Below are 72,089 nucleotides of genomic sequence, written 5' to 3' on the forward strand. Positions count from 1 at the left end.
CATAACGCCAGGCAAATACCCAAGAAAGGGAAAAGATTGTGTAAAAATTCAAACAATCAGGATAATTGTTTAAATCTTTATTCCAATGCTTTAAAAAATGATTGTAACCCTCAAGAACTTCAGAGGGAAAGATTTCCGTAGTAGGTCCAAAGAAATCCCACCAAGAGTGAAACCAATTTGGAAAAGAATATTTGTTGGACCATTTAAAATAAATGAGCCAAGAGTGTTTGAAATTCTGATTTTGTAGACCAAGGATTGTATTCTCCCAAGCTTTCATATAGTCCCAATAGTTGAAACCTACAGGGTCAAAGTTCTGAGAGAATTTTTTGTAACCATTTGGATTAGGTCCAAAGTCAGTGGGACGAAGGACACGGAGAATTTGGAGTGTAGAATGAGTGATAAGGGAGTTATCAGATTTATCCCTAAAGTGTTTGATTTCTACACTGTTTGTATCTATAAGGATAAACTCATAGAAAATTTGGGATTTGTTTGGGTGAATGGGATCAAGGTGATTTGGGAAGAGTTTAATGCCAATTTTGTTGGCAAGGTCGACTCCTCCAGAGCTATCCCACCATTCTGGTTCAATAAAAGTTTGGAATTTGGAGTTTATTTTGGCTAGATAACCGGTATTTTGGTTGGGTTGACTGGGTTGAGCAACAACGGGTTTTTTCCCGCAATGAGTTGCTAAGGTTTTGGTTTTATCAATGATGGCTTGGAGAGATTGAAGGTCATCATCTTCTTCTGTCATGCTAGCCCAGGATTTTTTGGGTAAATTGATGAGTCCATGAGGAACATTATCCAGGCCTGCTTGTTTGAGGGCAAGGAGAGTTGGAATTGATAAAGCATAATCTGCTTTGGTTGGGGAGATTGATTCTGAGCAGTGGGCTCAGATTTTTGTTTTTGGACAGTGGGTCCAGATTGATGGGCAGTGGGCCCAGAGAGGATTAAGTCATAAATTGTAATACCTTTGTTCTTGTGAGAACCTCTGCCTCTTCCTCTGGATGAGGAAGAGCCTTTGGAGGCCATCTTATGATCTGCCCTGCAAATATTCACGAGTGAGGAAATCAGGGAGAGAATTTGAAGATCCTTTTATATATTCAATTTCAAAGTCAAAAACACTTAAAATAGCTTGCCATCTGGCGAAGATATGTTTTGAAGCTAAGTTTTTGACATCTTTTTGTAAAATCTCTTTGGCAGATTTGCAGTCCACCCGGACCAAGAATTTTTGATTGATCAAATCAGATTGAAATTTTGAAATAGACAAAACGATTGCTAAAACTTCTTTTTTGACAGTAGAATAATTCTGCTGAGCAGGGTTCCAATGTTTTGAAGTAAAAACAATAATTTGTTCCTTGTCAGAAACCCTTTGTTTCAAAATGCCACCAAAACCAATATCAGAGGCATCAGTTTCAATAATTTTGAAAGCTTGAGGATTAGGGAGATAAAGACAAGGGAGATTCTTGACACGAAGTTTGATTTGTTTGACCACATTGGTATGAATATCGGACCAAGGTGGAGGATCCTTCTTGAGTCTATCATGAAGGGGTTTGATTATGGTACTGAGTTGAGGACAGAAATCCGCAACATAATTGAGACAACCCAAGAATCTCTGTAATTGGGTTTTGTCAATGATTTGATCAGGGAATTTATCAGTGAACTCGATGGCTCTATTGATCGGAATGATGGTTCCTCGGTGGATATTGTGACCAAGGAATCGGATTTTGGTTTGGAACAAACTGACTTTTGTCTTGGAAACAGCCAAGCCATTCCTTTTGATTACAGAGATGAACGTATTGAGATGTTTGAAATGTTGATCAAGAGTTTGGGAAAAGATTAGAACATCGTCAATGTAGACAATAGTGAATTTGGAATAAGGATTGAAGATTTCGTTCATAATCCTTTGGAATTCTTTAGCCCAAAAGGCATAACGTTCCACTCATACTGCCCAAAAGGAACAGTAAAAGCAGTTTTATACCTATCCTTCTCTTGCAATTGGATTTGCCAAAATCCAGATTTCATGTCGAATTTTGAAAAGACCTTAGCATCATGCAGTCTGGCTAAAAGATCTTTCTTGTTGGGGATAGGATATCTAATCCAACAAAGGGCTTGATTGAGAGGTTTGTAGTTAATAACCAGCCTAGGGGTTCCTCGTTCTATCTCAGCTTGTTTGTTGACATAGAAGGCTGCACAGGACCAAGGGCTCTTACTCCTGCGAATAAGTTTCTTTTCAAGGAGATCATTGATTTCCTTTTGGCAAAAATGAAGAAGTTCTTCATTCATTTGAATAGGTCTAGCGTTGGTTGGGATCTGTTTGTCTGAAAATTCTTTTTCATAAGGAAGTTCCACCATATGGCTCTTCCTTTCCCAAAAAGCGTTGGGTAGATCAGAACAGATGCTGGATTGAATATTTTCCAAAATATCCTCAATCCTTGATTTAACAGAAGGTTGTTGCAATTGTTCCTCAATGGTTCTGTAAGAGATTTCTTCCTTGAGGAAGTTGATCTGCTTCTCCTTGTAGGATATGACGTTCAAAGTCTTATCTATGGGAGGTTCAGAGAATTTGAACAAGATAGGTTGTCCAAGATGCTGAACAGTGATGCCGTTTTCGTCAGTATTATAGGGGAAGAGTTTCTTAATGAAAGGGGTCCCTATAATGATTTTTTGACTCAAATTTATGACTAACAGAAATGGAGTTTCGATTTCAAGACTACCATTTTTGATGATAGCTGAGGGGATTTTATACTTGATCTTTAGTCTAGATCCTTCAGCAGCGCTGAGCTTCTCAGTTGTTTTCTCAAAATATCTGGTGGGAATGAGTCCCTCCGAGATACAACTGGAATCTGCCCCTGTGTCAAAGAGGGCAGGGATTTCGAGAACAAAATCTCCAATGAGGATTTTAACATGGATAAAGAATTTCTGAATGGTGACCTGGTTAATATTCTCCAGAAAGTCTTCGCAATTGTCGTTAGGAGCAGGATTGGAATCAGGTATAGAAGAATCATCTTCTTCATAATTTTTAGTCAGTTTTTCCAAAATAAGTTGCTGACTTTTTTGGATTTGCTTGAGACTTTTGACCTCAGTCTTGAGGGAATTGACTTCAGATTGAAGGTCTTGAATAGTAACGGGCTTGACCGTAGATTTCTCAAGACGCTTGAAAGTATCTCTAAGATTGAATTTATTGGTGGTTATAGGACTTTTGGGAGGCCTATCTTCAAGAGTAGATCTGAGGCGTTCCAAATAGATTTTCTTTTCCTCAGGATCAGGGATAGAATTAATAGCTCTGAAGAGAAGATCTTGTTCATTGGTCAAAGTGTTGATAGACAAGGTATTGACGGAAGATGATGATTGAGAATCATCATTCTGAATTTGATTTAGGTCTTCAGAGACCTCAGAATCCGAAGGATTAGATTCTTCTTCATCAGAAGTTTGAATGAGAAGATTGTTGATCTTGTCTTCAATTTCAGGTTCAAGATGAAGCTCAGAGATTCTCTTTTTGAGTCTGCAATACCTGCTAATATGGCCCGGCTTGCCGCAGTTGTAGCAGGTAACATCTTTTCCTTGAGAGGGTCTAGTCTCAGGAGGATTCTTTGGAATTTGCGAAGATTGGGGTTTTGATCTAGGCTTGGGTTTCCTATGATCATTCCTGGTAGATCTTTTTCTCCATTGTTGTTTGGGAGGAGGATCTTGCTTTCTGGGTTTAGGTTTCTTGGGACAACCTTGAATTCCAAATTGTTCGCAGAAAGTACCCAAATCCCTGCGATTTTGAGACTTCTCCTTAGTGAGTTGCTGTTGGATTTTGTCATCCTGACAGATTTTGAGAGCAACTCTTTGAATGATAGCTATGAGCTGTCCATAACTAAGGGTGTGATATGGGATTTCTCCCCCCGGATTTTGGCTTCTAAGTTTCTCACGAACTTTGTCGCCAAAAGATTTAGGAAGACCAGCCAGGAATTTCTCTTTCCAGAAGGCTTGTTGGCTGTCTTCACGGGTGTAAACTCTGGTTAGGAAGGTATCTTTATACCACCTGAAATCACCCAAAGATTTGCACTTAAGATTGGACAAAAGATCACCAGATCTGTCCTTGATGAGGGAAGGATCTCCAACAAAATGTTGGGCTATGGTGAAGATTAAGGAGTTGACGGCATCAGAGATGAATTTTCTATCTTCCATGATAGGATTACCTTCTTCATCAGTCTTGACAGCAGTCAAGATCTGATCCTTCTCGTCTTGAGTGAGATAATTATCCCACCAACCTTTGAGCTGGCCACAGAAACCAGCAACCAAGACTTCAACGATAAGAGATTCAGGACAATTGTTGGCGGTAACATAGGCAGTGGCTACCATAGTCATATTTTGGAGGATTTTGGTGATACCATACTCATTTTCACCATCAATGTTCCATTCATAGACATTGTTGGCACTGAAGCTTTTGAAGTTTGAAGATTCTTCTAGAAGAAGATCAGGAGCAGTAGCTCTAGGATAGTAGAGCTTGGTTTCTTTTCTCCACTGATTCTTAGAATTGTGAATGACAGTATTGACAGGAATACTTTTGATAGATTGAACGTCAGATTGAATATCAGAATCAGACTCAACCTTACCATCTTCAATATTATTTAAAGAAGTAGAGGTATTACGAGTAGATGTACGAGTTTTTGGAGGAGGAGGAGCAGTAATAGTGGGATTAGAAACTGCTTCCGGAGTAGGTTCCGGAGTCTCAGGAGGTTCTGGAGTCTCAGGAATAACTTGTTTGAGAAGCTGAAGTTGCTCTACCACCTTTTGGAGGAGCTCATTGTCAGATTCCTTTTTTGCTCGAAGAGTTTGAGCCGAGTGTCTGGAACGGCTACTGATTTGAAAAGGTTTGAAAAGAGGTTTTTCAAGTTCACATCCTTTAGGGATATCAAGATTGGAAGAGGAAGGTTCAATCTTGACCTTTTCTTTTCCTTTCCTGGTTTCCCTCTTGGTATCAGAGCCTGATGGGGAAGTAGGAACATGCTAAATAGGTTAGATATAAGTTGTTTCTCTGTTCTGTTCTTACATAATTAAGCACTATGGTCGGGATCTGGACTGGTAATACACTTTTGAACTAAACTAAAATGAAAGCTCTTTTGAACATCTTCTAGGATTATTACTATTCAGACTTATGATCATCTCTGTAGCGGAGGCGTTGAAGGCAGTAAGTCCCTGTGTGGCAGTAAGTCTATATTGGCCATACTACAGACATGTTATTAAGTTCTGAATATTTTTAATGTCCTTGTTTAGTTTCTTTTTGTGGTGGCTTAAGTCTGATCCAGATCTATATTGCTCAACTATTAAGAACAACGCAGAACCTAACTTATATTTCTAATTTATTTATCTGTTTCTATAGAACCAGGTGATGGCGATGATACTTACGGGTGAGGAAGATTTATTTTTCATGATGCTTCGTTCTTTTTCCTCCAAGCTTTCGTTCAAATCTTCCCAACCCTCTTCTTCTTCTATAGATCATCTTCATCAATCCAATCAATTATCCAAATCTGTCTTCAAAGAAGAAATTCATTTTGAAGATATCAATCAAGATCTCGACAACTGGGAAATCCCTAAAATCTCTCATGCTGAGATCTACAAACCAAATGGATCTTTTTTCAAACGTTCAGACTTCATCATCAAAACCGTTGAGCAAACCTACAAGCTCAGATCTGATAATGAAGAAATTCATCTGCTTTCTGAGAAAAGCGTCAAAGATCATATCAGCAAGAACTTCAACTATCTTCACATAGGTAGTGTTCAAGTTGGTCTCAAACCCCTAACTAGGAAGTCTCTGGACATCTCTGTTCTTCTTTGTCTTAGGGATATTAGACATAATCAATTCCATGACTCCCTCTTAGGAACGGTTGAAACCAGCCTGAGTAATGGACCAATCTTTTTCAATTGCTTTCCAGATCTTACTGTCAGTCTGGAAGACAAAAACATCCTTGACGTTCTCTTCCTAAATATCAAGCTTCACGGCCTTGATATGAAAGAAGATTCCATACCAATCTCTTTGATCTACAGGGTTCAATACAAGGTAATGAACTCAATCAAATCTTACTTCTTGCGAACCAATTGTGAGAAATCCGGAGAAACAACTCTTTTCCTTACAGATTATGATAAGGCAAACGTTATTGTTCCCAAAACCATCCAATGGAGTGATATCACCCTTCCAGAGAAATGGTCTTTGGAAAAGGCTACTCCAGCCCAACCTGTTGAAACTCCTGAGTTTCGTGAAATCGTCCAACACCAATCTGGTCAAGTAGATCTTATCTTTGATAGGAGAAAATCCTTCTCTATCCCTAGATCTATTAGGACATCCTCAAATGATTTCCAATCTGCCATGTCCAGAAGATCTTTTTCTATGACTAGAAGGAACCAGCCCGAGTCTAGCGCTCGACCTTCCCTCTCACATGACGGATCTACTATCCATTTGGCTGGATATGTCAATACCACTCCTGTCAAGACTACCTATGACAAGGGTGATGAAGATCATCAATCCAACTTATCTCCAACGTATTCTTCTCTAGAAACCCCTGGAGAAACTTCTGATTTCATTGGAGCTATCACTACTGAATTTGTCATCGACAAAGAAAGTATCAAAGCAGATTTCTACTCTGACCGATGGACTAAGCAAAGAAAATGGTTCTTTGCAAAGTATCAGGGTGAAAAGAGAAAGAAGATCCAAGAAAAATTCTATGGGTTCCTTGAGAAAACCCAGCAAAACATCTTCTTTTTTGAATGGTTTCAAGATTATGCCAACAAGAATTGGAAATCTTATCCCTTCCAAATTGACATGGTTAAATGGCAGCATAAGGATGGAAAAGAAACCCTTTCTAACCTGCCACCTAAAACTCCTTTCCTTCTTAAAGGAGCTCAATCTACACCTGTCCTAGCTTCTCCCTTCAAGACTAGGAAAGAAGAAGGTGATGTCACTGGTAAAGACATCAAAGATCTCATGGAACAATCCAATTATACCAATAAGTATCTTCAAATCCTTGGAGAATCCCAAGTGCAGGATTCCTCTTCCAGGAAAGGAAAAGAAAAGGTCAAGATTGAACCTTCCTCTTCCAATCTTGATATCCCTAAAGGATGTGAACTTGAAAAACCTCTTTTCAAACCTTTTCAAATCAGTAGCCGTTCCAGACACTCGGCTCAAACTCTTCGAGCAAAAAAGGAATCTGACAATGAGCTCCTCCAAAAGGTGGTAGAGCAACTTCAGCTTCTCAAACAAGTTATTCCTGAGACTCCAGAACCTCCTGAGACTCCGGAACCTACTCCGGAAGCAGTTTCTAATCCCACTATAACTGCTCCTCCTCCTCCAAAAACTCGTACATCTACTCGTAATACCTCTACTTCTTTAAATAATATTGAAGATGGTAAGGTTGAGTCTGATTCTGATATTCAATCTGACGTTCAATCTATCAAAAGTATTCCTGTCAATACTGTCATTCACAATTCTAAGAATCAGTGGAGAAAAGAAACCAAGCTCTACTATCCTAGAGCTACTGCTCCTGATCTTCTTCTAGAAGAATCTTCAAACTTCAAAAGCTTCAGTGCCAACAATGTCTATGAATGGAACATTGATGGTGAAAATGAGTATGGTATCACCAAAATCCTCCAAAATATGACTATGGTAGCCACTGCCTATGTTACCGCCAACAATTGTCCTGAATCTCTTATCGTTGAAGTCTTGGTTGCTGGTTTCTGTGGCCAGCTCAAAGGTTGGTGGGATAATTATCTCACTCAAGACGAGAAGGATCAGATCTTGACTGCTGTCAAGACTGATGAAGAAGGTAATCCTATCATGGAAGATAGAAAATTCATCTCTGATGCCGTCAACTCCTTAATCTTCACCATAGCCCAACATTTTGTTGGAGATCCTTCCCTCATCAAGGACAGATCTGGTGATCTTTTGTCCAATCTTAAGTGCAAATCTTTGGGTGATTTCAGGTGGTATAAAGATACCTTCCTAACCAGAGTTTACACCCGTGAAGACAGCCAACAAGCCTTCTGGAAAGAGAAATTCCTGGCTGGTCTTCCTAAATCTTTTGGCGACAAAGTTCGTGAGAAACTTAGAAGCCAAAATCCGGGGGGAGAAATCCCATATCACACCCTTAGTTATGGACAGCTCATAGCTATCATTCAAAGAGTTGCTCTCAAAATCTGTCAGGATGACAAAATCCAACAGCAACTCACTAAGGAGAAGTCTCAAAATCGCAGGGATTTGGGTACTTTCTGCGAACAATTTGGAATTCAAGGTTGTCCCAAGAAACCTAAACCCAGAAAGCAAGATCCTCCTCCCAAACAACAATGGAGAAAAAGATCTACCAGGAATGATCATAGGAAACCCAAGCCTAGATCAAAACCCCAATCTTCGCAAATTCCAAAGAATCCTCCTGAGACTAGACCCTCTCAAGGAAAAGATGTTACCTGCTACAACTGCGGCAAGCCGGGCCATATTAGCAGGTATTGCAGACTCAAAAAGAGAATCTCTGAGCTTCATCTTGAACCTGAAATTGAAGACAAGATCAACAATCTTCTCATTCAAACTTCTGATGAAGAAGAATCTAATCCTTCGGATTCTGAGGTCTCTGAAGACCTAAATCAAATTCAGAATGATGATTCTCAATCATCATCTTCCGTCAATACCTTGTCTATCAACACTTTGACCAATGAACAAGATCTTCTCTTCAGAGCTATTAATTCTATCCCTGATCCTGAGGAAAAGAAAATCTATTTGGAACGCCTCAGATCTACTCTTGAAGATAGGCCTCCCAAAAGTCCTATAACCACCAATAAATTCAATCTTAGAGATACTTTCAAGCGTCTTGAGAAATCTACGGTCAAGCCCGTTACTATTCAAGACCTTCAATCTGAAGTCAATTCCCTCAAGACTGAGGTCAAAAGTCTCAAGCAAATCCAAAAAAGTCAGCAACTTATTTTGGAAAAACTGACTAAAAATTATGAAGAAGATGATTCTTCTATACCTGATTCCAATCCTGCTCCTAACGACAATTGCGAAGACTTTCTGGAGAATATTAACCAGGTCACCATTCAGAAATTCTTTATCCATGTTAAAATCCTCATTGGAGATTTTGTTCTCGAAATCCCTGCCCTCTTTGACACAGGGGCAGATTCCAGTTGTATCTCGGAGGGACTCATTCCCACCAGATATTTTGAGAAAACAACTGAGAAGCTCAGCGCTGCTGAAGGATCTAGACTAAAGATCAAGTATAAAATCCCCTCAGCTATCATCAAAAATGGTAGTCTTGAAATCGAAACTCCATTTCTGTTAGTCAGAAATTTGAGTCAAAAAATCATTATAGGGACCCCTTTCATTAAGAAACTCTTCCCCTATAATACTGACGAAAACGGCATCACTATTCAGCATCTTGGACAACCTATCTTGTTCAAATTCTCTGAACCTCCCATAGATAAGACTTTGAACGTCATATCCTACAAGGAGAAGCAGATCAACTTCCTCAAGGAAGAAATCTCTTACAGAACCATTGAGGAACAATTGCAACAACCTTCTGTTAAATCAAGGATTGAGGATATTTTGGAAAATATTCAATCCAGCATCTGTTCTGATCTACCCAACGCTTTTTGGGAAAGGAAGAGCCCTATGGTGGAACTTCCTTATGAAAAAGAATTTTCAGACAAACAGATCCCAACCAAGGCTAGACCTATTCAAATGAATGAAGAACTTCTTCATTTCTGCCAAAAGGAAATCAATGATCTCCTTGAAAAGAAACTTATTCGCAGGAGTAAGAGCCCTTGGTCCTGTGCAGCCTTCTATGTCAACAAACAAGCTGAGATAGAACGAGGAACCCCTAGGCTGGTTATTAACTACAAACCTCTCAATCAAGCCCTTTGTTGGATTAGATATCCTATCCCCAACAAGAAAGATCTTTTAGCCAGACTGCATGATGCTAAGGTCTTTTCAAAATTCGACATGAAATCTGGATTTTGGCAAATCCAATTGCAAGAGAAGGATAGGTATAAAACTGCTTTTACTGTTCCTTTTGGGCAGTATGAGTGGAACGTTATGCCTTTTGGGCTAAAGAACGCCCCTTCTGAATTCCAAAGGATTATGAACGAAATCTTCAATCCTTATTCCAAATTCACTATTGTCTACATTGACGATGTTCTAATCTTTTCCCAAACTCTTGATCAACATTTCAAACATCTCAATACGTTCATCTCTGTAATCAAAAGGAATGGCTTGGTTGTTTCCAAGACAAAAGTCAGTTTGTTCCAAACCAAAATCCGATTCCTTGGTCACAATATCCACCTAGGAACCATCATTCCGATCAATAGAGCCATCGAGTTCACTGATAAATTCCCTGATCAAATCATTGACAAAACCCAATTACAGAGATTCTTGGGTTGTCTCAATTATGTTGCGGATTTCTGTCCTCAACTCAGTACCATAATCAAACCCCTTCATGATAGACTCAAGAAGGATCCTCCACCTTGGTCCGATATTCATACCAATGTGGTCAAACAAATCAAACTTCGTGTCAAGAATCTCCCTTGTCTTTATCTCCCTAATCCTCAAGCTTTCAAAATTATTGAAACTGATGCCTCTGATATTGGTTTTGGTGGCATTTTGAAACAAAGGGTTTCTGACAAGGAACAAATTATTGCTTTTACTTCAAAACATTGGAACCCTGCTCAGCAGAATTATTCTACTGTCAAAAAAGAAGTTTTAGCAATCGTTTTGTCTATTTCAAAATTTCAATCTGATTTGATCAATCAAAAATTCTTGGTCCGGGTGGACTGCAAATCTGCCAAAGAGATTTTACAAAAAGATGTCAAAAACTTAGCTTCAAAACATATCTTCGCCAGATGGCAAGCTATTTTAAGTGTTTTTGACTTTGAAATTGAATATATAAAAGGATCTTCAAATTCTCTCCCTGATTTCCTCACTCGTGAATATTTGCAGGGCAGATCATAAGATGGCCTCCAAAGGCTCTTCCTCATCCAGAGGAAGAGGCAGAGGTTCTCACAAGAACAAAGGTATTACAATTTCTGACTTAATCCTCTCTGGGCCCACTGCCCATCAATCTGGACCCACTGTCCAAAAACAAAAATCTGAGCCCACTGCTCAGAATCAATCTCCCCAACCAAAGCAGATTATGCTTTATCAATTCCAACTCTCCTTGCCCTCAAACAAGCAGGCTTGGATAATGTTCCTCAGGGACTCATCAATTTACCCAAAAAATCCTGGGCTAGCATGACAGAAGAAGATGATGACCTTCAATCTCTCCAAGCCATCATTGATAAAACCAAAACCTTAGCAACTCATTGCGGGAAAAAACCCGTTGTTGCTCAACCCAGTCAACCCAACCAAAATACCGGTTATCTAGCCAAAATAAACTCCAAATTCCAAACTTTTATTGAACCAGAATGGTGGGATAGCTCTGGAGGAGTCGACCTTGCCAACAAAATTGGCATTAAACTCTTCCCAAATCACCTTGATCCCATTCACCCAAACAAATCCCAAATTTTCTATGAGTTTATCCTTATAGATACAAACAGTGTAGAAATCAAACACTTTAGGGATAAATCTGATAACTCCCTTATCACTCATTCTACACTCCAAATTCTCCGTGTCCTTCGTCCCACTGACTTTGGACCTAATCCAAATGGTTACAAAAAATTCTCTCAGAACTTTGACCCTGTAGGTTTCAACTATTGGGACTATATGAAAGCTTGGGAGAATACAATCCTTGGTCTACAAAATCAGAATTTCAAACACTCTTGGCTCATTTATTTTAAATGGTCCAACAAATATTCTTTTCCAAATTGGTTTCACTCTTGGTGGGATTTCTTTGGACCTACTACGGAAATCTTTCCCTCTGAAGTTCTTGAGGGTTACAATCATTTTTTAAAGCATTGGAATAAAGATTTAAACAATTATCCTGATTGTTTGAATTTTTACACAATCTTTTCCCTTTCTTGGGTATTTGCCTGGCGTTATGGTCTCAAGACAAAAGCCCAACCAATTCTCCACAAACAACCCTTAATCAAATGGTGGAAGGTCTTTGATGCTTCCAAAGCTCATAAGGAGAATGTCAATCAGTGGTTTAAGTCTAACCAAAAGTGCCTTAAGCATGTCAATCCGCAATCTAGTCTCTTGCTCAATCAAAAGGCCCACATCACAGCGGCCCTCGCAGGAGCTTCAACAGAAGAAGACTTGCTGAAGAATCTCCAAACAGCTCTGCAATTATTGAAAGAAAAAGAGCCAAAGGAGCAGGCCTCATCCTCAAAGGCCCCTCAGCAGAAAACTTCCTCACAATCTTCTTTCGGGTCAGATCTTGTCCCGGAAACACTGGAATCAAGTGAAGATGACCTCTGCTAAAAGCTTTGTCGTCTTTTATCATTATGTTTTGTAATAATTCAATCTCAATTATTGTATTCCACTGTAGCAACAGTAGAAATTTTTACTGTAGCAAATAGTGCCCGTCAAATAGTACCGTCTACCGGAACTATTCAACCGGAACTATTCAAACAGTGACCAAATTTTTCTTTAAATAGGCATCTTCTGAGCTTTGTTAATCAGAGTTTGGCATAGCCTAGATAGAGAGTTATAGAGAGAGAAAACATTGAGAGTCCTTCTGTAAGTTCTCTTTCAGTTTTCCTTTCTTCAATCTTTTCCAGTTTTTCAGTTTTTAAATTTCAGTTTTTGTAACCTATGTTTATATAATATATTTCCTCCAGTTTTATTATTCTGTTTATGGAAGGCTGAGCCTCCTGTTTTAATTCCTGTCTTTTAATTTCTGCAATTTAAATTTCTGCTAGAAGCCCCTCCGTGGTGGCGTCCTACTTCTCTTCTTAATCCTCATCTCATCCCCCTCCTTCTTGCTTCCGACCCCCTCTTGGTATCAGAGCCTGATGGGGAAGTAGGAACATGCTAAATAGGTTAGATATAAGTTGTTTCTCTGTTCTGTTCTTACATAATTAAGCACTATGGTCGGGATCTGGACTGGTAATACACTTTTGAACTAAACTAAAATGAAAGCTCTTTTGAACATCTTCTAGGATTATTACTATTCAGACTTATGATCATCTCTGTAGCGGAGGCGTTGAAGGCAGTAAGTCCCTGTGTGGCAGTAAGTCTATATTGGCCATACTACAGACATGTTATTAAGTTCTGAATATTTTTAATGTCCTTGTTTAGTTTCTTTTTGTGGTGGCTTAAGTCTGATCCAGATCTATACTGCTCAACTATTAAGAACAACGCAGAACCTAACTTATATTTCTAATTTATTTATCTGTTTCTATAGAACCAGGTGATGGCGAAGTGCCTTAAGCATGTCAATCCGCAATCTAGTTTCTTGCTCAATCAAAAGGCCCACATCACAGCGGCCCTCGCAGGAGCTTCAACAGAAGAAGACTTGCTGAAGAATCTCCAAACAGCTCTATATATATATATATATATATATATATATATAATTTTTTTAAAGTCGTTTATATCTTTTGAAATAAGAATATGAAGAATTGTCGACATGATGAAGTAGCGCTCAATATTAGAAATATGTGCGAGAATCTTGAACCCGAAAATGAATGGGTGTGATTGGCCATAAATAGAAAGAAGCAATTCATTTGCTTAATTTAAGGGTCTTTGGACCTCATGTCTATACCCTAAAGGTATAAAGACAATAAGGCTTAAAGAGTCTTTGTAGCAAAGTGTAATAATGTTGTCATATTTAAGATACATGTGACAATCGTGGTGGATACTTGGAGTTACAACTTATTGGTATGGCTCACTTGAGATTGATATCTTTATAAAACTCCTTGAAGATTGTAAGATTCATGTTCTCAACAATAAATAAATTACTAGATTGAGACAATCATGATTATTTGCCTAAGGACGGTCGCAAAATGACCCAACAAACTCATGCATATTTATGATGAGATATGAGATTGTTTATGTCATAATTAATGTTTATGACAATGATTTATTGGGACTCCAGAAGAGCTCTCAAAAGCTGTAGATTTGCTAAAAAGAGAATTGAAGATAAAAGCGTTGGGAATGAAACTTTTGTCTAGCCTTACCAATTGAGTATACAAAGGATGAGGTATTTATGTTCCAACATACTCATGCAAGACAGGTACGAAGAGGATGAATTTTTACTTGGTCATGAATTATCAATTAGAGCACTAATGTATATTGCTAGTCATACATAAAATAGTCTTTCGTTATCTTAAAGGCACAATTGATATGAATTTATTTTTCCCTATATGTCCAAGCTTGACTTAATTGGCTATGCAGATGCTGGATATTTGTCTAACCCACATAATGAGAGATCTCAAACAGGTTACTTGTTTACATGTGGAGGAACAACCATTTCATGGAGATCTATGAAACAAACTATAACAGCCACCTCAGCTAACCATGCAGGAATATTAACATTACATGAGGCAAGACGAGAATACGTTTGACTGAGATTTGTGATTCAATGCGTACTTGATACTTGTGACCTGTCCTCTAGAAAGATGCCGCCAACAACTATATATGAAGATAATACTGCATTCATTGCTCAAACAAAGGAAGGATATATCAAGGGAAATAGGACAAAGCACATATCATCGAGGCTCTTCTTCACTCATGATCTACAAAAGAATGGTGACATAGACATCCAACAACTTCGTTCAAGAGATAATTTGGAAAACTTATTTACGAAGGCTCTTCCAACTACAACATTTGAAAAGCTTGTGCGGAATATGAGAGTTCGTCGGCTCAAAGATCTCAATTAAAATGCATTGCACTCTTTTTTCCTTAACCGTGTTTTTTTCCCATTGGGTTTTACATGGTAGGTTTTTAATGAGGCAATGTACAAAGACGAACTATAGAATGATGTACTCTTTTTCCTTGACTAGGTTTTTATCCCACTGGGTTTTTCCTAGTAAGGTCTTAATGAGGCACATTCTTAAGGGATGGTCATCCAAGGGGGAGTGTTATGAATATTTGGATGCCCATCATAGTTAAGAGTCCATGGGCCAGGCCCACATGTATACTTGTTCAACACTCTAAACCTAATAATATAAATACAAGGGAGTCTACACCTAGCAGAGCATCCTCATCAGACTATTTCTCATATCTCTCTTTTCCTTTCTCTCTTACTTGCTTTGCTTTATTCACAATAATACCTAATATTTACATCCATGCAACTTTAAATTAACTGCATATATATGTGTCCTAAATGCTTATAAAAACGATGTTGTTTGTTAAGTTGCGTGCTATGAGATAATTATATAATTTAGATTTTCTATTTTTATGAAAGTAATCTCATCCTTACAGATATACCAGCAAAACAAGTCTAACAATTGTAGGTAGTAATTTCGTTTAATGTAAGATAAGAATAGAAATCTTCTTTCCTTTTCCTTGGATTTTTATATGAGATTGAGTAAATTATTGTTAAAAAAATTAAATTAAAGTTGTTAAAAAATATTGTTAGAACTTATCAGAATTTTTCGAATTTCGTTTCCATAGTTATTACTTAAATTTAGGTTATAATGAAGGTAAACCCTCCAATTTATTCTTATTTATAACCTTTCTCTTGCACGGGATACTCCTTTGCCATAGCTTCTTAAAACAATTTTAACTAACTATGTGACAACTCCTACCTATATATAATCACTTCATTAGATTACTACTACTTCCATAATATAAACAAGCAACATTTTACTTTCTTAACTCTCATTTCTCTCTATTTCGAACTCATCAAGAACAAGGATTCTATATTATGGCCTCTCTAGGTAATAATTCCATCCTTTGGCACTTCTTTTTGGCTATAGTGTTGGCTACTTTTTTCACTCCAAGCCTTAGTTCTGCCAAGAAATCTAAGATAATTGGCTTGAAAATGAATGTGATTGATCGATGCTGGAGACCAAATTCTGAGTGGAGGAGACATCGATCTCAACTAGCCACATGCTCTGTGGGTTATGCTGGAAAGATGACAAACAACATAGGTAACGATCTCATCCGTTATAAAGTTACTGACCCCAATGATGACCCAATAAACCCAAGACCTGGCACTTTAAGGTATGGAGCTTCTGTAATTCAAGGTAAAGTGTGGATCAAGTTCCAAAGAGACATGCAGATTAGACTCGAGAGACCTCTTCTCATTAGTAGTTTCACCACCATTGATGCTCGAGGCGTCAACGTCAACATTGCTGATAATGCATGCTTGATGATCTATAAGGTAATCATCAACCCCAACTAGTTAAAATTATACAACAAACATTATAATCTCTACTTTCATGGATTACCACTTCCTACGTATAGCTTACAACTTATTTGTTGCTAGGCTACCAACGTAATCATACATGGCATTAGGATTCATCATTGTAAAGCTCAAGCCCCTGGACTAGTGATGGGGCCTAATGGAAAACTTATTCCTTTGGGACAAGTAGATGGGGATGCAATCAGGCTAGTTACGGCTTCGAATATTTGGATTGATCATAACACACTTTATGATTGCGAAGATGGCCTTCCTGATGTCACACGGGGTTCTACTAATGTGACTGTGTCCAACAACTGGTTTAGAAATCAGGACAAGGTTATGCTTCTCGGGCATGATGATGGCTATGTAAGAGATCAGAACATGAAGGTTACAGTTGTGTACAACCATTTTGGACCTAATTGCAACCAACGCATGCCAAGGTAACTAAGTATTTTTTTAGTTATGTAGTTAAAAAAATACAAATGTAAATTTATTAGACAGTATTATTTAACTTTTTATTAATAATTATAAAAATGTTACAGGATTCGCCATGGATATGCACATGTAGCCAATAATCTTTACCAGGGATGGTTGCAATATGCCATAGGTGGAAGCATGGGACCTAGCCTCAAAAGTGAAGCTAACCTCTTCATAGCACCAACAACAGGGAGTAAGGAGGTAATCAATTTCCGCAACTCAATTACAACTAGCTAATTAATAATATACTAATGAAAGATGGACTCACAATCAATAAAATGTCAAGGGATTTGTATTTAACCAATTATATAATTTGCGTAGGTAACATGGAGAAAAGGTAATAACACAAATGAGGATATGTGGGAATTTCATTCTGTGAGTGACGCTTTTGAAAATGGAGCTTCCTTCACGGAAACAAAAGGAGGGCGTGTGTGTAAGCCGAATTACAGCAAGGAACAAGATTTTGAAGTTTCTGATGTCAAATCTGTGAGATCTTTGACAATGTGGTCAGGGGCATTGCAGTGCAGCAAAACCTCTATATGTTAAATTGAAAAACTAGAAGAATATTGAAGCAAAGTTTACATCACTGGTGTGGGATTCATACCTCGTAAATGTCTCTTGATGAGGACTTCTCTCCCAAATGTGTTGAATCTATTGGAAAAAAAATTGGTCTAACCCGCAGACTTCAAAGTCTCCCCAAGAAGGTGAAATGCCAAGTGATCTGAGAGTAGATTCTAGTGTCTACCTAAGGAATGATTCGATTAAATTATCTTTGTAGTCTTTCTTTTTCATACACTAAACAAAACAATATAAATCCTACTCCACCAAACTGTCAGTACTGTACAAAATCGAAATGAACAAAGCTATTATTATAATATGTAATTTTGATGATCCATTTTATACCAATCAATAAGGGCCTCATTCTTTTCAGCTGCATTTGACACTTCCTTTTGTTATCTAGACTTTTTATTTCAGTTTACGTTCTTCTTTTAGTTTGGCTTTATTTCTTCTAATAAGCATGACTGCATGAGATATGAACACCAAGAAAAATAGAAGAAAGTTAAGAAACTATTATATTACTACCGCACAGTTACCTCTTTGGTGCCAAAAATGCTACTGCCAACGGGCTTATAGCTCAATTGGCACTATTCCCAGTCTGGATTAGAGAGTGGTGAGATATCAAAATCTTTCACCAGTGTCCTTGTCCCCTTACCAGGTGCAACCCAAAAAACGGTGATAGAAACTACATCATTATAATCAGTGAAATGGAACAATCTCTGCTTATGGCTGACAGATTAGTCAAGTAGATAACCCGATTTACAATCTACGCTACATCTGCCAGCACATTGCTCACCATTATGTCCAGTCATCTCCAATGTGAATATCCTGCAAAGTTGAATGGAATCAACTAGTGAATTTTTGTACTTTTAAGGGCGTGAAAGTGGTTTTAACTTACTTGCTTACCTTAGCTATTAAGTCCTCCACTACTAACTCCATGATGGATGGATTGTACAAATGCTTCGGACCATTTCAACTTTACAGATTCTGGTACAATAGTACCATCCACGAAAGGGCTCCAGAAGCCCCCAGGACCAGACAGAACCCAACTTACTTTTTCTGGTGGTCTACTTAAGTTGTGGGAGGATCCTCTGTCTTCTTTCCTCAGATTGAATTTCCTCTGAGAATCAATTTTTGTAGGCTGCTCAGAAAGAAATTCAATTAGTTGAGTGCATGGTTGGAATTCCTCTCACAATTGACTCTAAAGGCAGAATCAATTCTGGGAAGAAGCTTCTGTGAGTAGCTTCTGGGTTCCAGAATAGTTTAGTCATTTTCTCATGCCAAATGTTGAGTAAATTACATTAAAGACAGGTAAATTAATATTACCATAGCAGATTTTTACTTCAAATTAATTGCATGTTTATTTTCTGTCTTCTAAGAGCAGAACATGCTTCTATTAAATCCGTATTTGAAACCCCAAAAAAATTGAGAACCTAAAAGCCAGGCCCCAGGGTGATAAGAGTTGACAGCTTCCATTGTAAATGAGAGTTCAGTGTCTCACGGCCAGCTAATTTGGTTCTTACACTCTTACATCAACACAGTTACACAGGTAGATAGGAAAGAGTGGTTCATCCACACGTGTTAGGTAGGATGAGGTGAGCAAACAAGCCTTTGATACTGTGAGATGTAGACCATAGCTGATCATAGGAGGAGAGATTCTACTATAAATCGAACTGGGCAGGACTCGAGCTACTGCATCCCAACATGAGTTTTTATGTTGTCTTTCATTTATTTACTTTTGCAGTGACTTTCATTCTTTCATACCAAGAATGAGCGTAATTTCATTTATATACATCAAAGAAAAAACTGCACTATAACCTAATCATGCATGCAGCCAAAGGATATATATTTTGGTTCATTGTCAGGAAACTGAATAATTAAGTCCAATTTCTTTTTCTTCCTACAGTCTTATAAATGAAACTAAACTTTATTTATGAAAACTTATAAATCATAACCCAGATAACAATGTCTTTGGTAACATAGAAATATGCTGTCTGTAACTCCAGCATAGTTATTGTTGCAATAGGGTTTCTCCAATTCTCCTTAACAATCCCATCCCATCATTAGGTAGCTTAATGCATGACTCATTTTCCCCGGTGGTGGTGGGAGTCAACCTGCACCTGTAGAAGTATGGGCACCTAATTGGAGGTACAGCCTAGGAATTTCAATAATTATGTCTAACCTAAACATGAAAATGTTCCTAGTATCTGCTCCCCAAGCACTGTTTGACTATTTAGGTAGATTTCATTGTCTTCTCAATATCATTCCACATTCCATATGCTACTTGATTAAAGAGGCATACTTGTGTAAACGATACAGACAAAACAACAAACTAGAACTCACAGTGTCTTTATTTTCTGAGATCATTCTCTCAGGAGTAACATAGTGTTTTGTTTCTTCTGTTAGATGTCTCTTAACAGCTAGCAGAGAGCGATACTTCTTTCCAGTGCTTGGCTCATAGTAATACTGCACAAATAAGATTAAAAAACATCAAATTTTTGCACAAGGGAAAGAATATTCAAATATTATGGTCCTGGTTTTAGAAATGACCACCGTGGAGTTTCAACCATGACAGGGAGAATAACATGAGGATGTACCAAAAGCTAATAACAGAGAACTCAAACCTTAATGTGCTGACTGCAGAAATGAATCATAGCAACAGAGAAAAACTTGTTTTCCTATCTTTTCACATTCTCTTTCAGACTTACACTTCCAATACTTAGGTACATTTCTTTTTTGGTACATTGGAGGTGCAAGTAGCTTGGTATGGAGGGGAGTAGGTGGCATACCATAACTTTTGAATGCTAGTTTGTATCAAGTGCACTAAATTTTCACGTATAATAGCCAGAGGAAAGCAGGAGGAAAAATATTTGGCTGAAAGAGAACAAAGACAAAGAAAAGTTTGTATGCAATCATATGATAGTAAGAGGATAGTCCAACCATTTTCGCATGCCAAATAATGAGCATATTACATTGAAGACAGGTAAAATAAAAATACCATAGCAGATTTTACTTCAAATTTAATGCTTGTCCATTTTCTGTCTTCTAAGAGCCGAATAAGCTTCTATTAAATCCATATTCGAAACCCAAAATAATTGAGAACTTAAAAGCCAGGGTTATAACAGTTGAGGGCTTACATTGTAAAAGAGTTAGTGTCCCACTCGCGCCCAGCCAATTTGGTCATTACACTCTTACATCAATACAGTTAGATAGGAAAGAGTGGTTCATCCACACTATAGTGTTTAGGTAGGATGTGGTGAGCAAACAAGCTTTTCATACCGTGAGATGTAGAGAACTCATTTCTAAAGCATAGATGATCATGGAGAGAGATTCTACTATGAATGGAACAGGGCAGGATTAGAGCTACTGCATCCCAAAATGAGTTTATATATTGCCTCATTTCTTGACTTTTGCAGTGAGTGTCATTCTTTCATTACCAAGAATGAGTGTAATTTCATTTATATAAATTAAAGCAAAAACCGCACTATAACCTGAATAATTAAGTCCAATTGCTTTTTCTTCCTACCGTCATATAAACCAAACTAAGTTTTTTTTCATGAAAAGTTATAAATCATAATATAACCAAGATAACAATGTTTTTGATAACATAGAAATATGTTGTCTGTAACTCCAGCATAATTATTGCTGTTATAAGGTTTCTCCTTAACAATCCCATCATTAGGTAGCTTAATGTATGATGTAATATCCCTGGTGTGAGTCATGACCTGCATCTGTAGCAGTGTGGGCACTTAATTGGAGATACAGCCTAGAGAATTGCATAATCATGTCTAATCCAAACATGTATTTCACTATATTCGATTTGCTACTTGATTAAGGAGGCATGCTTGTGTAAACGATACAGACAAATAATTAGAGCTCACATTGTCTTCATTTTCTGATATCATTCTCTCTGGAGTAACATAGTGTTTTGGTTCTCCTGCTAGATGTCTCTGAACAGCTAGCAAAGAGCGAAACTTCTTTCCGGTGCCTGGCTCATAGTAATACTGCACAAACAAGATTAGAAAACATCAAATTCTTGAAGAGGGGGAAGATTATCCAAATATTATGGTCCTAGTTTTAGAAATAACCACCGTGGGGTTTCAAAAAATGACAAGAGAATAACATGAGGATGTACCAAAAACTGATAACAGAGAACTCATATCTAAATGTGCTGCCTGTAGAAATGAACCACAGCAATGAAGAAAAACGTGTTTCCCTATCTTTTAGTGCGATAAACCAGAATCTGTGATGGGATTGTCAAAGTAAAATCACTTTTGGGGTGACAAGATGCGATTCAAATACAGTTAAATCAAGTGCAACTTCGCCTAACCGAGAGAAATATATTATTTGCGCAAAATGACAAAATAAAAACAGGTAGTTATCATAAGAGAAAAATACATACAGCAGCACTATTAATTACGAAATTAAAATTAACGAAACGCAAGAAAATATAGGTATTGGTTTGAGAGGAAACTTCGGGATTTATAACCATAAACAGGATGGATGGTATCGTAACTTCGTCTATAGAGTTCCTTGCAAGATTAAGTCTCAAATCCTTAATTCCTCTCTCAACTACCTCACATTGTCACATAAATTGTCTACAAATATTTCAGCCCTGCATAAGTACGTACTCCTATCAAAATATAAATATCTGGCATGTATGGATTCCCTTTTACTTATTTTTTTTACAAAGAAAAAAGAAAGCCATCAAATTATGGCTTTTATTGTGAAAAGTCGTGTTGAGTGCTCCAGAAATTGAACTTGTTTTGAATTAGGAAAATACTAAAAGTTACTATACAAAACAGCAGAAGTGGTAGTTATCTCTCACTAAACCACATGATTTCCATCAAATAACAAAGTTAGCTTTGTCACATCAACCATTTCTTGCAAACTTCCATCGTAACATATAGTATTGCAAAGGTGTTTTGTCAAATTTTGATTTTTGAAATGTGGCAGTAACCTTTGAAGAGATGTGCCTAATGCCTATATCCATCACAGTTTTAAATTGTGGTCTGCAACCACAATTGCAGACAGCTTTTGCGGGCCTGGGACCGCAATTGCAGCAGCATCGACCCACATTTGTTTGCAATTCCGCTACCTAGCAGCAACTGAAATTTAAAACCCTGAAATCCATAAGGAGTCAAACACTAAAAAATGAAAACACTCATTGCGCACGTTTTCAAACACATGATAAATATATTACCATCCTTGGATAAATTTCAATTAGAAAAGCCTACTGAGCACACACACACACACACATAAAATAATTGTTTAACATGCATAAGGTGGTAGGAGTTCAATAAATTGCACAAGCATCAGTGAGCAGTACAAGAATCAATCAAATATTAAAATCCCTAATCGTGAAATTCGAACTAGTCACTACTAAATACTAATTCAGACACCGTTCCAGAGTAACTACATAGAAATGGTTCATGATGAAAACATGCATGTATGGATGAATAAAGAACAACGAAGAGAATGAAGGTGAATGCAGCATACCTTGTCAATGTGAGTTGGTTTAGAGGGACGGGGTTTAGTCTCAACCACCCAATCATCGGGAAGCTTGAAGTTTGGGAATGGCATAAACCGCACAATCTGAAACTCGTTTCCGCTCGGGTTCTGATTCAACTGTTCCTTTTGAACACCATCAGTGTCTGCCATCGGCGCTCCCGTTAAGGCGTTAAGGACAAGCAGTGTTGCTGGTGGTTGTGTTGCCCTGACTTGTGTGTCAAGTGTCACTCACCGCTTCATTCATACACTGCAGATCAAAACTTACAATACAATTTTCTTTTTTTTTTGAAACTGTGAGTTTAACTCCATTTTCCATTACTGGCCCACTGGGTTGAAGATAAACTGAAAGGCCCGTAAATAAAATTCGGATTCGATTATTTTTTCTCAGAGTACAATTATTTATAATAGGCTTAATTGCAGTTTTCGTCCCTGATGTTTACCTCTTGTGCAATTTTGGCCCCCTTTGTTCTGATTGCGCGATTTAGATCATCTATGTTTCAAATAGTTAAAATTGGGCCCTCCGTTAGTCAACCGTCTAATTGCTAACGACAATGCTATTTTCATCTCCTTCATTTACTATTTGCACCCCTCCTTCAGAGATAAAAAAAATAAAAAATTATTATTTCTATTTTATCATTAAATGTAAATCATAAATTTTTTATTTTACCCTCACCCCTTCATCTTCTTCCCCCTCTCTCTCACACTCAAAACTCCACCAACCACCCACCACCAACCCCACCCACAACCCCTTCTTCAACTTCACCTCCCCCACCTTCTACCAGCCACCACCCCCACTCACCGCCACCACCCACCCCACCACCACGGCCCCCCACCCCCCCTTCATCTTCCCCAACGCACCCCACAGCTACCAGCAGCCACCCCACCTTCATCTTCCCCAATCCACCCCGCCACCCACAGCCACCAGCCGCCGCCACCCACCTTCATCTTCTCCAACCCAACCCACTCTACCCACCGCCCCCAACCCACTCACTCTTCTCACCCACCTTTTCACCTTCTTTCAACCCAGAGATCAATTCAACCCTCCCACCTCTTCATCTTCGTTGCAACATCATCTCCCATCTTCAGAGATTGAATCTAAATCAGACCTTCTCTTCTTCGTTCCTCTGAAATCTTGGTGGTCATGGGTTTTCTCAATCTGGATTTTTTGGGTTCTAATCTAGGTTTTCTGGATTGGGGTTTTATGGGTTTTCTTTGTTTGATTTATTGATTTGTTCTGGATATATTGTTGTTGTTGTTTGCTTGTAGATGGGGATGAAGATCAAAGATGTTGGGGTTTTGGGTTTGCAATTTGTGGGTTGGGTTGGGGGGTTGTCGGTGGGGAGGAGAAGAAGAGTGGTGGTGGTGGTGGTTGGGTGGTGAGGAGAATGATGGTGGTGGTTGGGTGAGGAGGAGAAAAGAAGAAGATGATGAAGGTTGAGGAGAAGAGAAGAAGATGGACCTTCTGATTTCTTTTTATTTTTTATAATTTTTTAATTATGTGTGGATGGTGTAATTAGTAAAAATAGGGGTGAGAATAGTAGTCCCGTTAAAAATTGGACGGCAATGTGACGGAGGAGTCCAATTTTAACAATTTGAAACATAGATTGTAACACCCCGATTTCCAGGTGTCACTTTAGTAACCAAAAATAGACTTTACGCTGAAAACAGGTAATTTTTTTGTTTGATACCTTTTAAATCAAGCAATAGAAAATAAAGACAAAACCCAACCAACACACAAATATATACACATGTACAGCCTCAGCTGCACTCCCATGTCACGCGCACTCGCAGTGACTCCAAAGTAGTGTGCCCGTAGGCAAATAGTTACAGATCCAGAAGTGTGAGTGAAAAGGTTATAATTACAATCCACTGGGAGAAAGTCGGCCTCAAAATGGCCTAAGCAAAGACCCCTATAGTCCGACTGACTCACTGTGATCCCTCAATAAGAGAACCACACAAAAGCCATGCGTCGGGAACCTACCCCGTCCCAAAAGCAAAACGAATCAGAGCTCTACACAAATATGACGCCTGCCTAACTCTACCAACCCATAACTGCTCACACATCCGAGTCCTCGGCGAACTGAAGACGGCAAGTTGAAGCTCAGCTCCATGCGTCGTAGAACTTCTTTCGTCAGATGTTCACACTCGTCAGTCCGGTCCTCCATGACCCTTCCCCGGTACGTCGCTCGATGACCCACAACATCGATCACCCAAGCGGTGGGGGCATCCCGATCCACAAGCTCATATCTGATCCCCCCCGAGGGAGAGACCATCGAACACCAGTCGGCCATCGACATCTGGCAGCAGGCCGACCGCCCAAACACAAACATACAAACAAAGCCAAGGCGCTAGGGTCAACTCACAGCAATAAGTAGATATACACTCAACATGTGATATGGGGTATAGATATATGTTGATATATATACATATAAACAATCCTAGCATGTTATGGCTCTAACATTGCTTCAATAAACAAACAGCACACAATCTCAGTCAGCATGAATGTATGCGTGAAATGCACAATATGTATCCGGATTTGTGACGCGTTCCCGTTCGCCACAAGTGAAGCATTTTCACTATGGATGGACCATTCCCGTTATCCATCCTGGATGAAATCCATCCTGGATGAACCATTCCCGTTATTCATCCTTGGTGAACCATTCCCGTTATTCACCGAATGATGAACCATTCCCGTTATTCATCATTAATGCAAGGTGAACCATTCCCGTTATTCACCATGATATGCACAGGTGAACCATTCCCGTTATTCACCCGATTGAATGCAACGTGGTTAGCCAAACAACGAATCGTCCTTACCACGAAAGTGTTTAGCTCACAACCCAATCTCAACAAACCCATGAGTTAGTGTCGGTCAATACAACACAACTCGGAGTAAGTGTCGGTCAATACAACACAACTCCATCCACAGAATACACAAGGGTCTAGTGTCGGTCAATACAACACAGCCCAAACAACAAGAGCACTAGGTGTCGGTCAATACAACACGGCTCCACAACAATCCCCAAGAGTACTAGAGTACTCGGTGACTTTCAATCATCACCATAGCTCACCTTAGTGGCTTCCCCCAATTCCGATAACTCTCCAAACCCACAACAAAGTCGACTTTTCCCCGTCTTTCGTAAATATTTTCCCCTTCAGTTCTCCTATGCTTAAACGTTAATAAAAATTGTTTCAATTCGAATTAGTCAAGTTATGAGTTTATTTCTCAAAGTCTAAGTTTCCCAAGTCTTTAGATTTTCAAAGCTCTATCATTCTAAGTTTTCAAAGATCAACCACCCAAAATACATTTCCCGGGGAAAGTCTAAGAATTCCAACATATGGCTAAGTCTCAAACCCCACATTTGGACTTGCCTAGGGTTGTTCATCCAACCCGAAATATCAAAGATCACCAGATCAATGAATCTCCACTCCGAAATTGCGTCAAAACGCTCAATCCAACAAAAGCACAACATCACAAGTATGGAAAAGCATCATAACATCAACTCATCATCAAAAACAACATCAGATAAAACATAAGTCGAATTTATCGACGCCTATCATGCAGTCATAGCTAATATATAGTAAGTTGCCCTAACCTCGAGCTGATCCAGCTTCGCAAATCAAATCTCCTTCACAGGAGTGCCTTGAAACTTCCAAAGTTCCTTCAACTGAACCTCGGAGGAAAAACAAAGCAGAATCCACACAAAATCGATTAGTTCGATCGCAATACAATACATAAACGATAGACAAAGCATCAAAGCTTCAGAATACGACAAACAGGTACGAAAGGACAAGTTTTCGAAAACGAAAAACTCCCCTCCCCTTAGGAAAAACCCACGGCCAAAAGGAGAAAAGGGCTTCGGCTCTTTTTCTTCGATCAAATCAGTTTACAAGGTAGTTTTAGGGTAAAACTAAGGCAAAGAAACTGTCAGAACAATTTTCGGACAATCGGGCCGAAATACGACTACGCAGGGGCATTTTGGTCCAAAATAAAGGCTCAAAACTTCAAAGTTATCAGTTCTGAAAACAAATTTGACAGCAACGATCCTCATGATATCCGTGACAACAAATCCTAAAGGCACGAAGTCATATTAAGTCTTTTCGACAATAAAGTTTCGAAATGTGAGACAAAAAGAGTTTTGAGTCAATTTTTCAGATCCTGGACAACTGAATCGCAATCAGAGTTTACTGACAGAGGTTTTAGACTCAGGGGAACATAAGGAACATAACCCAAGCGAGAAATCAGAGAAATCGGACAATTTTAGAAAAAGCTCAAAACTTAGAGCACAGAAACGACTTCAGAAACTCAGCAGAAACAGAAATCAGAGGCAGGATTCATGATAGTTACCTCGATACCTAGAAGTAGGGACGAACTGCACGAAGATTGGTCAAGTTTTCGCGGAAATCCCCTCCCCCCTTGCTCCCCACGAAATCAGCCACAAATGGAAAGAAAATGAGAGGATTTTGCTTTTTCGCGCTATTTATAGGCGGGTGAAATCGCGGGAAAATGAAAATTTCGCGATTCCGATTTTTGCAGCACGATCACCGAGAAATTCTAAGAGAGATTCTGGCGTCGGAATTCCAGAACTCAAAACAAATATCTAGGATTTGGGAAAAACGATATCGAAAAACTCAAAAGCGGTGTCGGTTAATCTGCCCCGAAAAACTACTTTTTGCTGTGATGCTCAAACGACAAAACTTCCAACTGAAGAAAGATTGGAAACGTCGAAACAAGTCTGGCAACGCGGACGGAATCTTCTTTAGAAGTCCCGAATAGAAAAAGTCTTCATCCATTGCTCGAAAATAGGGTTTCGAAGCAAAGAAATTAGCGTCGGCGGACATCCGAAAAGTGAAACCTATCGTGCGTACAGTCCAGAGTTCCGAAATGAAACGCTGGTCGATGGAAAAATAAAGAGAATCTTTAAATTTTCCGAGAGTTCGAAATCTCACTCAAAACGTTGCTTTAAGAGCGAAATAGCCTATTCTGGACACGCTTGCCATAAGGCAGGTGTGCAGACGACTCGCACTAACTCCGAAAACAGCTACGCAACATTCCTCAAGCAATTCCTGAACTTTCTTCTTCATTAATCTTCCTCAAATGTCAAACTCCTGTCACGCTTACACTGATTCTACGCGTGAGTCGGAAACTAGCTTGTTCTGAAAATCCAGGTCTTACAATACTCCCCTCCAAAAAGAAAGTTTCGTCCTCGAAACTCAGAGCTCTGCAAAAAGTTCGGAATACAGTTCCTTGATCTTATCTTCCAATTCCCATGTAGTAGTGCCTGTGTCATTGTTCCTCAAAATCTTTACTTAAGCAATCTGCCTTCCCCTTAACTGTTTCACTCTTCTATCCCCACTGCTAACTATCGGCGTCTCAAAAGACAAAACATCATTCAACCTCATGTCGTCTGACTCGATTACTTGCGTCGGACCTCTGCTTGAAATGATACCGGTTGGCATTCCGTGCAGTCGCACAACCTTAGCCACTTACTTCTTTACTTTCGGTCGTCCGGAATTCTTCTTAAACTCAGTGCCTCTCTGTCATCTCAAAGTAGATACTCAACTTGTCCTCGTGATCTTCATCTACAGTCCATCACTTGTTCGTTCGATAACTCTTAGACGAAACATTGCGTTGGAATCTAATAGTCCATTAACGTCACATCCAACTTCGTAACTATCATCACTCGCACAATGAAATCAATCTCCTACTTAGTCACCATTCGAATTAAAAATCGACTTATGTCCTTATTTCTTGTCCTTCACTAATCTTATCCCTTTCAACATCAAGTTACCAACAACTTATAAGATAATCCTCTTCTTAATATCTAACAATCCATTATTATCGTCTTCTTCCTTAGAACTTCCCTCACTCAAACCTATTTACACTTACTGAAATCCCTAACACTTCGCATAAATCGAGACTTATCCTCTAGTAGATTACATCATAACTATACCTCAAGGGACTTAACTAGCCATCTTATCATCCGATCCTTCAACATTCTGAGATTTAACTCTATCGTAACCGCTAACACCACTAAATCTCGTATGTGTACATGAATCTCAGCTCACTAGGTCAACCTTAGCCCTAGGATTCTCATTCAACTTTAGTAAAATTCACTTGTTAACCGTAATATGCATCATCAAAATCCATAACAAAGTTTCATCCACTCTTAAGCTCTAAGAAACTTGTCCAAACATAACAACTTCAAGTATTCATCTTAACACCAACACCCTCCTTTTGGGACTCAACCACCATCTCGTCAATCAACTTCTTAATCTCCCAATCAAATTCTGACAAACTTTGAGTCCTTCACACCTTAGACAGACATTCATAGATTTAAAACCTACACCTTCACCAAGTTTGGTCCTCTAATAACATTTAATTCTTCAATACTTCTTAAATGAATATCCGTTCCTTAAAACTATAACTCCTTCACTTACCCAAACGACCTGATAAGTGTCGTCATGCTTCCACACTCACCACTTGATCCTGCTATCCATAATCATAACTTATTATGCTAACATCATTCAAATCTTATCACATGGTCATGATGTCCGCAACCTCATAATCAACATCAATCGATCACCAACCTTAACACTCCACACAACCCAGAATTCCCTTACTTCAAGATCTCTCTTATACTACACCTCAATGGTCTTAACCCGAAACTCACCTTCAGGTCTTCAATCTTCTAAGATTCAACTCCTATTGTCACACCTACAACCATAAGATCTCCTACTCGTATGCGATTCTCGACTCTCAAGATTCAATCTTAACCCTAAGATTTCAATCCAACTTAGTAAATCTCACTTAGTAATCTCAGCATATTTCCTTGGAATCCATATCACCAACCTCAAGTATTCAACTTATGCTAAAACTTTCTTTCTCCAACTTAATCATTAATTCAACACTTTTCAAGCGAAAATTCATCTCTTAAGACTATAATGTCTCCACATATTAATCCAACGCTTAGCAAAACTTATTCCTCGAACTCGACTATAACAATCTAGTTCAGAGTTAATTCTTCTCAATCTCGCTACCATCAAACAATCATCTATAACCGGATATTAAATCCAACCTATCTAATCTCTAATAATCCCACGTCAGAAATCACATAACCTATGACTTCATAACTTCCGAGAAAATACTTAAAGATTTTCCAACATCAATTCTATTGGCTTAGTCTACCTCTACTTGGAGTAATCACACGAACTAACCAATCAATGTCTATACGAAAATCATCAACTTCCAAAGGTTCAAATCTTAATCTTGTACAATCAAATGCTTAACACGAACTTTCCTCCCAAATCCGACTAATCCTCAATCAATTCAAATTCATCTTACCCGTCCTTCTATCAAAGTCCATAACCAGCTGTGATTCCGAATATCACCCCCTCAATATTAGGTTGATCAGGCCTAATACATCGAAGGTGGAAATTTAGAAAAACCCACTGGAACAGACAATGAGTTCCTGACATCCAGTAACCACAAATATCCTGATATCAAGTTCCTAACGATTCTGCTACGGAACCACACACCCTCAATCCATGTAAAAGATTAATCCTTCCTCGTCAATTGAGTCAAAGGTCCAACAATCTTGGCAAATCCCTCAATGAAGCGTCTATAATATCCAGCTAAATCCACAGAACTTCTGATCTCTGTCACCATCTTCGGTTGCTCCCAAGCCAAAACAGTCTCCACTTTCGCCGGATCCACAGCTATGCCCTCCTTCGAGATAGCATGGCCTAAGAAATTGACTTCCTCCAACCAGAATTCACACTTGGAAGGGTTCTCATACAGCTTTTTCTCTCTCAACAATTGTAAAACTTGGCGCAAATGTCCTTCATGTTTATTCGCGTCCTTCGAATAGATCAATATGTCCTCAATAAACACCACCACACGCCGATCTAAGAACTCCTGAAAGATGCGGTTCATGTAATCCATGAAAACAGCAGGTACATTCGTCACTCCAAACGGCATCACTAGGTACTCGTAGTGTCCTTAACGTGTCCTGAAAGCAGTCTTCGGTATATCCTCAATCTTCACTCTGATCCGACGATAGCCTGACCTCAAATCTATCTTGGAAAATACGGTAGCCCCTCGTAGTTGGTCCATCAAATCATCTATCCTTGGCAACGGGTATCTGTTCTTGATCGTTGCCTTGTTCAATTGTCGATAATCCACCCACGATCTCGACCTTCCGTCCTTCTTCTTGACTAACAACACTGGCGCTCCCCACGGTGAAACACTCGGTCGAATGAATCCCTTTTGCCGAAAGATCCTCTAACGACTCCGCTTCAAAACTAAACGCCCTAAAATCCTACGATTCGTACCCATAAGGAATTTCCCTGAGATCCTAGCTTCCTTATCAACGCCTCGGTAAAACAACTCCCTAGCTCCGCGTGCTATTCTAGATCTCGTGTAACCTCTATAGTTAAATCACGAGCAACTTCGAATAAGGTCCTACTAGGGATAATAATCATAGGATCATAGTCTAAGTAGTAAATACAAGTTAGGCGCGTCACACTCGCTTGAATATAAAAGAGTAAGTTATTCTAGAATACGAGAACAGTTAAAATATTACCATCGTTCCCACGTTCTTCCTCGTTCGACTCCTCAACTCTTGCTCCTCCCTTGATATGAATCCTTTCCTCTGTAGTAAGTTGTTTTCCTTTCCCAACATTCCCTGATGATTCGCCCCTGAGTGCCTTGCAATCTTGGGAGAAATGTCCCGGTTGGTTGCAATTGAAGCATAGACTTTCTTTGGTCTTGCAGTTCACAGCTAGATGCCCCTCTCGGTTACACTTGAAGCATCTCCGTCCAATCACTGAGCATTTGTTAGCAAAATGCCCAAACTTTCTGCAACGAGTACATGTCACCCCTTTGTCACCAACTGGCTTCCCCCCCAGTATCAGCAGTCGTCGGTTTGTACTCTCTTGAGATAAGATTTCTTCCCTCGGAACGCTGATATGGTCCCCACTTATGGTAACTCTTCCTTCCGTTGTAGCCTTGGGAACCTGACCTCATTGGTCCCCCAGCTCCAATTCGGTTCATTCCTCTTTATTGATACATTGCTGTCGCCATCAGTCGTTGATGATGCTCACGTGTAGCCTCCGCCATCCGGTTAAGATCCACCATCCTATATCCCATCGAACGTCCGATTAGTACTAACCATACGGTAGCACTAGACAAACCACTCAATCCGATTGAGTAGTAACGCAAGCAATTAGAGCGAAAATCGCTCTGCAGACAATCAATTTTCACTCTTTGCAGAGTCACACAACCTAGCACAGAAGACCTATTCCCCAAAGACTCCCAAAAGACTCGACTAAGCTCTGATACCACAATGTAACACCCCGATTTCCAGGTGTCACTTTAGTAACCAAAAATAGACTTTACGCTGAAAACAGGTAATTTTTTTGTTTGATACCTTTTAAATCAAGCAATAGAAAATAAAGACAAAACCCAACCAACACACAAATATATACACATGTACAGCCTCAGCTGCACTCCCATGTCACGCGCACTCGCAGTGACTCCAAAGTAGTGTGCCCGTAGGCAAATAGTTACAGATCCAGAAGTGTGAGTGAAAAGGTTATAATTACAATCCACTGGGAGAAAGTCGGCCTCAAAATGGCCTAAGCAAAGACCCCTATAGTCCGACTGACTCACTGTGATCCCTCAATAAGAGAACCACACAAAAGCCATGCGTCGGGAACCTACCCCGTCCCAAAAGCAAAACGAATCAGAGCTCTACACAAATATGACGCCTGCCTAACTCTACCAACCCATAACTGCTCACACATCCGAGTCCTCGGCGAACTGAAGACGGCAAGTTGAAGCTCAGCTCCATGCGTCGTAGAACTTCTTTCGTCAGATGTTCACACTCGTCAGTCCGGTCCTCCATGACCCTTCCCCGGTACGTCGCTCGATGACCCACAACATCGATCACCCAAGCGGTGGGGGCATCCCGATCCACAAGCTCATATCTGATCCCCCCCGAGGGAGAGACCATCGAACACCAGTCGGCCATCGACATCTGGCAGCAGGCCGACCGCCCAAACACAAACATACAAACAAAGCCAAGGCGCTAGGGTCAACTCACAGCAATAAGTAGATATACACTCAACATGTGATATGGGGTATAGATATATGTTGATATATATACATATAAACAATCCTAGCATGTTATGGCTCTAACATTGCTTCAATAAACAAACAGCACACAATCTCAGTCAGCATGAATGTATGCGTGAAATGCACAATATGTATCCGGATTTGTGACGCGTTCCCGTTCGCCACAAGTGAAGCATTTTCACTATGGATGGACCATTCCCGTTATCCATCCTGGATGAAATCCATCCTGGATGAACCATTCCCGTTATTCATCCTTGGTGAACCATTCCCGTTATTCACCGAATGATGAACCATTCCCGTTATTCATCATTAATGCAAGGTGAACCATTCCCGTTATTCACCATGATATGCACAGGTGAACCATTCCCGTTATTCACCCGATTGAATGCAACGTGGTTAGCCAAACAACGAATCGTCCTTACCACGAAAGTGTTTAGCTCACAACCCAATCTCAACAAACCCATGAGTTAGTGTCGGTCAATACAACACAACTCGGAGTAAGTGTCGGTCAATACAACACAACTCCATCCACAGAATACACAAGGGTCTAGTGTCGGTCAATACAACACAGCCCAAACAACAAGAGCACTAGGTGTCGGTCAATACAACACGGCTCCACAACAATCCCCAAGAGTACTAGAGTACTCGGTGACTTTCAATCATCACCATAGCTCACCTTAGTGGCTTCCCCCAATTCCGATAACTCTCCAAACCCACAACAAAGTCGACTTTTCCCCGTCTTTCGTAAATATTTTCCCCTTCAGTTCTCCTATGCTTAAACGTTAATAAAAATTGTTTCAATTCGAATTAGTCAAGTTATGAGTTTATTTCTCAAAGTCTAAGTTTCCCAAGTCTTTAGATTTTCAAAGCTCTATCATTCTAAGTTTTCAAAGATCAACCACCCAAAATACATTTCCCGGGGAAAGTCTAAGAATTCCAACATATGGCTAAGTCTCAAACCCCACATTTGGACTTGCCTAGGGTTGTTCATCCAACCCGAAATATCAAAGATCACCAGATCAATGAATCTCCACTCCGAAATTGCGTCAAAACGCTCAATCCAACAAAAGCACAACATCACAAGTATGGAAAAGCATCATAACATCAACTCATCATCAAAAACAACATCAGATAAAACATAAGTCGAATTTATCGACGCCTATCATGCAGTCATAGCTAATATATAGTAAGTTGCCCTAACCTCGAGCTGATCCAGCTTCGCAAATCAAATCTCCTTCACAGGAGTGCCTTGAAACTTCCAAAGTTCCTTCAACTGAACCTCGGAGGAAAAACAAAGCAGAATCCACACAAAATCGATTAGTTCGATCGCAATACAATACATAAACGATAGACAAAGCATCAAAGCTTCAGAATACGACAAACAGGTACGAAAGGACAAGTTTTCGAAAACGAAAAACTCCCCTCCCCTTAGGAAAAACCCACGGCCAAAAGGAGAAAAGGGCTTCGGCTCTTTTTCTTCGATCAAATCAGTTTACAAGGTAGTTTTAGGGTAAAACTAAGGCAAAGAAACTGTCAGAACAATTTTCGGACAATCGGGCCGAAATACGACTACGCAGGGGCATTTTGGTCCAAAATAAAGGCTCAAAACTTCAAAGTTATCAGTTCTGAAAACAAATTTGACAGCAACGATCCTCATGATATCCGTGACAACAAATCCTAAAGGCACGAAGTCAGATTAAGTCTTTTCGACAATAAAGTTTCGAAATGTGAGACAAAAAGAGTTTTGAGTCAATTTTTCAGATCCTGGACAACTGAATCGCAATCAGAGTTTACTGACAGAGGTTTTAGACTCAGGGGAACATAAGGAACATAACCCAAGCGAGAAATCAGAGAAATCGGACAATTTTAGAAAAAGCTCAAAACTTAGAGCACAGAAACGACTTCAGAAACTCAGCAGAAACAGAAATCAGAGGCAGGATTCATGATAGTTACCTCGATACCTAGAAGTAGGGACGAACTGCACGAAGATTGGTCAAGTTTTCGCGGAAATCCCCTCCCCCCTTGCTCCCCACGAAATCAGCCACAAATGGAAAGAAAATGAGAGGATTTTGCTTTTTCGCGCTATTTATAGGCGGGTGAAATCGCGGAAAAATGAAAATTTCGCGATTCCGATTTTTGCAGCACGATCACCGAGAAATTCTAAGAGAGATTCTGGCGTCGGAATTCCAGAACTCAAAACAAATATCTAGGATTTGGGAAAAACGATATCGAAAAACTCAAAAGCGGTGTCGGTTAATCTGCCCCGAAAAACTACTTTTTGCTGTGATGCTCAAACGACAAAACTTCCAACTGAAGAAAGATTGGAAACGTCGAAACAAGTCTGGCAACGCGGACGGAATCTTCTTTAGAAGTCCCGAATAGAAAAAGTCTTCATCCATTGCTCGAAAATAGGGTTTCGAAGCAAAGAAATTAGCGTCGGCGGACATCCGAAAAGTGAAACCTATCGTGCGTACAGTCCAGAGTTCCGAAATGAAACGCTGGTCGATGGAAAAATAAAAAGAATCTTTAAATTTTCCGAGAGTTCGAAATCTCACTCAAAACGTTGCTTTAAGAGCGAAATAGCCTATTCTGGACACGCTTGCCATAAGGCAGGTGTGCAGACGACTCGCACTAACTCCGAAAACAGCTACGCAACATTCCTCAAGCAATTCCTGAACTTTCTTCTTCATTAATCTTCCTCAAATGTCAAACTCCTGTCACGCTTACACTGATTCTACGCGTGAGTCGGAAACTAGCTTGTTCTGAAAATCCAGGTCTTACATAGATGATCTAAATCGCGCAATCAGAACAAAGGGGGCCAAAATTGCACAAGAGGTAAACATCAGGGACGAAAACTGCAATTAAGCCTTTATAATATTCTTCATATTACTAATATGTTTTTTTTTTATAAGCAAGTGTTAGTTGTTAGTAATGTTAGTAGATTAGTCTCCTCAGGGTTCAAACTCTGAATCCTTCACCATTTATCTCACCCAATTCTTATGTCGCTAGCTCTTACCACTTGAGCTATCATTCGGGGACATATTACTAATATGTACATTTATTATTGTTCTTACACGGCACACAAGCCCTCCGGTGTAGGGTTCAACGTCTTAGGGTTAGCGTCGTTCACACGATGAATATGGAGTAAAGAGAACCTGTCTTATTCCATTGGAGCTTAACATTTTATAGTGGGACTTGACTCATAACCTAATACACTTAAATATGGGCCTCCCGTACAGGATATTGGCCTCTTATGGTTATAAACCCTAAAGTCCTAGTTACATAATCTCACGTGTACACTTAGCATCAAGGATGGGTCAGGTTTGCAGGATCTCGCCGACCCATGAGGATCCGCCTATGAGGTCCCGCCAATCCCTATATGGCGGGTTCGGTTCAATTACCTTTTAAAAAGAATATTTTTTTCTAAAATATAAGGTTGTTTTAGTTTTTATACATGTTTCAAAATATAAGTTGATTTGTAAAATTTAGAAAAGGTAAAACAATAAACTAAATTTTAAATCAACTTGGTAAATCATGCTTTACAGAGGTGCCTACTAGGGTGGTCAACTTTCTTTTTGGTCCACCGGCGGACCAGGGGTATATCAGACTTTACACCAAGGATATTTTAGGTTATTCCCCCCTCTTTTTCTTTCCCCCTTTAATCTCCTTCTTCCTCTGCCACTGAAATCCAGAATCTATCATCTTCAACCATTAACATCTTCATCAAAGATTTTCCCTCATAAAACTCAAGAAACAAATCCTAAATCCGATCAATATTTCAACGTGATGAAGTACACAGTTTAATCTTTATTAATTTAATTGGAATTGATGCAGTAATTTTAACACATGTTTCATTTTCATACTGCAGCATTAACAGATTTGATTTTTCACCAATATTTCTGAGTTTACAAAATTGTTCAATGCTAGTACTCAGTCTGAAGTTATAATCGAATATGAATTACAAAAAGGATCTGATGCTAACACCAAAATATCTCAGTCTATGGAAATAGATTAAGATCATAGCTATCTGAAAACAGCGATAGCAAAATAAACTTAAAATTGAAACATGGTGTCTCAAAACTCATTTCTTCTTTCCTCCCTTGGCGGCATCAGAAGCCTTGGTCTTTTTCACACCCCAGATCTTCTTGGCTCTGTTCTTCTGCTCCTTCAACTGCTTCCTTGACTTTTCTACCTTATTGTCAAGACCGTTCCTGATAAGTATGTACTTGGGCACTTCTTGGCATTTTCCACCAATATTTCAACGTGATGAAGATACTAACCCAGATGAAGTTCGGGTTTGTACCCTTCCCTCTTGTTTTGTCAAAACAACCCGATCTAGTAGCAGAAGAAACAATAACTTGCAATTTTCATATTGTAGCTTAGTGGTGCCCCGGCCAAACCGCCGCCGTGCACCGCCACCGGAGGCGATTCCCGGCGTAGCTACGATGACCTCCTTTTTCAGAAAGGAAGGTACTTTGTCGAAGATCTTCCTCCCCTCTCTTCAAATCCGAGGCCAAAACAAAGAAAGGAGGAACCTTTCATCCAGATCTGAACTGTCTCAATTCTGGATTTGCGACATTAACGAATGGATTTCTGGACCACCACCGCACCTGGGACAGTTAACTCATCGATGAGAGGAAGCAAATCTGTAATACACCACCACCGCGCCTCCTCCTTCCTCTTGAACAGCCACCACCGTCCCTCTTTCTCTCTCGGCCACAACACCAAGAGCCACCGCCACGAACCCACAACAACCACACGAACTCCTCTCCCATGGCTGCACCACCGCGAGTCACGACCACCTCCCCTTGTCCAGCTACAAGCCACAACAGCCGCAGCACCACCACCTCCATAGGAACGATGAAGAAGCAGGAATGAGATTGGGTTTGGGGATTTTGGGGTATTTTGGGGGACAATTATACCCTTTGAATTGAAATTCAATCCTGACCATTAATCTAAATAATATTCTTATATTCCAAGATCCTACGGTGTTTAATGATGGTCCACCGGTGGACCAAAAAAATAAGTTGTCCACCCTAGTGGGCACCCTTTATAGATGATGCTTAGCCGGGCGGAGCACAATGGTGGTGCACTTAAAAAACAGCATTTTGACGCTGAAGTTTTGAGTTTGGCCTATTAGCACAATGCATGTCACTTTCGAGTCTAATATGGTCTAAGTTTTGTCAAAATAATATGGCCTTTTAAAATTCTAAAATTGTTTCATATATAATTCATTCATACTAACGTATTTATTTGTGAAAGGTGTATCTATTAAGTATATAATTTAGAAATTCACAATTCAATATACTGTGTATTTATTAAGTATATAATTTAGAAATTCACAATTCATGAAACATATTTTTACTACTGACATTTGGTACATGTTATATACAATATGCTTGCTAAATATGATTTGTAGTTAAGCTTTTTTAACTTGTGAACCATATTATTTTTTAGAGCAAAAGATATGATATATAAATCAAAGTCGAGAAACAAGCACTCTCGACAATGGGCAGTACAATGAAAAACGGAAAGAAACGAACAGAAACGAAAAAAACAACAACTAGAACCCAAATCACCTGCCTAAAGCAGACAACGACCAAAACTACCAAATTAAATAAAAAGCGAGCCCCCGATACAAAACCAAACCACGACCAGCTGAAAAATGACTCTAACCCCCGTTGTACGTAGTACGTACCTCTCAGCAAGAGTCTCCTGAATATGAGATGCACAAGCCTCAATAGCCTCCTCATCAGTACCTGGGAAAACCAAACCACAAGACTTGTCAATCTTTCAGACATTAGCCGCACGAGTGCGCACAAACTCGTCACTACCCACATACACATCCCCCCGCTCCTCATAAGCAGAAGTGGCATCCGAAAGCATCGGCGATTGCACATCCTCAGAAATTAAATCCTCAAAAACTTTCTTCTTCCAACGTCGTCTAGAGAAGCGCCAAGGACCTTCTTGTTCCTCACACGCCCAATAACCTTCCTTCTTGTGGACCATATTTTTCTTAATCTGTTAATTTACAAAATAATAAAAGTTAATATAAAATAATAGCAATAATAAATTATATTTATATTAATTATATTCATATTTAATTAAATATTCTCGAACAGAATGCCTCCGAATAAGGACACCTACCTTACATCCAAAAAAAATATGCCTATATGATATGCTTAAAAAGGTTTCTAAATGGTGTAAATCTAGTACTTTTAACTAAATAGTAATGTTTTATTTTTACATCGGAAATAAATTGCAACCTCTAGGAACCGATCTTTGACCTCTCATTCCCAAATCATATGTCTTTTCTTACCACTTGAGCTATCATTCGGGACACTAATAGTAATGTTTTAGAAAAACATTGATCTTAATTATATTTATCAATTAAGTATTTGTCCTAGACATGACGTAGGGCTGGTGATGATCGAATATCACTGAAGCACTTAATTATTCAGTCTGAAAATCTAAGAAATATCCAGGAAAGAGTGTGGATTCTAGATTGGTGCAATGACGCATATTTGATTAAATGCATGCAGTGGGGTGAGGGCTTAGATAATTAGACATGAGAAAGCAGGAAATCACGCAACGCGTACATGTATTTTAGGACGACCCACAACGCCCTACGTTTTTTAGTGTGCGTGGCACACGGTTGTCTATGTATTATCAACAAAATTTCCTTAAATAAGCCAGAGATATAATTTATAATATATAGAAAAATGAGATGTGTGAAAACTGAAAAGAAAGTGGATTAAAATGATAGATTAAAAATATGAAATAAGAGAAAATGCGATGTAAATATATAATTGTGTTTGTTATATCTCTTAGTGCTGAGCACTGAAGCTTCTAGAGTTCTAGTTCTGTAGCTTATGAAGGATTTGTTCATAGAGTGATGGGGCAAGTGCCCCAACAATAATTTTATACTTATTAAACAACATATGTCTAAAATGTACTAATTAATCTCTCATAAGTGTCTTACACAACAATTGAATATTATTTATGTAAAATGTAATTGTCTCCATTAATTGTTTATATTTTAATTTTAATATTACTCGCTTATGTATATGTACTATGTATATATTGTCCCACAATTTCAATTTTATGGATGCGTTAGTGTCTAGAGCAACAGCTTAGGATTTTTCTTGTTGATCAATTGACCTTCCTCCTTTCTTACAAACCAAAATTTCCTTGGTCCACACGTCACATGCTCGTTAATATTCTTTTGTTCCTTTCTTAAATATCATTTTCATTGAAATCAATCAATAATACTATTAAAAGAGCAAAGGTTCAAAGAACTAAATGCTGATGTGTCGCAACCACAAGCATTCTGCTCTCTCATGCAATCTTAGACGTAGTGGAATTCCACATGACATTCTACAAGTTCTTCTCTCCTTTTACTGTACACGTGGCATTTCCTTCTTTTTTCAGTTTTTTTATCAAGCTCCACTCACCATTCTCTCTCCCACTATCTTCCTTCATTATTAAGAACTCATTCTCTCTCCCACTATTTTGTTTGTTTCCAAAAAAACATAAAATTACTCCCCCATTCATGGCATTTTTTTTTATCAATCAATTTTTATCTGTACCATTTTTTCTTGGTATAAATATGTACCTTAATTATAATTATAATGAATTTATGATAATAAAAAATTATATTATCTATATATATATCAAACTTTCCTATAATAATATATTTGGATTTTTTTAAACTATTTGGATCCTTTTTTACTTTTAGAAATTATGGGTTTAAATAAATTTAGGATATTTTTTTAATTAATAAATTTCATCAATCTTTCCAAATATCATACACTTAATACTTTTTAAAATTTAGTTATTGAATTTTAGATAAAAAAATATTTTTAAAATTAAAAAAAATCAAATAAAAAAGAAGTGATTTACTCCTTCTTTCCTATCCTTTCTGTATTCTTTATTTTTTGATTTTTTTTCACGTGATCAATTGTTGGAGAACTCCCCCATTCTGCACTCTCTCCCTCTCCAACGCTAAAACTCCCTTCAGGCATTAAACGCAGCTCTATTTCCATCATCTCTTTCCCCAATTCAATTTTCCCTAACCTAATCAAGCACGCGTGATGCTTCTCCCCACATATGTCGATCCCACTCCCCTTCTCGAGATGTTCTCCCACCGCCGCTACCTCTATCCAATCTCTTTCCCCAACTTCGCCGCCCCACGTTTTTTTATCTCCAATTACCAGTGTGCATTCACACTACCCTCCCTATTTATTGTTTTCGTTTTCCAGGTTTGTTTCTAAACCCTAACTCGGATTTTGCACATACAGCCCCATTTTCTCTCTATATAAGGATCTTCTTGGTTATTCAAGACTCAATCAGCCCTTGGTTTGTTTCCCTTTTTCCTCTTTTGCCTTCCCGTCGTTTTCCATGGCTGTGAATGTTGATGGCGTCTCAACCATTGATTCTTCCAAGAGACTTTGAATGCCCTTCACCCTCCAAGGGGTTGATCTATCAGGTATCTTCTTCATTGCTTATTCTGATTATGTTATTGTTGAGTTTTTCTTTTGCCTAGAACTGAATCTGGTCCCTTTTCCTTTTCCACAGAACCTTCATATTGGAGAGCCTCTCCAGGGTCTATCCTAGAGGGCAGAGAAGGACTGTCCTGTCCAAGGACCTTCATGTTGAACATGATTCTATTCTATGTTTTTGTTAGTTTGTATTTTCAATCTGTGTTGAATTTGTTGTTTAGATTTCATTTTCTTTATTCATTATACTCTGAGATTGTGAAGACTTTTTGTTACTTTCCAGCTGATTGATTTTTGGAGCTTCTATTCTGTTTCTAAGAGTGCAGAAGCTTTAAATTTCATGTATTTGCATAAATCTTTTGCTACCAAGCTATACTGACTGTATGCTACGGCTATTTAAATTTCATATCGGACATTTGGGTCTTTTTTGGAATAATCGTTCTTTCTTAGTGTTTTTATGGCTGGAGAAAGTAAAGGTCCTTTCCCTATTTCATTCTTATTCATTTGAGTAATTCCTTTATCATTTCTAGGAAGCGGGACTCAAGGAAGTTGGAAATACATCAGCAACAAGTTAACATAAGGAAGTTGGAAATACATCAGCAACAAGTCAACAATTTTTATAGGCAATAAAAAATTGAAAATTTCCTCAATCCATACTCTTCGACTGATTCATAACTGGTGGATGTACTTGGTTTTGACTGTTATGTGTCTTCTTTAAATTGTGCAACTTTTAGAATGGGTTGTTTTTGGCTACTTTCATATTAGTAAAACAGGAGATGTATAATCTGATTTGTAAAGGTAGATGATAGGTGTTGACCAAGACAACCATTAATATTTCCTCCAAATTGAAGAGTTTATAAGAAATTTTGCATTTGTAGGCCATTTAGTGGAAGTCTAGAAAAATAATACCTCTGATTTTGAATGTCGCAGGTTGTGATTGCATTAAGCTTGGATTGGAATCTTGGATCTATAGTTATTTTAGATCTGAATATCTTAAACATTTTATATTTTCGGTTGCTTCTATAAAGCTTTTAGCACATTTCGTATATCAAATATCAAACATGTTTATTTGATATACTTGCTGGAATGGTTTCCTTTTATTATCAATGGTTATGTTCATGTTATTACTTTTAGTTTTATGCTTTTCTTTGTCTCAACTCTCAACTCAACTTGAATGGTTCAATTAATTTGTTCACCTGCAATGTCATTACTTGATAGTTTTTGTTTCGGGCATGACCCATTGATATAGATGTAGATATCTCTGTACAGTTTTTATTGATCTTAATTTAACCCTTTCTTTGAACTTTTCTAGAACTCTGCTTGCACTTTTGATTTTATTTTAATTAATATATGAGTGCTTCTTCAATAGTTTTTTTTAATTTCAATTATTTATATTTTTGGCTATAATCTCAAGAACTTTGTTGTGAGCTAGAACTTTGTTGTGAGTCTCTGAAGTGCTGCATATGTTTGAAGGTGAGGTCCCTGCAGGGTTTGGTAACTTGACAAATTTTCAATCTCTACATACTCTTATTGATGGAGCAGTTGGCTATAAATTTTTAATATAATCTATGAAGGATTTCATCTTAGATGAAGGGACTTTAGTCAAGTTCTATCATTGGTATCTAAGTCAATATTTTTTTTTGTACAGGTACATTTTAGAACTAGACCATTGAAGAATCCCAGTTTATGGGAGTCAGTCCAGCTGAAATGCTTTTGCTGAGTGACACTGGAGCTCTGTAGTGTGTTTGGATCTGGTGTTGAAAATATGAAATTTAAATTGTTCTGTATAGGAGCTTGAATTATGGGTTTAGGGCATTTTTCTACTTTGTTATCAGTTAAATGTCAGGCTGTTTAGTAAATAAAAAATTGACTTTTAATTCCTTGAGGCAATTAACTGTCCTTTCTCCTTCACTTGGATTCTTTTTATCTCTTTTCTTGACATTTTTAGAATTTGTTGATCTGTTAGAGACCATACCAATGTTGGGCTGCTATCCATTAAATTAAATTATGATTAACTTTTGGTTAAATGAAATATCTATCTATCTATACTATATATAAAGGGAAAGTTTTGCAATTTTGAGGGTAAATTTGTACTTCAATAATATATTACACATGTATGAATAATTTTCCATGGACATATATGTAAATTTGTGAGTAATTAATTATGAAATCAATATTGACCATTAATTACTTTTAATCCTAGCCGTTGATTCCTTTCTTGCTGAATCAATTTGTGATGCCTTTTCTCATTCCAGATTTTTATTGTTTCATTGTTTTCCCTATTTACTATCTTTTGTGAGACTTTTCTCATTCCATATTTTTGCTGTTTCATTTTTCCCCTATTTAATCTCTTTCTCATTAGGTTAATTTCTATGCTCTCTTCCCCTAGGTTTTCTATGCCCTGTTTTCTTTCTTGCTCCACCTCCTCCCCTGCTACAAAAGTGTTGTTGCAGTCATCATCTCCTGTTCTCCTTTCTCTCATCTTCTAAAGTTTTAATTTTTTTTTCCTACGTCCTCTACTTCTCTTGATGTGACTATTTTTAGGGTATTTTCTAGAAGGAAACTTCTATAACCATCTTTACTGATTTCATGTTTTCATAAGGTAAGAAGTTAGGAAGTGGGAATGACTTAGTCATGCTTATCATATGCTCTCAACAATATATTATTTTTATCAAGAGATGCCTATATATATTGTCAATTCCTCCACCCATTTTTAGTTTTTGTTGCTTTAAAAATATTAGATATTTTCTAAGGCTTGTTTGGTAGAGAAATTTCAAAGTGGGATGATGCAAAATAGCTGATATAATACAATAATTCACTTTTAACCAGCGTTAGAGAAAATATTTTCCATCTTTTATTTTTGACTTTTTGTCATGTTCATACCTTAATTACCAATCAAATATGTATTTTTTTCCATGTTAAAATCTTGATATGCTATTTCACCATTGGAGAGTAAGCTGCTCAATTATCAATCTATGATGCTTTGTGGACTGTGTTTCTTATTCGCTCAAATTTATTTTATATCTTTGTGACCATTTTCATTCTTCCTTCCCTCATTAAGTACAAGTGGATGACATATGGAGAAGTAGGTATTGACCGGTTTGTTGTGGAGGCCTAATGAAAAATGCTAGATTATTTTTACACATTTCAGTGCTATTTTATTTTCACATGAAATTGTTCTTGAAATTAATGACTTCATTTATGGATTTGACATACATAATTCACTTCATTGTGGGAATCTCAGATTTTGTCACAGAGAAATGTAGTATGCTTGGGAATGTTACTCTGCTTTGGATGCCATCAAATCTCATTTTGGTCTCCTGAATTCAGAGTTTTCTCTCTTACTCTACAATAATTTTATTTGGTGAAGAAGTTTTAGCAGCTTCACGGGTACAAAGGTAAATTAGTAATTCATTGCACTACACTATAATTTTATGTATGAGTATTTTAGTAAAATTTCACATCATTTGCCAAAGATTAATTCTTGGTCGTTCATAACTTTGTTGCAACGCTTGAGATTTGTTACTCATCTTTCTTCCACTATTTTGATCTTCTCAGTTTCTCATTTCGCAACGGTTCAAGTTTGTTGCTCCTCTTTCTTCCACCGTTTCATTCTACTAGGTTTCTTATTTGATCTTCTCGGCTTATTTTATACTAATTTTTCAGGCTTGAGATCTGTTCTTTAAAAGGTACACATTTTTAGCCTTCTTTCTTCTTAGTTTGGGGTGTGATTCATTATTGGCTCTGAATTTCAGTGTGTTTCTGTTAGGGTTTGTTTCCTGTGTTTCATTTATCTTCCTCTTCGTCTTTTTTCTCTTCTCTCTGTCTATTTATGCTTCTATTCTTCCTCTCTTAAATTTGATTTCAGGTTGAATCATGGAACCTATGGACATTGTTTGCAAATCAAAGGAAAATACTTCTTTTTTTTTAATTATTATTGTTTGTTTCTTTGCACCGTGCAACGTCTTCAAGTGAGAACAAGTTAATTCGATTACCTTTTTTATTTTTTAAATTTCTCAAATAAGTACATGAAGACAGTGATGGTGTGAAAGTAATTCAAGCTTTCTTTACTAATTTTCCTTATTCTCTACATATGCATTTTAGAATTTTCTTATTATTGGTTGAAATGCATACTATTTTAGCAAAAAATTGAAGGAATTTTAAATCTCTAGATTCAATCTTGCTTGAAAGTAAACCAACTTCAATGTTGTGCTTATATTAGAACATGTTTATCTTATTCATTTGTTATTCTATTCATATTCAATTTTAACTTATCTGGACACATTTTGGTTCATATCAAACTTGAAGTGTTCCTTCAAGTGATCCTACCTCTGGTGCTATGTTTCAGAAAAGTGAGAAGTGGTGCAAGATTTTAAAATGGTTAATGTATAAGGTGTCTTTTGTTGAGAACTCAACAACCTACTTTTAATTTTGCTTAAAGTGTCTTTAAGAGCAAGCTACAAAGCCTATTGGTAATGCTCTTTATTAAGATTCATTGAGTAAGTTTTTGAGTTTTCATGAGTTACATTTTAGCTTTATGTTATGTTTATCTTTCCCTATCTTGGGTTGCACTTAAGATATTTTTTGGTGTGTTTGCTTTCCCTTAAGGTTTTTTTGTTGAGTCTTGGCCTATATTTTTCCATTAGTGCTTTTTTATGCTTTCCTCATTTGATTAGTTGATAGGTTATGAATAATAATATTGCTTATTTTAATACTTGCCAATAACAGTAAAAAAACAATTGCTTATTGTCAGTTTTATTTCCTGCTTTTAATATTGGTTAAACTGTCTTTAAGAGTCAGTTACAAAGTCTAATGTTATTGCACTTTATTAGGAGACATTAGTGAGCTCTTGGGTTGCCAATAACTATTAAAAATAATTGCTTATTGTCAGTTTTATTTTCTACTTTTAACCTTGGTTAAAGTGTCTTTAAGAGTCTGTTACAAGTCTAATGTTTTTGCACTTTATTAGGGGTCATTGATTAAGTTTCATGGTTGCGAATAACTGTTAAAAATAATTTCTCATTGTCAGTTTAGTTTCCTGCTTTAAATCTTGGTTAAAGTTTCTTTAAGAGTCAGTTACAAAGTCTAATGTTATTGCTCTTTATTAGGCGTTATTGAGTAGGCTTTTTGGGTTTCCGGGAGGTACATTTTAGCTCTATAATATAGCACCTTCAGTAAGAGGTAATGATTACGCAATGAGTCTCTGCATTCATTCATAGGTCGACACGTTATTGAGTTGTTTCCATTTCATACAACTTCTCCCCTGATGAAACATATTTCGTAGTGGGTTTTGAAGTGGCAAGGTTTGCAAAAGAAAGTGTTGATCTTCGCTAGATGATAGTTGTAGAGTGGTTTGAAAGCTACTTGATTGAAAATGATTATTAAAGCTCTAATGCTGAACTTATCAAACTTTTGAAAAGAAAAGGAGTAATCCTTTATTTAGTTATCTTTTTGTTTCATATTTGTATTTCATTTAATCTACTATATGATGACATTGTATGATCAACTTTAAAATTATTTAAATTAGTTTTTTCTAAGTTGACACCCAAATGTCATATCGGATTGGTAAAAGCTATAAGGTGAGACAACAACTCATGAAACATGGTAGAGAAGTTATGAGAAGCAATTTGGATCCCATAAAAAATATGAAATAAACTTGAAAGAATAAAAAATTAGTGGTTGTTAAAGTTACTGTTATACCACTGCCTCATATTACTATTATATCTCTTCCTCTTTTATGTCTTCCCATGGTTACATACCCCTTCTCTTCTTATATTTCGCTATGAAAACATCTTGACCCATTCAACATGGCCAGAAGCTCGCTAGAGACCAAAGTTCAAGCAACAAAGACTTTCCTTACGAACATTTTCACATGCAGCTGCAATACGTATATAAATATAAGTATGATAATACGTTAGCGAAGATATATCAAACGATAGTCACGCACCACAAGAAGGATTAGTCGAGGTGCGAGACAGTTGTCCTTGACACCCGTTGTAATAACAAAAAAAATATACCGGGCAAAAATATTATGCATGAATGAATAGTAAGGAAGTAATTAAATTATTTCATTATATGAAAATGATAAGGCACTAAAATTTTGCAAGTAATTAAATTATTTGAAAATATATTCAAATTTATATTTACTTATATCTAAAATTAATTTTATTATATTAATTCATAAATTTTCTTTTAATGAACGTGATAAAAATAACACTAATTTAAAAAAAATACATTATTAACAAAAATGAATATCCACGTGCAATGCATATCACAATAGATCCAGACCTGGTCCCTACATCATTTTCATTACATGGACATTGACAGCCGCCATGGAGCCTCAAGTATGATGTGCTTTTTAAAATTTAAAACTAAACATATTCTTTGGGGTAGCTTTAGTAATTATTGCAAAGTCTTTGTGAGTAGTAAAGAAGTAAAATTTAATTGGTGGCTTCAAATGTAAAGAATTTCATGGGTGGTTTAAGGGTAAACCACATTTTTTAACCATATAATATTATTTTTTATTCGACAGTGTATATCGCTTACCTGTTACTTGAGTATAAATTGAGAAAATAGAATTTAGAGTCATTTTTATATTAACAAGACTATTCACATTTAACTTAAACTAACAGCGCATATACAACACAGACCATCACACCCAAGGAGAGGGAGGCAGATTTAACACATGTACTTTTATGAATGTTAATTTTATGAAATCAATATCATTAAGTAATAGATTATCCACTATAATAATTGATCATATTCCCAAATGAATGAAAGTGTGTGCTAAAGCGGGCACATTCAAGAAGAACGAATTGCTTCCATGGTCGAGCTTCTTCACATGAGTGCACCTTCACCAAATTTTATTTTTAAGTTCTTCATCAAAAACTTGATGTAGTATATGATAATCAAGCATACTCATAGCCAAACGAGTGTAACGACTGAAATTTATTGATTTTACATTAATTACTTTTGTACGATAATTAAAAACTCACAACATAAATAATAACATATTTGTTTACAAATGATTTATAAAAAAATTACTTGGAGGAGATATCTCTATAATAATGGGTATGTTAAGAAATGTTTGAGTGTTTCAGCAAATGATTTATAAAAAATTAACTTGGATGAGGTATCTCTATAATAATGGGTACGTTAAGAAATGCTTGATTGTTTCACTTTAAGGTATTAAAAAATAACCTGAATACATTATTATTTTGCAAGAGATTAGATAAAAAAAATTATTTTTATTTATTATTTGTGATTTTAAAAAGAAAATATCATTTAATTTAATTTTAATTTTAAATACATTTTTAAAAGTAAATACATAGATGATTTATGATTTAAAATCTAAACTAATTAGGATTAATTATTTCCTATATATAGATGATTTCTTATTTAATGATGAATGTATAGAATATTTTGATTTAAATTATGATTTGAGCTGACTATTACAAAATATCCTTATTTATAGGAAATGTGGAACGATACGTTCTCAATTTTATTCTCAATGTAATTATTTCAATTGAAAAAATAAAAAAATCGCATATCCATTACTTTTTTTTTTCAATACATCGGAAAACTATATATTACTTCAAATCTATATAAAAAATCTATTCAATGGATATGAAAAGTCATAAATTGAGCATTTAGGAAAACAACGACAAAAAGATTAAAAAAGGAGCTACCCGAAAAAACAAAAACAAACATTCAGTAAAAAAACATACAAATTTATGATTTCTTATATCTAAAATAAATTTTGCTCTTTTAATCCGTAAAATATCTTTAAAAGAATAACACAAAAAATAAAATGAATACCCCGTGCATCGCACGGGTAAAAAATACTAGTAAATTCATAAATGAAGGTAAAAGCTATTATCTATTTTCATTTTTTTTCTAAAACCATCTTTTTTTTTTCATTTTTATTCAAGTTACAAGGTAAAAGAAATGCTCACGAGGAGTTATAGTTTACCTGTTAATAATTTTATGTAAAAACTAATATAAAAATTAATTTATTACTTATTTTATTCCAAAATGGTTACTGTTTGAGAAAATACACGTAGGTTAAGAGCTCAGTAACTGATAAAAAATTTGACTAAAAATCTCTATTTAAAGTTGAGTTTGGTCAAAGGAAGAGAATGTTTTTTTTTTGCTTCATCGGAAAGGTAAAGGAAGAGAATGTTGATTATTGGTTATGTGATTTGTGAGAATTGTGATTGGTGTGGATAGGAGGTGGTAGGTTGGAGATACCATAATAAATGAGGTTATATAGATGTGATAAATAGTCTTGAAATAAATAATAATCATTTTGGCAAATATGTAAAAAGTTAAAAGTTAAAACAACAACCATTTTGGAACAGAGAGAGTATGCATTACTAATTTTTCTTAATTTTTAAATTAATTGTAGAATTAAATATGTATAAATATTTATAATGTACAATAATTTGACGATGAAATTAGGAATCATTAATATTCAAAATATTTGTTCATGTACTCCCTCCGGTCCTATTTATAAGCAGCAAAAAAAAAATTCACATAGTTTAAGAAATGTAGTTAAACTAGATAAAATGCATCAAATTTGTCTTGAATCAAAATAAACTTCCAAAATTACCCTTTGTTATTAGTATTGGAAAGTGGGAAAGAGAGAGAATAATTAATGAGGCACATTTTACAAGTTAGAATTAATAAGGGCATCATTGGAAAAAAAAATTAATATAGCTCAAACTTTCATTTGGTTCTTATAAAAAGGACCAAGATTTTTCTTCTCTTTCATGCTTATAAATAGGACCGGAGGGAGTATAAATTACAAGGTTTAAAGCCCAACGAGGCGGAATGAGCATAAAAAACTACATAAAATAAAATTCTACTTACCCTTTTTTTATTTGTAAACTATTGAGACTAACATTTTTACATGTAAATAATTTCATTTTATATCTAATTCAAAGATTTGATTTAATATAATTCAATTTCCTTCATTTTCAAGCTAATTTTAGAAATTAATATATATAAAAATATGATAATTTGATAATGAAAAAATATCGTCCATAGATTAGAAAATGTTAATTTGATGATATTTATTTATGTATAAATTATAGGGTTACAAGCTGCACGGGAAGTAATGAACATGAAAATAATATTATGTGCAAATATGAAGATTTTGGCCATGGCCAATTAAATCCTTTATTTCGGAACCTTTATATTTGTTAAATGGTTGTATGAGTTTAAATTACTATAGTTGAGTGACTTAATTTATGTTTTTGAATTATCTATATTCTTATGATGATTGTATTTTCATTCTTAGTATCTCAAATTTTTTATTCTCATGTTCAAATACAATAGTAAAATTTGCCGTGCAACGCACGGGTAGGAAATTCTAGTTAATGATACATAGTTTCACTCTAAGATAGAATTTCTTGGACAGTTCTAGAATATAATGAGACACTTGCATGGTTACTAATTTCTTGACTAGTAATTTGAGCTGTGGATTCTTCACCGTAAATGAGTATTAATTAATTAATTAAGCTATAGTGCTATGGCTTCGAGTACGAAGAATAGTACTAATTGGTTTTCCAACTTGACACGTAATTACACCCAATACCATTGGCAGTATCCTTCATTCATTGATTCCTTAATTGCGAAGAAAAATACAGGGCCACTTTATCCGCGTAATTGCTAAGAGTCAATGAGTCACACTTGTAACATAACAATACACACGCTCCTACCTCACAGATGCGAAAACCGATCGATCTATAAATGTCAGAGTGCAAAGCTTACAAAATTCTCATTATCTTTTCTTTGATACCTGCTGGTCAGTACTTGTCAAAAATCTCAACAATCACTTTTGGCATTCATTTTGAGCTATAATCAAAAACCATTAAACCAAACCAAACCTATACTATGAAGAGAGGCAGAGAAGAAGAGAGTGATCAACTAGACATGGCTAATTGCTTGATGCTTCTCAACAAAGTTGGTGAAAATGAAATCAAAACCAATCCATCAAGAGACTTGAACGACCACGGTGCGTATAAGTGCAAGACATGCAATAGGAGGTTTTCTTCTTTTCAAGCTCTCGGAGGCCATAGAGCGAGCCACAAGAAAACGAAGCTCATGGTTTCAGACCTTTCGTGCCATGCTCACAGCAGCAAGTTGCAGAGATCGACCACGAGGATGCACCCTTGCCCCATTTGTGGGCATGCGTTTGCGATTGGACAAGCACTCGGGGGTCACATGAGAAAACATAGAGTTGCTGCTATTAATAATCATGCCTTGCCTGTGTTGAAGAAATCAAGAGATGCTGATGATGAAACGTTGATGAATTTGTGTTTGGACTTGAACTTGGCACCCCCCGATCAGAATCATCTTAACCTTAATTATAAGCTGATCAACCTTCACACACCCGCTCTCAAACTCAATTGTTTCATTTAATTTTTTTGTGATTTTTCATTTAATGAGTAGTTTTTCTTTTTTACAGAGTATCTTTGTAATTTACTATGATATAGTTACTATATAACTTACTTCGCACCATTGTGCTTCATATATTATATTGAAATTTCTTAGTTCATTTGTGTGTTTTTGCCGACTTACTTACACCTGCATATATCTATACAAAGAAAAAAATAAAGTTAGTGGAAATAAAAGGGAAGATAACATGAGTGTGAAGATATCAAAACTGTAATAACTGTTTCATCATACATACACTTTTTCTGTAATTCCAACTTTAAGTACATATTATTTTAGTGCATGTTTGTATGCTAACAGAAAACAGAGAAGTCCATCGATCCCAAGGCAAGTGTAGAACATTGATTTCATGTATGCTAGACATACTTTAATGGATGACAATTTTCAACGGATGATGGGGATCCTCATGAGGATTTCCTTATTTGGATTTTTAGCCTCAGTGAATATTTCACCAAAGATAAAAAACTACTTGATAAAACTTTTAGGGATGAAACGAAGATCATAGTCCTTGCCTCGAAGAGGTCCCTCCCTACATATAATGTATGTGGGAGTGTTTGATCTATTGGTTTTCATAAATTAAATGTCATTCATCATCCTAGCCATCTTATTTCTCACAAAAAAAGTTATATATACACACATCCCTTAGATAATCCATGAGAAATGATAGAAATAAGAAGAGAGATAAATGAAAATCTAATAAAAGATAGTGATAGAAAAATAAGAGAATTGGTAGAGGATGGAGGAAAGGTGGAATATATCGTTGAGAATATGGGCGATGCCTCATATGGGACCTATAAAAGATGGTTTGAGTTTATACCTCCTTATTTTACCGGTTGCATCAAGTTACAAAAATATTTTATTTTTTAGTCTAGATTTAACAATTTTTCTTTTAGGTATAATGTTGTTATAATTACATAAAACCCTAGGGTTAGGTTTAGGAAAGATTCAAGAGATGGGAGGGAAAATCCCTGTGTCGCCGATGAGAAAGAGTGTGAGAACGTTGGATAATAAGTTCATCTAGAAGATATTAGCAGGGCATACTGTATCAAAGACGAAGGGTGCGCATGTGAGTAACATTGTTGAATATCCCGATCGAGGGACTTTGCCAGTGGGGACAGCGACGGATGTACATTGGGCAAGGGTGGGGCAAATACCCCGACTTGATTTTCATAAAAAACATCAGTAACATTAGTATTAAGATTGTTCCGGTCAAGAACTCCGGTCAGGGCTAAGCAATTAGAAAGCAATCACAAGATATGGCCAAGTACTAAATGAGTAAAAAAGTGTTGGCTCCCCCACCGCATGGGCGGTATCCTCTTTATATATTATGATGTTTTGACCCGTTTGGGTCATGGGTCGCCTGGCCCAATAGTACAAATTCGGTAAGCCCACATACTACAAAGGCTGTAAGCCCAATAACAGTACACAAGCCCACAAGACACCTAATCTTAAAAGCCCTTTTAAGATGCAGTGTGTCTTTTAAATAAGTCCACAATACAACACTCGACGCCCCTTAACGTATATAAAGTCAATAATGCTAAATCTAGACAACTATTACATGCAAAAGATAACTCATAATAAACGAAAGAAGTTTCACCCTTATAACAAGCAATGGAAGCTTCGCCCTTGTCAATAAGCAAAAGAAGCTTCGTCCTTGTCGATTACTGAAGTTATTTCACCTGCTTTCTTTTTCAAGACTCTGACTGAGATCTTTACCCGTCACTTCACTATCATATTCCTGTCATAATCACAAACAAGATATTCAAATATTTTGAAACTTGAAACTACCAACTACACCTCATGATGAAACGACGCCTGACAGTTCCCCAAAACCCATTTTCACTCAGCATTTAATTCCCTCTGACATTACTTTATCAAACGGTACAAAGGTAATAATTACTTAACTTAAACTCTACACACCCGTTCACTTCCAGAAAACGTTTCGTAGGTAAAAATTGATGGACCATCAAGAGACACGTCTTGGAACTTACCACCTCTGCTAAAGGGTGAAGCGACGCGCCTACTCTTCACCACACTATAAAGCTTGACCCTGAAAACCTTTTTCTTACCATTCTCCACTCTTCTTATTCCCTAGTAATTTTCTCTATAATTCCAAAGAACATTCGCTGCTTTGCCTCAAGTGTTTGAAGAATTTCTGAGATTCTCAACGGAAGCGTTTTTCATCCCCTTCAAGGTCCTCCCCTTTTATTCCTGGTAATTTCCCTTTTCCTTCAAATGTCTGCTATTTACTTTTATCTTTCATCCACCATCTACCCACACTTCCCCTTACACACTTAAAAGCATATCCCAAATTTTCTATCATCAAAATTTTTTACCCATAATCTAAACCTTAGTTGTCTAACACACCTTAATAATCACTCACAAAAATCTCTACCCTGACAACCCCTTTTCCTCTCACTTTTCAGGAAACCTTGAACTCAAAATGATTGCAAAAAATCCTCGTAAAGCACCTAAGAATCGTAAGAACCCCATGGTTGCTGATTCTCTTTGGATCTCTCGGAAAATTGCAACCAGATATAGTGACTACTGTACTACCCCCAAAGTGATGGATTTGTTAACCGATTATACCTTCAGGGCCGACGGTGACGACGCCCACCTTGACATAATCGCATGCGCCCCTGATGAGCCTTGTTGTTTTGGGAAAACTGATTCTAATGGGAAAAACCATACATAATTTTTCAAAACCATGTTTTGTGACCTTGAGTACAAACTCCCTCTTTCTGATTTCACTTTCTCTAGTCTATCTTTAATGAACATCGCCCCTACCCAACTTTCTGCTAATGGCTGGGCCTATCTTAGGGCTTTTGAGCTACTGTGTATCTGTCTGAACATTGTGCCTACTTGCAAAAAATTCTTTTCCTTTTTTGAAACTTCCGGGATGAAAGTAAAAGGTGAATATATCTCCTTATCTTCCGCCCGGGGAAGTGGGCTATTCACCTTGTTCCGAAGCAATTACAAGCATTGGAAAGGAGAATTTTTCAAATTAAAATAAACAGAGAAAAGCAAAGACATTTTCTATTTTGACGATGGCACCCCCCGCTTTCCCTTCTATTGGACTGACAAACCTGAACTTATCTACAAAGTGCCTGACTCCTCTCTAACAACTGATGAAAAATTTGAAGTTGATTTTCTATCAACAATCCACTTAAACCTCTATGATTTTTTTCAAAGCGTTCAAAGAAAGAAACTTAGCACAATTTGTTGGTAAGAGTCACACTTTAAATTATCTACGAATCATATCACTGGAAAGGAAAACCTAACCCTTGCTTTTCGTTTCTTACAATTTCAGCCAAGATGTCTCGCCTCTCAGAAGATGACATTCTCTGCTTTCGCCGTGAACAACAAGCGATGAAGAACAAAGCATCGCCTGCCCGAACCTTGATTGAACCTGAAGGAAGTCACTCAGAGACGGAAAGGAATCCGCCCGCAAGGAAGAAAAGAAAGAATCAAGCTTCTGAGAAACCCATTGAGAAAACTCCAGTCCAATCTTCCATGGAAAAATTCATGGCTAAGGGAGGAAATCAATATGGATCCTCCAGCGCCCCACCACCCTCATGGAAGTATGCTCTCAAAGAATTTGAAGACATGACTTCCGAAGAAGTCACTTCACTTTGGGATTCTCGAATCAACTTTAACTCTTTGGTGGATGCGAACCTCGTTTTCGAAGCCGATCGGGAAAAAATCAGGAAAATTGGCCTATAAGAGGCGTGTCAAGCTTTGATGACTAAAGGCTTAGAAATTGCGGCCATCTCCAAAATGATTGAGATAGAATCTCGCGGGTGTGATGGGCTCTCCACTACCAAGAAGCTTGAGGATCAAGAGAAGGAGAATGCTAAATTGAAGTCTGCCATGAAGTTGATGGAAAAATCCAACAAAGTCAATGAGAAAAAAGCCGCGGATCTAGTTGTGGAACTTGACAAATTGAGAAAAACACTTGAAGAAAACCAAACCTTGATGAAGGCGAAGGAAGAAGAGAATCGCAAGATGAAGGAAGAGGCGAACATCTTGGCCTCCGAAAACAAAAATTTGAAGAAGTCTGTTGATGACCTCTCTGCCGACACGGCCTCTTTGAAAACCTCCATTCTATCTCAACTGGAAGCTGGCTTTGCTAAAGCCAAAGAACAAATTCTGTTCCTCAATCCTGACTTACCCATCAAAACTGAAGGCAGTGATCCTTATGCTAGGATCATGGATGGAAAACTAATTGTGCCAAACTTTGAAGAGGAGGAAGAAGAAGAAGGCGAAGAAGAGGAAGAAGATGAAGAAGAAGGAAATGACAACCAAGGCGAAGATGTTAACAACAAGGAGGGTGAAGGAGAAAATCACTAATCCTGCACCATTAAAAATAGAAAATGATGTTTTGTTACCCTCTTGGTCTTATACCAAAGGGTTGTTTTAGTTTCCTGCCTTTTGTTTTTTAAGTTCATGCTTTCTAAGTATTCTGCTCATCCTGAATTGTACTACCCTCGCCTTAAATTAATGAAGAATGTTTCTGTTGATAACTTATTGTTATTGCTAAATCTCAAATCAACATCATTCTCCACACTTGCTCTTTCCCTTACCTTAATGCTAACAGAAGATTCAACTTAAAGACTATCTCAATTTCTAAACTGAAAGCAATGTATCAACAGTATGAAAAAATGAAAATAATCCACTGCAAGAGTACCTTTCATCCAGATCCTGTTAATCACAAAGCGCTGGGCTTATCAATTTTTGCGCGAAAAACAAAAACTTTGAAGTTTCTTTACCAACTATTCTTTGAATTCATAAGGCCTTTGCATTTTTGAATTGAATCAAAAAGAAAAAATCAGAAGCGCAATTTGTTCTTATACATGGGTTTGCTCGCTTGGAGGCTTTGTGCTTAAGTTGGACAAGCTTAATCCAAGTTAAAGCTGTGCTTATGAATTCGTGGCCAAATGCTCTAGTTTTAAGAGACTTACTCTTTCTCAATTGCCTGGAATCGCCCAATTGAAAGACCTAAGTTGAAAAGTAACTTAAATGCTAACAAAGCACTCAAGAAATTTTTAAAGGTTATGCCTCGTTAAAAACTCTCCCGCCTGGGGTAGAGAAAAGAGTGCATACATGTTGCTTCATTAAAATTTAACATCATGCCTCGTTAAAAACTCTCCCTAATGGGTAGAGAAAAGAGTGCATGCTACTAAGTCTTGCTAAACAACCACATAGTCTTGACACTTAAACAAGTACAGGAACCACAAAACAAACAAACACGACATAGTCTTTGAACAGAATAAAACACACTGAAACGAAACAACCAGAGCACAACTTCAACTGTAGTAGTAGCGCAAGTGTTGTGCGTTCCATGCTCTTGGAACCCTACGCCCAGATAACTCCTCCAAATGGTAAGCCCCTTGTCCCAAATCACGCAGAATTCTATACGGACCTTCCCAGTTAGGTGTCAGCTTTGAATCAGTTGAACTCTTTGCCTTTCTGCACAATACCAAATCGTCCACTTTCATGCTCCTAGGCACCACTCGAGTAGTATAACGCCTTTCTGACCTTTGTTAGACTGCAGCCTCCCTTAAACGAAGTTCTGCCTTCACCTCGTCTGCCAAATTCAAATCCACTAGAACATTTTCTCGATTTTGGTTCTCTTCATATGCTGCCACTCTAAAAGTCATGTCTTGTATTTCCACTGGAATCATCACGTCAACTCCGTAAGCAAGCTCGAAAGGTGTTTCTCCAGTAGTGGATTGGGGTGTTGTGTTGTAATCCCAAACCACTGTGATCAATTCCTCAGCCCATAATCCTTTTGCTTCGCCCAATCTCTTTCTCACCCCATTCAAAATCACTTTGTTTGCTGCTTCAACCTGCCCATTAGATTGTGGGTGCTCCACTGAGGCGAACCTTGTTTCAATCCCCATCTCTGCACAAAAATCTCTAACCTTCCGGCTTGTAAACTGTGTTCCATTATCAGAAATAATGGTTGCTGGCACTCCAAACCTACAGATTATCTTCCTCCAATAAAATTTCTTAACCTTCTCAGCTGTAATCTTCGCCATTGACTCTGCTTCAATCCACTTCGTGAAATAATCCACTGCCACTAAAACAAACTTGACTTGTGCCCCTGCTGGAGTGAATGGACCCAAGATATCAACGCCCCACATCGCAAATGGCCATGAAGAACTCATTGAACTTAGAACTTCAGGGGGTGCCTTATGAAGATCAGCAAAAACTTGACACTTTTCACATTTCTTGACATATTCCATAAAATCGCCCTTTAAAGTTGGCCAATAAAATCCTGCCCTCAACACCTTCGAAGCCAAAGATCTTCCCCCGATATGACTGGCACAGACTCCCTCATGTACCTCAAACATAACTCTTTCTGCATCCTCTTTACTAACACATCTTAACAGTGGAACTCCTACGCCCCTTTTGTAAAGTTGTCCTCCCATCATTGTATAGCGACTTGCTTCTCGAATCTGATCCTTTGAAAATAAAGCTAAGTCTGACCCATCCGCTCTCAAACACATTCGAATTCTATCCATCCAATCTAGCGTTGCTCCGCCCGTTGCCATCACAACATCATCCTCCTTCACACTTGGACCCTTCAAAGTCTCTTGAATCACAGACTTGTTGTTACCTGGTTTCTTTGTGCTTGCTGGTTTGGATAATATGTCAGCCCTTGTATTTTCCTCTCTTGGAACATGATTTACCTGAAACTTGTCCTTCTGCTTCAACAATTCCTGAACCTTTACCAAATACTTAGCCAACTGAATATCCTTCGCCTGATAATCTCCCTTTATCTGATTTGCCACAAGCTGAGAATCAGTTTTTATTACAATACAGCGTACATTCATCTCCATGGCAAGCCTCACCCCTGCTATTATTGCTTCATATTCCGCTTGATTGTTGCTCGCCTTGAAGTCAAACTTGAGAGATTGCTCAATAATTACTCCGCCTGGTCCCTCCAAAACTATACCGGCTCCACTTCCTTTTAAATTTGATGAACCATCAACAGACAAAACCCATTCCACTTCTTCTGATACTCTCTCTTCTGGAGACATCTCATTCACAAAATCTATTAAGCTCTGCGCCTTTATCTGTCCCTTCTTCTCAAACACTATACCAAATTCTGACAATTCGACAGCCCAAGAAACCATACGCCCTGCTAAATCAGGCTTTTGCAGTACTTGGCGTAGGGGAAAGTCAGTTTTGACTTTGATTTGAAAACCTTGAAAATAAGGCCTCAACTTTCGGGCGGTGATAATCAAAGCTAGTGCAGCTTTGTCTATTTTTTGATACCTTGACTCAGCCCCTTGTAAAGCATGGCTCACAAAATATATAATTCTCAACTCCTCTTTACATTCGTGCAATAAGACAGAACTCACAGCATTATCTGATATGGAAATGAAAATTGACAACGGAATACCTGGAATTGGTTTTGACAATATGGGAGGCTTAGCCAGATGCTCCTTTAAAGTTTGGAAAGCCTGCTCGCATTCATCTGTCCATTGAAAAGCTTTGTTCTTCCTCAACCACTGAAAGAACGGAGCCGCCTTACTCCCCGAGCATGGTAAAAATCGTGACAAAGCCGCAATTCTTCCTGTTAGCTTCTATACTTCTTTCACTGATGTTGGGCTTTGCATGTCCAGAATTGCTTTGCACTTATCGGGATTAACTTCAATTCCTCTTCTAGTAATCATAAAACCCAAAAATTTTCCACTCTGAATTCCAAAAGAGCATTTTTCCGGATTCAAACGCATGCTATGCTTTCTGATTTCCCCAAAAGCTTCAGCTAAATCCAAACAATGACCGCCCATTTCTTCTGATTTGACCACCATATCATCCACGTAAATTTCCATGTTGCGCCCTACCTGCTTTTCGAAAACCCTGTCCATCAACCTCTGATAAGTAGCTCCTGCATTTTTAAGCCCAAATGGCATAGTTTGATAGCAATAATTTGCTTGATTTGTCATAAATGCAGTTTTCTCCTCATCTGGCGCATACATGCGAATTTGATGATAGCCCGAGTACGCGTCCATCAAACTCAGCATTCCAAATCCTGAAGCCCTGTCAACCAATTTATCAATGTTTGGTAGCGGATATGAATCTTTTGGACAATGTTTGTTCAAATCTGTATAATCCGTGCACATTCGCCATTTTCCATTACTCTTCTTGACCATAACAACATTAGCCAACCAAGTAGGATACTTTACTTCCCTTATAAAACCTGCATCAATTAACTTATTAGTCTCTGTTTTCACTGCAAGTGCCTTTTCTTCGCCCATCTTACGCTTCAACTGGGAGATTGGTTTCACACCAGGATTCAATGCCAATTTGTGGCAAATGAATTCTGGATCGATTCCCGGAAGATCCTGTGCACTCCAAGCAAATAAGTCTATGTTCTCAGCTAATAGTTGCACCAGTCTGCTTTCCTGGATCGAAGTCAAGTTTACCCCGACTTTCAAATTCCTTTCGCCCACTTTCACTGTCTTTGTTTCCTCTTCTAGAGTCATTTTAAAATCAGAAAAGCCCTCTCTTGGGTCCAAACTAAACTCATCTCGATCAACATCAACCCCAAAAACTCTATGTCCCTCCTTCACTGCTCTTTTTTCCATGTGACCATACTGCTTGAAACTGTCGGAATAGCATTTCCTAGCAACCACCTGATCAGCTTTCAAAGTTCCAACTCCACCCTTGTCCAATGGATACTTAACTATTAAATGTCTTGTTGAAATAATCGCCCCAAGTTTGTTGAGCGATGGTCTTCCAAGAAACTTAATGGCAAAGGCTTTCTCATTTTTACCTTCACCAAACACGGTATTTAGCTCCACATGCCCTCTAACAAATACTTTCTCACCTGAGAAACCAACTAACGCCCCATCATATGGCAATAAATCAGCTTCCGTAAGCCATAACTTTTCAAATGCATCGCCATATATCAAATCTGCAGAAATCCCCTGATCCAACAGTACCCTCTCAATTTCATAATCAGCAATTTTTAGCATCACCACAATGGGATCATCTTCATGAGGCTGAACTCCCTCAAAATCTTTGACGATAAATATAATATCGGGCTGGTTGATTCCCCAACTCCCCCAATCATTAGCATACACAACATTTATAGAGTGAACATACCTCTTTCTGGAAGAATTGGTCATGCCTCCTCCCCGAAATCCTCCAAATATAGAATGGATACGCCCTTTAGTTTCACCTCTAGTTTGCTTCTTTGGCTCCGCCTTTTCAATTTCCTTTCCTGTACCATCATGCTTCGTTGAAGTTCCAGCTCCATCTGATTCCTTTCGCCCTTCCAGTTGACGCATATAGCTTGCCTTTATCAAAGCCTCGATCTCCTTCTTTAAAGTAAAACAGTCATCAGTATTGTGTCCCGCAATTCGATGATATTCGCACCATTTATTTCTGTCGACGTTGCCTGGTGGGTGTTTCGGTTGTTTTGGGAAACGGATCGTGTTAGCCTCTAAGCACATGTGCAATGCTTCAGTTAAATTAACTTTGCAAGTGGGGTCGGCCTGTCTTGTTGGTTTCTATTCCACGTCATCGATTGCCCATAACCACGATTTCCATAAGGTTGAACACGATTTCGAAAGTTGGAGCGGTTATCAAAACGATTTGAACTATTATAATTTCTCTCTCCTTTAGTAACTGCTCCGCCCGAACGCTGATCATTAACCGTCTCCTTCTTTGAATCTGGTTGCTGCTGTTGGCCGGTAACCGCTACACTCTTGCGGTTTTTCTTGATGCGACTTTGCTCCTCCCGAATGAAACCTTGTACTCGACTTCGTAGTTCCGCCATCGTTTCCATGGGCTTACGACTTAAACTGTTGTTCAAGCTTCCTGATTGAAGTCCTAGTTCAAAAGCTGCTATGCAAATTTCTGGCATCTTATCCTCCAAATGAACCGATAATTGATTGAAACGCCCCATGAAAGATTGAAGACTTTCATTGGGCCTTTGCTACACGTTGAATAAAGCCGCTGGAGTCACCTTCTGTGCGCGGCTAGTTGAGAATTGCGACAAAAACTTCGCGGATAAATCCATAAATCCAGCAATTGAATGCGGTGGAAGTGTGGTAAACCAAGTCATTGCTGACTTTTTGAGAGTAGAAGGAAGCATTTTGCACTTCAAAGCATCTGATGCACCCACAATGACCATCTTGGTGTTGAAGTACACCGGATGATCCTTTGGGTCAGAACCTCCATAATATGAATCGAGAACCAAAGTCTTCAAATTATCTGGGACGGTGGTATTTGCAATGTCATCTGTGAATGGTTGAAAATCTACTACCATCTCTGCCATTCTTCGATCGCCCTCGTTTAGGCCCCGATCTTGATTGATTTCAGCAAGTTGAGTTTGCAGTTGTTGATTGTGTTGACGGAGATCAGTCAGATCCGCCATGATCTGTTGCAAAATGTCGGGCGGAACATTTTCATGATTAACATGATTGTCCCTTCCATTTGCTCCAAATCGATTCACCATTTTCAGTGAGTTTGAAGCCTAGGATTGAATTCCTCGGCCCCACGGTGGGCGTCAATGTTCCGGTCAAGAACTCCGGTCAGGGCTAAGCAATTAGAAAGCAATCACAAGATATGGCCAAGTACTAAATGAGTAAAAAAGTGCTGGCTGGCACCGCATGAGCGGTGTCCTCTTTATATATTATGATGTTTTGACCTGTTTGGGTCATGGGTCGCATGGCCCAATAGTACAAATTCGGTAAGCCCACATACTACATAGGCTGTATGCCCAATAACAGTACAAAGATATATTGCCCCCAGCAAATACTTACAAATACCCCCACGCACTCATATTGCATCCAATCATAAGTTTGAACTTTAAGCTTACAGTAAGTACCCCCTTCAAGTTCCACTTAACTTGCCACCATGTTTCTTAAAAAGATTACCATGTTTTTTATTTAATAAAACCAATTAGTCACAAACTCACAATTTTTTTAAAAAGAGCAACACATTTATTCCGCCCTTGTCTGTGGAACTTGAGTTCCGGTCCTCTCTTGACTCCGGGGCAGTTGTTGTGGGCAATTCGGAAAATCAATTGGTGGTTGTTGATTCTCAGAGTTCCAAGGGACCTCAAGGTGTTATGACGCGAGCGAGAGCCGCCTTGGCCTTAGGGGTTCGACTGGGTATGACTTATGACTGCTCTGACGAAGTGGCCCTTCAAGGCATTGCTGCTAATATTATGTCGCGTAGGTTAGGGCAGAGTTGATTGTTTGGCTTGTATTTAGTATTGGTATATCCTGGTTTTTTTTTTGGGTAGTTGTGGGGTTCTTTTTGGTCTGCTTAGTTACCGCTTGGGTCTTTTTAGCTTTTGTTCTTTTGGGGTTGTTTCTAGTTGAGCGTTGATTAGCTTTTTGTTGCACTAATCATCTCATCCCTTTGTTTTCAAAAAAAATATATATACTCCTCAAATCTCAGCAACCGTGGTCTAGTATCTCTCGCTGAAATGACTATTGCTTTTATTTTTATTTTTGAGGTTAGATGACTACAATTTTTAAGTACTAATTTATTCACACTTCATTTTTTCTTTCATTTCATTTTCACTTATATTCTCTTCCTATTTTCTTTTCTCACTCATATTACATCATCTATCACATCTCTTATTTCTCTCTATTCTAGCTATTCCTATATCTCTTAAACGGAGGTGTGTTTTTGGTCTGGTATGGGCTGATCAATATGTATATAACTTGGGCTGACCGAATCATGTATTAAATGGGCCGGGTAACCCATGATCCAGCCAGATCAAAACCCAACTATAAATAAAGAAGGACCGCCCAAGCGGCGGGATGCTATCATTTTTCACGCATTTTATTCGCTTTGTTTATCTCGCTTACGCTCGATATCGGTTAGCCTTAGTCTGCGGTTCCATTCCGGAACATTGGCGCCCACCGTGGGGCCGAAGGATACTTTCCTAGGCTTCAATTTTCACCGCAATGGTGACTCGATCCGGGGCGAACGGAGAGAGGAATCATGTTCAACAAAATGATGTTCCTCCCGATGTTCTTCAGCGGATCATGGACGATCTCAATGAACTTCGTCAACATAATCAACAGTTACAGAATCAACTTACTGATATCAATCAGACTCAGGGTTTACGAGAGGGCGATCGAAGAATGGCTGAGACGGTGGTGGACTTTCAACCTTTTACAGAGGAAATAGCGAACACTGCCGTCCCAGACAATTTAAAGACATTGAAACTTGACTCTTACTATGGCGATTCAGATCCAAAGGACCATTTAGTGTATTTCAACACGAAAATGGTCATTGTAGGCGCATCAGACGCGTTGAAGTGCAAGATGTTGCCTTCAACTTTTAAGAAATCGGCGATGGTTTGGTTTACAACTCTACCGTCAAGGTCAATTGTCAATTTCACTGAATTATCTACGAAGTTCTTGTCTCAGTTTTCTACCAGTCGTGCACAAAAAGTAACTCCGGCGACATTATTTAATGTTCGTCAAGGACCAAACGAGACTTTGCAGTCTTACATGGGGCGTTTCAATCAATTATCTGTTCATTTGGAGGATAAAATGCCAGAAATTTGCATTGCAGCTTTTGAATTGGGCTTGAAGCCGGGTGGATTGAACAGTAATTTGAGTAGAAAACCTGTGGAGACAATGGGGCATTTGCGCGAAAGGGTACAAGGATACATCAGGGAGGAGCAGAGTGATCGGATCAAGAACAACCGCCCGAATGCAGCAGTTCCAGGTCAGAAACAGCAGTTTGAGACGAAGAAGGGAGCGGTTGCGGATCAATATTCGAAGGGATGGACCGAACGTGGCAACGCAGGGTATAACAATCGTAACCGTTATGACGGACGATTTGAGAATCGTTCTAATTTTAAAAATCGTGTTCAACCGTATGGAGTGCGTGGGCCAGGACATTCGATGACGTGGACTCGGAACCAAAATGACCGTGCAGTTCCATTGGCGGTTAATTTGACTGAAGCTTTGCACACGTGTCTGGAGGCGAATGTTATTCGTTTTCCGCGACAGCCAAAGCCGTCAACGGGTTATGTGGATAAGAAGAAGTGGTGCGAGTATCACAGGATTTCAGGACACAATACTGATGACTGTTTTACTTTGAAGAAGGAGATTGATAAATTGATAAAGGCTGGGTATATGAAGCAGCTTGAAGGGCGAAGCAATTCAGATGAAGCAGGAACTTCAATAAGACGAACCGAAGATGGAAAAGAGATTGAGGAAGATGGTCAAGATAGGCAGTCGGATGGAAAAGCAAAGGAGCGAATTCATTCTATTTTTGGTGGATTTCGTGGCGGAGGAATGACTAACTCAGCTCGTAAGAGGTACGTTCATTCTATTAATGCTGTTTACTCTAATGATTGGGGAAGTTGGGCAACCAATCAACCTGATATTACGTTTACTGTGCGAGATTTTGAGGGAGTACAACCTCACGAAGACGATCCAATTGTTGTAATGCTGAGGATTGCGGATTATGAAATTGAGAGGGTACTTTTGGATCAAGGAAGCTCAGCGGATTTGATTTATGGTGACGCTTTTGAAAAGTTGGGGCTCAGTGAAGCTGATTTATTGCCTTATGATGGTTCTTTAGTGGGTTTTTCTGGAGAAAAAGTATTTGTTCGAGGATATGTGGAATTGAAGACTGTTTTTGGAGAAGGGAAGAGTGCGGAGGCATTTGCTATTAAGTTTTTGGTAGTAAAGTGTACTTCACCGTACAATGTACTTATTGGGAGGCCATCACTAAACAGACTGGGGGCGATCATTTCTACAAGACATTTAACGGCGAAGTATCCATTGAGCAAAGGAGGAGTTGGAATTTTAAAGGCTGATCAAATGGTTGCTCGAAAGTGTTATTCAGAAAGCTTCAAGCAGTATGGGCACATGGGTAAGAAGGCAGTGAAAGAGGGGCATCGGGTCTATGAGGTGGATTTAGAACAGTCAGAAATTATTTTGGATCCTCGAGAGGGATTTAGTGAGCACAAGATGAAATCAGAAGAGGAAACTAAGGCGATCCAGATTGGGGAACGAAACTTGAAAGTTGGTGTCAATTTGACTACAAGTCAGGAAAACAGGTTAGTGAAGTTATTGTCTGAGAATATGGATTTGTTCGCATGGAGTGCAAGGGATTTACCAGGAATCGATCCGGAATTTATATGTCACAAATTGGCTTTAAATCCCGGGGCGAAACCTATTGTTCAGTAAAAGAAAGATGGGCGAAGAAAAGGCAGAGGCTGTGAAGGTGGAAACAAATAAGTTACTCGAAGCTGGATTTATTAGGGAGGTAAAGTATCCAACTTGGTTGGCGAATGTTGTTATGGTGAAGAAGGCTAATGGAAAGTGGCGAATGTGCACGGATTATACAGATTTGAACAAACACTGTCCTAAGGATTCTTATCCTTTACCAAATATTGATAAGCTTGTTGATAGGGCATCAGGGTTCGGAATGCTTAGCCTCATGGATGCATATTCAGGGTATCACCAGATAAGAATGTACCAGCCCGATGAGGAGAAGACAGCTTTTATGACAAATCAGGCGAACTATTGTTATCAGACTATGCCGTTTGGGTTGAAGAATGCGGGAGCAACATATCAAAGGTTGATGGATAAGGTGTTTGACAAGCAGGTGGGGCGGAGCATGGAGATTTATGTAGACGACATGGTGGTCAAGTCAGAGGAAATGATGGCACATTGTTCTGATCTAGAAGAAGCTTTTGGCGAATTAAGAAAGCATAACATGAGACTTAATCCAGAAAAGTGTTCGTTTGGAATTCAAAGTGGAAAGTTTTTGGGTTTCATGATCACTAGGAGAGGAATTGAGGCGAATCCTGATAAGTGCAAGGCGATACTTGATATGCAGAGTCCAGCTTCAGTTAAAGATGTGCAGAAATTAACAGGAAGAATAGCGGCTTTGTCCAGGTTTCTTCCGTGTTCTGGGGAAAAGTCAGCACCATTTTTTCAATGCTTAAGGAAGAACAAAACTTTTCATTGGACTGAAGAATGTGAGAAGGCGTTCCAAAGTTTGAAGGATCATTTATCCAGGCCACCAATTTTAGCCAAACCAGTTCCAGGTATTCCATTATCAATGTTTATTTCCATTTCTGATAATGCAGTTAGTTCAGTTTTGTTGCAAGAAAGTAAAGATGATATGAGGATCATATATTTTGTGAGTCATGCTCTTCAAGGAGCTGAAATTAGATACCAAAAAATTGAAAAGGCTGCATTAGCTCTAATCATATCCGCCAGGAAATTAAGACCTTATTTCCAAGGCTTTCCAATTGTGGTAAAAACAGATTTGCCACTTCGCCAAGTTTTGCAAAAGCCTGATCTGGCTGGACGAATGGTTTCCTGGGCTGTTGAATTGTCAGAATTTGAAATCACTTTTGACAGGAAAGGTCTGGTTAAAGCACAGGTATTGGTGGATTTTGTTAATGAAATGTCTTCCAGTGAGAAAAATATGGAAGTTGGCGAATGGAGTTTGTCTGTAGATGGCTCGTCTAATGTCAAGGGAAGTGGAGCTGGAATAATCTTAGAAGGGCCAGGTGGCGTGACAGTTGAGCAGTCACTCAAGTTTGACTTTAAAGCAAGCAATAATCAGGCAGAGTATGAAGCTATAATTGCAGGTTTGAAGTTGGCGATCGAGATGGGGGTCAAGAGCATAATGATTAAAACAGATTCTCAGATAGTTTCCAGGCAAATTCAAGGTGAATATCACGCGAGGACATGAATATCAGGCGAGGGACGCACAGCTGGCTAAGTATTTATTGAAAGCTCAGGGATTGATAAAGCAGATAGGCACAGTGCAGGTCAATTATGTTCCGCGGGAGGAGAATACAAGGGCGGATATTCTATCAAAGTTAGCAAGCACCAAGAAGCCGGGAAACAATAAGTCAGTTATCCAGGAAGTCTTAAGTAGCCCAAGTATCGAAGAAGATGAGACAATGATGGTGTTAACTTTAGCGGATTCAGATTGGATAGGGCGTATCAAGAAGTGTTTGGAGGCAGAAGGTTCTGATGTGCTGACATTTTCTAAGGATCAAATTCGCGAGGCAAGTCATTACACATTGTTAGGCGGTCAATTGTACAGAAGAGGGATTGGAATACCTTTATTGAGATGTGTTTCCAAGGATGAGGCGGAAAGAATCATGTTTGAGGTTCACGAAGGTGTGTGCGCAAGTCATGTTGGGGGAAGATCTTTGGCGGAGAAAGTGCTCAGAGCAGGGTTCTATTGGCCAACTTTACGAGGGGATTGTATGGAGTATGTGAAGAAGTGTGGTAAGTGTCAAATTTATGCAGATTTACATAAGGCGCCGCCTGAGACTCTTAGCTCAATAAGTTCATCGTGGCCATTTGCAATGTGGGGAGTAGATATTCTGGGACCGTTCACTCCGGCAGGTTCTCAGATCAGGTTTATTTTGGTTGCGGTAGACTATTTTACTAAGTGGATTGAGGCGGAATCAATGGCGAAAATAACGGCAGAAAAAGTCAAAAAGTTTTATTGGAGAAAGTTGGTTTGCAGATTTGGCGTTCCAGCAACTATCGTCTCAGACAATGGGACACAGTTTACAAGCAGGAGTGTAAAGGATTTTTGTGCAGGAATGGGAATTGAGATGCGTTTCGCCTCAGTTGAGCACCCTCAAACAAATGGACAAGTGGAGTCAGCGAATAAGGTCATTCTCAATGGAATTAGAAAGCGTTTAGGCGAAGCTAAAGGATTATGGGCTGAAGAGTTGATCACAGTCATTTGGGCGTACAATACAACTCCTCAATCGACTACTGGCGAATCACCTTTTAAGTTGACTTACGGGGTAGATGCAATGATACCAGCAGAATTGCAGGATGTAACTTTCAGGGTGGCGACTTATAGTGAAGAGCAGAACGACGTGAATAGATTGGTTGATCTCAATTTAGCAGAGGAAACGCAAGCAGAAGTTCGTTTGAGGCAGGCAATGGTAAAACAGAGGTCGGAAAGGCGATACAATTCTAGAGTGGTTCCGAGGCAAATGAAAGTTGGTGATTTGGTTCTGCGCAGGAAGGCGAAGGGGCCTGATGATTCGAAGTTATCACCTAATTGGGAAGGACCTTACAGGATTATGCGAGAGCTTGGTCAAGGGGCGTATCATTTGGAGGAGTTATCTGGGCGAAGGGTCCCAAGGGCTTGGAACGTACAGCATCTCCGTTACTATTACAGTTGAAGTGCAGGGTGGTTCGTTCAGTCTGTTTTGTGTTGTACAGTTTGTTTCAGTGTATGTTCGTCCAAGACTATGTTTCGTTGTTTCAATTTGTGTGTGTTGAAGTCTATGTTTGCTGGTTGTATTGTTTAAGACTATGTTTGTTGTGTAAGACTAAAGTCGATGCACTCTTTTCTCTACCCCAGGCGGGAGAGTTTTTAACGAGGCATCAGTTATTAATGAATAACAGGTATGCACTCTTTTCTCTACCCCAGGCGGGAGAGTTTTTAACGAGGCATAACCTTTTTAAAATGATCAAGGGCTTATCATTTTACTTATTTCTTTTACCCATAGCGGAAACTTATCAACTAAGGTCTATCAATTGGGCGACGTCAGACAATTGAGAAAAAAGTAAGTCTCTTAAAACAAGAGCATCCGGCCACGAATTCATAAGCACAGTCTTAAATTGGATTTAAGCTTGTCCAAACTAAGCACAAGTCTCCACGCGAGCATACTAATGAAATCAAATATGTTGACTTTGATTTCCATGAGTAACTATGTCAAAAATGAAAAATTTGACTAAGTTATGTACACAAAGGCCTTATGATTCCAAAGTAGTTGATTAAGTTTAAACTTCACAACATTTGACGAGATTCATTTAAGCATATTTCATTATGTACTGCAAAATGTGGGAATAATGTACTCAACTAAACGACGAAGGCGGATCAAATTTGGTGAAAGGTTAGTAAAAGTTATTCATGTTAAGTTATACTTTGAACTTACTGATTGAAAGGTTAGTAAAGCGCAGTATTATTAATTATATTGATTTGTCTGATTGATCTAGTTGTTATTGGATAAATTTTGTTATTGAGATTGAAGGAATTACTTAAGGGTTTCTATGTTAAGTTAAGATGTGATGTCCTCATAGAATAGGAATAGGAACAGAAATATATTAAGTGTAGAAATAATTTAGACAGGAGGCAGAACCATTAGAATTATACAATTTGAGAGTTGATATATAGAAAACACATCATATTAATAGTGCTTGATAAACATTACATAAATACTTAGGATAAACTGTGGAGCTAATGGCTCAACACTTACAGAAATAAAGATAAAACATAGGCAGATTTAACTAACTTAGAAAATAAAATAAAAAAGACTAAGGGATAATTCATGCAGAACATATGCTTGAACAGGGGTGGAACTAGTGATTTTCTCCTTCGCCTTCGTTGTTGTTGGCGTTCCCATCCTCTTCATTTTTATCTGCTTCTTCTTCCTCTTTTTCTTCTTCTTCATCAACTCTTTCCTCATCCGCGTTATCCGGGCCGATCAATTTGCCATTAACAATGCGGGCGTAAGGGTCTGTTCCCGTCAAGTTGATCGCCAGGTCAGGATTAAGGAAAGTGACTTGAGTAAGTGCTTTAGAAAATCCAGCTTCAAACTGATCCAGAACGGAAATTTTCAAGTCAGCGATTTCGGTTTTCATCTGGGAATTTTCTTCGAGCATTTGATTATGCACAGTAGTCAATTGAGCGCAGTCAGCCTTGATTTTTTCATTTTCCTCATTCAAGGTTTGGAGGATAGCATTGTTTTCATCAGAGGTTTTCTTCATTTTTTCCAACTCTAAAGCCAAGTCCGCGGCTTTCTTTTCATTCGCCTTGTTCGACTTGTCCAGCAACTTGAGTGTAGCTTTCATTTTTCCAATTTCTTTTTCCTTCTCTTCAACAAGTTTGGCTGAAGCAAGACCATCGAATCCGGCTGATTCAAGGTCGATCATCTTGGAGATAGCAGCAATCTCCAAGCCCTTTGTCATCATGGCCTGACAAGCTTCCTTCAAACCTAGTTTCCTCATCTTATCACGGTCCGCCTCGAACACCAGATTTGTTTCGACCAGGGAGTTGAAATCAATTTTGGAGTCCCAAATTGAAGTTACATCATCCGAGGATAATTCCTCAAACTCTTTCAGCAAGTTTTTCCAGCAAACGGGTGGGGTGCTTGATGCACAGCCTTTGTTCGCTAACGCAGATTCGCCTTTGCCCATGAACTTCTCCAGTGAGGTTTGGTTCGAGTCTTTGCTTTTGATAGAGGTAGGATCTTCATTCTTCTTTTTCTTTTTTAAGGGGCGGCCTGATTCAGTACCTGAGTGGCTGGTGGCGTGTTCGTCCACCGACTTCGCGGGGTTCCTTTTTTCGCGAGCAGCCTGTTGTTCGCGGCGAAATCGAAGGATGTCTTCTTCAGTTAGGCGAGCCATTGTTCCTGCAAAAGAGTGAGCAAGAGTTAGAACTTGGTAAAGTCTTCTTATGTAATTTAAGGAAGGGGCGAAACAGGTTAGAATGCCTTACCAACATATTTTTCAACTGCATTTTTAGAGAGAGCAACCATAAAATCTGTAAGGTTTAAGCCTAGGCCAGATAGAAATTTTCAGTCTACTAATTCCTCGGGGGTAAGAGCGTCATCGGGAATTTTGATGATGCTCTCGTATTGGTTCGTCCAATAGAAAGGAAATTTTGGGCTTCCATCGGCAAAGTAAAATATGTCTTTGCAAGCATCAGATTCGCGAAGTTTGAAAAATTTACCTTTGAAATGTTTGTAATGGCTTTTATACAGGGTAAACAATCCTAGACCCCTAGCGGTGGCGAGTGAGACATATTCGCCCTTTACATTTCGTCCGCATGTTTCAAAGAAGTAAAAAAATTTGTTGCTGGTAGGTATGATGTGTAAGGTTTGACACAGGACTTCAAAAGCTTTTAAGTAAGCCCAGGCATTACCATGGAGTTGAGTGGGGGCAACGTTCAAAAGGGTTAGAACCGAGCAAGTAAAGTCAGAGAATGGCAAATCATACTTTAGATCGGAGAACAGGCTTTCGAATAAGTAGGTAAAGTTTTGCCCTTGACCATCTGTTTTCCCGAAACAACATGGTTCATCAGGGGCGCAGGGAAGTATGTCTAGGTGGGCATCTAGGCCATCTTTCCTAAAATTATATTTAGTGACTAAGTCGATGACAGCTTTTGGGTTGCAAATCTTTGAAAATTGTTTTTTAATTTTAC

The 72,089-nt window shown here is 38.2% G+C and overlaps 3 protein-coding genes across 5 annotated transcripts; 2 read left to right on the forward strand and 1 right to left on the reverse strand.

Annotated features, from left to right (window-relative positions):
* The first annotated feature begins 15,764 nt into the window (after positions 1-15,764).
* LOC130743359 (probable pectate lyase 4) lies at positions 15,765-17,309 on the forward strand. The gene is made up of 4 exons (XM_057595577.1): positions 15,765-16,223; positions 16,329-16,684; positions 16,787-16,922; positions 17,043-17,309. The coding sequence occupies exons 1-4, from the start codon at positions 15,765-15,767 to the stop codon at positions 17,265-17,267; spliced, it is 1,176 nt and encodes a 391-aa protein (XP_057451560.1). The 3' UTR covers positions 17,268-17,309.
* Positions 17,310-17,330: 21 nt separating this feature from the next.
* On the reverse strand, positions 17,331-23,048 carry LOC130743360 (methyl-CpG-binding domain-containing protein 7-like). Of its 3 annotated transcripts, XR_009021448.1 has the most exons (6): positions 22,779-23,048; positions 21,161-21,283; positions 19,623-19,745; positions 18,186-18,420; positions 17,816-18,107; positions 17,331-17,466 (listed from the first exon to the last, which is right to left on the reverse strand). XR_009021448.1 is itself a non-coding variant. In XM_057595578.1 (5 exons), exons 1-4 carry the CDS (start codon positions 22,938-22,940, stop codon positions 18,187-18,189), a joined length of 642 nt encoding a protein of 213 aa, XP_057451561.1. In that variant the 5' UTR covers positions 22,941-23,048; the 3' UTR covers positions 17,772-18,107; position 18,186. The 3 variants fall into 3 exon arrangements, 2 of the variants coding, with proteins under 2 accessions (XP_057451561.1, XP_057451562.1); XM_057595578.1 differs by lacking the exon at positions 17,331-17,466 and having other exon boundaries at positions 17,772-18,107; XM_057595579.1 differs by lacking the exons at positions 17,331-17,466; positions 17,816-18,107; positions 18,186-18,420 and adding an exon at positions 19,191-19,399.
* Positions 23,049-51,193: 28,145 nt separating this feature from the next.
* LOC130749400 (zinc finger protein ZAT12-like) lies at positions 51,194-51,987 on the forward strand. The gene has a single exon (XM_057602754.1). The coding sequence runs from the start codon at positions 51,324-51,326 to the stop codon at positions 51,849-51,851; it is 528 nt and encodes a 175-aa protein (XP_057458737.1). The 5' UTR covers positions 51,194-51,323; the 3' UTR covers positions 51,852-51,987.
* Positions 51,988-72,089: the final 20,102 nt, after the last annotated feature.

The sequence above is a fragment of the Lotus japonicus genome, chromosome 3 (genome assembly GCF_012489685.1).
Source record: "Lotus japonicus ecotype B-129 chromosome 3, LjGifu_v1.2".
NCBI classification, from domain to species: domain Eukaryota; kingdom Viridiplantae; phylum Streptophyta; class Magnoliopsida; order Fabales; family Fabaceae; genus Lotus; species Lotus japonicus.

Coding starts and splice junctions, on each gene's coding strand:
- LOC130743360 (XM_057595578.1), bottom strand. CDS start 22,940: ATGGCAGACACTGATGGTGTTCAAAAGGAACAGTTGAATCAGAACCCG. Junction 21,284..22,778: donor AACCAACTCACATTGACAAG/GTATGCTGCATT, acceptor TTGTTTGTGCAG/TATTACTATGAGCCAGGCAC. Junction 19,746..21,160: donor TATCAGAAAATGAAGACAAT/GTGAGCTCTAAT, acceptor TTATTTGTGCAG/TATTACTATGAGCCAAGCAC.
- LOC130743359 (XM_057595577.1), top strand. CDS start 15,765: ATGGCCTCTCTAGGTAATAATTCCATCCTTTGGCACTTCTTTTTGGCT. Junction 16,224..16,328: donor CATGCTTGATGATCTATAAG/GTAATCATCAAC, acceptor ATTTGTTGCTAG/GCTACCAACGTAATCATACA. Junction 16,923..17,042: donor CAACAACAGGGAGTAAGGAG/GTAATCAATTTC, acceptor TAATTTGCGTAG/GTAACATGGAGAAAAGGTAA.
- LOC130749400 (XM_057602754.1), top strand. CDS start 51,324: ATGAAGAGAGGCAGAGAAGAAGAGAGTGATCAACTAGACATGGCTAAT.